Below are 72,089 nucleotides of genomic sequence, written 5' to 3'. Positions count from 1 at the left end.
GAGTTGTAAATCAATAAAAGTGTGATGATATTCATTATTAGAGCATTGTCCCAAGTGAGGAAAGGATGATGAAGACTATGATTCCCCCACAAGTCGGGATGAGACTTCGGACTTTATAAAAATAAAAGAGGCCAAAGAAGCCCAAAAAAAGAGGCCAAAGAAGCCCACCAAAATAAAAAAAAATAAAAAAGAAGAAGAAAGAAAAAATGAGAGAAAAGAGAGAAGGGACAATGCTACTATCTTTTTTCCACACTTGTGCTTCAAAGTAGCACCATGATCTTCATGATAGAGAGTCTCCTATGTTGTCACTTTCATATACTAGTGGGAATATTTCATTATAGACTTGGCTTGTATATTCCAATGACGAGCTTCCTCAAAATGCCCTACGTCTTAATGAGTAAGCAAGTTGGATGCACACCCACTTAGTTTCTTTTGTTGAGCTTTCATATATTTATAGCTCTAGTGCATCGGTTGCATGGCAATCCCTACTCACTCACAATGATATCTATTAATGGGCATCTCCATAGCCCATTGATACGCCTAGTTGATGTGAGACTATCTTCTCCCTTTTTGTCTTCACAACCACCACCCTATTCCACATATAGTGCTATGTCCATGGCTTGCGCTCATGTATTGCGTAAGAGTTGAAAAAGTATGAACCAATTGCTTGGCTGAAACCGGGGTTGTGCATGATGGTAGTATTTTGTGTGATGAAAATGAAGCATGGCCTAACTATATGATTTTATAGGGATGAACTTTCTTTGGCTATGCTATTTTGATAAGACATGATTACTTGTTAGTAAGCTTGAAGTGTTACTATTTTTATGTTTTATGAACTTTTATCTTGAATCATTTGGATCTGAACATTCATGCCACAATAAAAAAAATTACATTGAGAATTATGCTAGGTAGCATTCCAGATCAAAAAATTTGTTTTTACTCCCTCCGTTCCTCAATATAAGGTGTATTATTTTTCCAAAAAGTCAAACTTCTCTAAGTTTGACCAAGTTTATAGACAAAAATATCAATATCTAGAATACCAAATCATTATCACTAGATTCATCATGAACTATATTTTTACATTTTATATATTTAGTATTATAAATCTTTATATATTTTGCTGTAAAGTTGGTCAAACATAGACAACAGTTGACGTTTTGAAAACTAATACACCTTATATTTAGGAACGGAGGGAGTATCATTTACCTACTCGAGGACGAGCATGAATTAAGCTTGGGGATGTTTGATACGTCTCCAACGTATCTATAATTTTTTATTGTTCCATGCTATTATATTACCTGTTTTGGATGTTTACGGGCTTTACTCTACAATTTTATATTATTTTTGGGACTAACCTATTAACCGGAGGCCCAACCCAAATTGTTGTTTTCTTGCCTATTTCAGTGTTTTGAAGAAAAGCAATATCAAACGGAGTCCAAACGGAATGAAACCTTCAGGAGAGTTATTTTTGGAACGGAAGCAATCCAAGAGACTTGGAGTAGACGTCAGGGAAGCAACGAGGAAGCCACGAGGCAGGGAGGCGCGCCCTACCCCCTGGGCGCGTTCCCCACACTCATGGGCCCCTCGTGGCTCCCCTGACCAACTTCTTTCGCCTATATATGTCCATATACCCTAAAAACATCGGGGAGCACAATAGATCGGGAGTTCCGCCGCCGCAAGCCTCTGTAGCCACCAAAACCCTCTCGGGAGCCCGTTCCGGCACCCTGCTGGAGGGGGAATCCATCACCGGTGGCCATCTTCATCATTCCGGCACTCTCCATGACGTGGAGGGAGTAGTTGATAACCCACAAGTGTAGGGGATCGCAACAGCTTTCGAGGGTGAAGTACAACCCAAATTTATTGATTCGACACAAGGGGAGCCAAAGAATATTCTTGAGTATTAGCAGTTGAGTTGTCAATTCAACCACACCTGGATAACTTAGTATCTGCGGCAAAGTGTTTAGTGGCAAAAGTGGTATGATAGTAATGGTAACAGTAGCAACAGTAAAGATAAATGTTTTGGGGTTTTGTAGTAGTTATAACAGTAGCAACGGAAAAGTAAATAAGCAAAGAACAATATGTGAAAAGCTCGTAGGCAATGGATCAGTGATGGATAATTATGCTGGATGCGATTCCTCATCCAATAGTATAACATAGGGTGATATAGAACTAGCTCCAATTCATAAATGTAATGTAGGCATGTATTCCGTAAATAGTCATACGTGCTTATGGAGAAGAACTTGCATGACATATTTTGTCCTACCCTCCCGTGGCAGCAGGGTCCTAGTGGAAACTAAGGGATATTAATGCCTCCTTTTAATAGAGAACCGGAACAAAGCATTAGCACATAGTGAATACATGAACTCCTCAAACTACGGTCATCACCGAGAAGTATCCTGATTATTGTCACTTCGGGGTTGTCGGATCATAACACATAATAGGTGACTATAGACTTGCAAGATAGGATCAAGAACACACATATATTCATGAAAACATAATAGGTTCAGATATGAAATCATGGCACTCGGGCCCTAGTGACAAGAATTAAGCATAGCAAAGTCATAGCAACATCAATCTCAGAACATAGTGGATACTAGGGATCAAACCCTAACAAAACTAACTTGATTACATGGTAAATCTCATCCAACCCATCACCGTCCAGTAAGCCTACGGTGTAATTACTCATGCACGGCGGTGAGCATCATGAAATTGGTGATGGAGGATGGTTGATGATGACGACGGCGACGAATCCCCCTCTCCGGAGCCCCGAACGGACTCCAGATCAGCCCTCCCGAGAGAGATTAGGGCTTGGCGGCGGTTCCGTGTCATGAAACGCGATGAAACTTTCTCCTCGATTTTTTTCTCCCCGAGACGGTATATATAGAGTTGGAGTTGAGGTCGGGGGAGGTCCAGGGGGCCCACGAGATAGGAGGGCGCACCCTGGGGGGGCCTGTCTCGTGGACAGCCCGTGGCCCCCTGGCCTTGATTCTTTCGCCAAAAATTCTAATTAATTCTGAAAAGTGCCTTGGTGGATTTCCAGGACATTTCGAGAACTTTTCTTTTCTACACATAAAACAACATCATGGCAGTTCTGCTGAAAACAGCATCAGTCCGGGTTAGTTTCATTCAAATCATGCAAGTTAGAGTCCAAAACAGGGCAAAAGTGTTTGGAAAAGTAGATACGTTGGAGACGTATCAACTCCCCCAAGCTTAAACCTTTGCTTGTCCTCAAGCAATTCAGTTGATAAACTGAAAGTGATAAAGAAAAACTTTTTCAAACTCTGTTTGCTCTTGTTGTTGTAAACATGAAAAGCCAGCATTCACGTTTCAGCAAATATTACGAACTAACCATACTCACAATAACACGTAGGTCTCACAATTACTCATTCAATAGCATAATCAGCTAGCGAGTCATAATAATAAAACTCGGATGACAACACTTTCTCAAAATAATCATAACATGATATAACAAAATGGTATCTCGCTAGCCCTTTCTGAGACCGCAAAACATAAATGCAGAGCACCTTTAAAGATCAAGGACTGACTAAACATTGTAATTCATGGTAAAAGAGATCCAGTCAAGTCATACCCAATATAAATCAATAATAATGAATACAAATGACAGTGTGCTCTCCAGCGGGTGCTTTTAATAAGAAGGATGATAACGCAACATAAAAAGTAAATAGATAGCCCCTTCGCAGAGGGAAGCAGGGATTTGTAGAGGTGCCAGAGCTCGATTTTAAAATAGAGATTGAATAAAATTTTGAGCGGCATACTTTCGCTGTCAACGCAACAACTATGAGATGGTTGTATCTTTCATACTACGTGCATTATAGGCAGTTCCCAAACAGAATGGTAAAGGTTTATACTCCCCCAACCACCAACAAGCATCAATCGATGGCTTGCTGGAAACAACGAGTGCCTCCAACATATAACAACCCTGGGGGAGTTTTGTTTAATTATTTTGATTTGCTTTGATCTTTTTGGATCATGGGACTGGGCATCCCGGTTACCGACCCTTTCTCATGAATGAGGAGTGGAGTCCACTCCTCGTGAGAATAACCCACCTAGCATGAAAGATATAGGCAGCCCTAGTTGTAACATGAGCTGCTCGAGCATACAAAACATAATTTCATTTGAAGGTTTGGAGTTTGGCACATACAAATTTACTTGGAACGGCAGGTAGATACCGCAAATAGGAAGGTATAGTCGACTCATATGGAACAACTTTGGGGTTTAATGAGTTTGGATGCACAAGCAGTATTCCCGCTTAGTACAGGTGAAGGCTAGTAAAAGACTGGGAAGCGACCAACTGAGAGAGCGACAACAGTCGTAAGCATGCATTAAAATTAATTCACACCGAGTACAAGCATGAGTAGGATATAATACACCATGAACATAAATATCATGAAGGCTATGTTGATTTGATTCAACTGCATGCGTGAACATGTGCCAAGTCGAGTCACTTAATACATTCAAAGGAGGATACCATCCCATCATACCGCATCATAATCATTCTAATAGCATGTTGGCACGCAAGGTAAACCATTATAACTCATAGCTAATCAAGCATGGCACAAGCAACTATAATCTTTAAATGTCATTGCAAATATATTTACTTCATAATAGCTGACTCAAGAACGATGAATCATCATATTTACAAAAACAAGAGAGGTCAAGTTCATACCAGCTTTTCTCATCCCAATAAGTCCATCATATATCGTCATTGTTGCATTTCACTTGCATGACCGAATGATGTGTATAATAATAAGAGTGCATGTGCATTGGACTAAGCTGGAATCTGCAAGCATTCAACTCGAGAGAGAAGACAAGTAATATGGGCTCTAAATTAAATAGACAATCATGCATATAAGAGCCACTAAGCATTTTCAATATGGTCTTCTCGACCCCCAAAGGAAAGAAAAGAAAAGAAAACTATTTACACGGGAAAGCTCCCAACAAGTAAGAAGAAGAACTAGAAATCTTTTTGGGTTTTCATTTTAATCCTACTACAAGCAAGGAAATTAAACTAACTAATTTTTTTGGTTTTTCTCAAGGTTTATCAAACACACAAGAAGAAAACTAGAAAAAGAAATTTAAACTAGCATGGATAATACAATGAAAGAGTATGAGCACCGACGACTAGTGTGTGAACATGAATGTAAAGTCGGTGAGAAATATGTACTCCCCCAAGCTTAGGCTTTTGGCCTAAGTTGGTTTAATAGAAAGGACCGCCGCTACTCTCTCCGGTGTAAGGAGAGGTATAATCAGGATAATATTGGCTGGTCATCTCCGGATCCCACTGGACAGATGATGCGTGATAAGGGTCCAGTCCAGGTTCCGGTTCAGGTTCAGGTTCTGGAGTAAAAGCCTGAGCTCGATGATTGTTCACCGCCTCCGGTGTAACGAGAAATTTTTCTGCAAGCAAATCAAACAACAGAGGCACGGGAAAAATAATAATCTCAAAGTGTTTCTTATTGAATCTAAGTTTATACAAGAGCATCCTATCTTCGTTGTCAACAATAAACTTATGTGCTACCATGCTCTTATAATCTAGAATGTGAGGAGGCAATATTGTCTCCTTTTCCGCATGGTGCCTAATGGGTATCTGAAAATGTCTAGCAAGACGTGCAACATAGATACCTCCAAATATGGGGCCTTTTGTATGATTCAGGGCTAGTCGTTTAGCAACGACGGCACCCATATTAAAACTATTGTCTCCAAGCAAAGCATGTTGAAGCATGATAATATCTGGAACACTCAAGTTTCCACTATTCCCACGACCAATCAAACATCTACTAGCGAATATGGCAAAGTAGCGTAAAACAAGAAAGTGTATGCTAGAGACTTTCGCTTCGGAACCCTTCTTTGGCTCCTCTACAGCGATAATATCAACAAAGCCAGCCACATCTTCACGATGGGATTCCTCTAATTCTCCCTCATAAGGTATCCTACATACCGCGCAAAAATGACGTAAAGACATTTCTTTGAACTCGTCATATAAATGAAATGATACTGCATGCGGTGACTTCTTAGGATAATAATAAAAGTTTTGTACGAAAGTATTGGTAAGTAAGAGATACTGATTGATTCGGTCGTTCATGAAACCGGTGAGGCATGCAGTCCCGATTAAAGCATAAAAGTCTTCATGAATTCCGGCTTCCTTCAAGAAATCCTCACATGGCCATTCACATGACCGTACTTCCGCCAAGCGAGGAAGATTATACTTGGGTTCTTCCTTCTCTTTGTCTTGTTTTTCCTTAGAGCTTTGGCTAGAAGAGCCTTTAAAGAACCTACTTAACATTTTCTGAAAAATTCTGAAATTTTAGTAACTTCAAAAATAAAAGTAGATAAAACTAAACAGGATTGATAGCAACTACTCCTACAAGTGCCTAGAGCCTATATCATGCATTGGAATTGCTTGGGACCTCAAAAATTTAACATGCAAGCTCAAGAACATGGTCACCTATGCGGCAAGAATTTGCAATGAATAAAGCACTAGGACAAAAACTAATTGGACCAACGGAGGAGTCACATACCAAGCAACAATCTCCCAAAGCAGTTTTGCGAATGGAGCTTTGAGCTAAGAGATCAAAAATCGCAGCAAAACGAGCTAGAACTTGGGCTTGAGCTGGATGGGGATTTTTTTGGGTAGAAGATGAAGTGTGTGGGTGCTGGCATAAGTGGAGGGGAGCCACCAGGGGCCCACGAGACAGGGGGCACGCCCTCCTCTCTCGTGGCCTGGTGCTTGGCCCTCCTGTAGTGTTTTCGGTGCCTAAAATCCTCAAATATTCCAGAAAAAATCATACTAAATTTGCAGGGCATTTGGAGCACTTTTATTTTCGGACTATTTTTTTAATGCACAGATAAATCAGAAAACAGACAGACAAAACTATTTTTGCTTTATTTATTCTAAATAACAAAAAGTAAAAAGAGGGTACAGAAGGTTGTGCCTTCTATTTTCATCCATCTCGTGATCATCAAAATGAATCCACTAACAAGGTTGATCAAGTCTTGTTAACAAACTCATTTCGAATAACACGGAACCGGAGAAATTTCGAATGACACTAAGTTACCTCAACGGGGATATGAAAATCCCCAACAATAAGAATATCATACTTTTTCTTGACAATAGGGAGAGGAAATTCAAAACCTCCAAAAATGATAGTTGGAACTTTTTCAATAGAATTGATACTATGAACTTGAGATTGTTTCCTCGGAAAGTGTACCGTATGCTCATTACCATTAACATGAAAAGTGACATTGCCTTTGTTGCAATCAATAACAGCCCCTGCAGTATTAAGAAAAGGTCTACCAAGGATAATAGACATACTATCGTCCTCGGGAATATCAAGAATAACAATGTCCGTTAAGATAGTGACATTTGCAACCACAACAGGCACATCCTCACAAATACCGACAGGTATAGCAGTTGATTTATCAGCCCTTTGCAAGGATATTTCAGTAGGTGTCAACTTATTCAATTCAAGTCTACGATATAAAGAGAGAGGCATAACACTAACACCGGGTCCAAGATCACATAAAGCAGTTCTGACATAATTTCTTTTAATGGAGCATGGTATAGTTGGAACACCCGGATCTCCAAGTTTCTTTGGTATTCCACCCTTAAAAGTGTAATTAGCAAGCATGGTGGAAATTTCAGCTTCCTGTATCTTTCTTTTATTTGTGATGATATCCTTCATATACTTAGCATAAGGATTTACTTTAAGCATATTAGTTAAGAGCATACGTAAGAAAATAGGTCTAATCATTTTAGCAAAGTGCTCAAAATCCTCATCATCCTTTGACTTGGATGGTTTAGGAGGAAAGGGCATGGGTTTCTGAACCCATGGTTCTCTTTCTTTACCGTGCTTCCTAGCAACAAAATCTCTCTTATCATAACGTTGATTCTTTGATTGTGGGTTATCAAGATCAACAGCAGGTTCAATCTCTTCATCATTGTTATTACTAGGTTGAGCATCTACATGAACATCATTATTAGCATTATCATTAGGTTCATGTTCATCTCCAGATTGTGTTTCAGCATCAGAGATAGAAGTATCATTGGGATTCTCAAGTGTTTCTACATTAGGTTCACTAGAAGTTTGCAAAGTCATATCATTCTTCTTTGTCTTCTTCTTAGAAGAACTAGGAACATCTAGATTAATATTTTGAGAATCTTGTTCAATTCTTTTAGGGTGGCCTTCAGGATACAAAGGTTCCTGAGTCATTCTACCAGTTCTAGTAGCCACTCTAACAGCAAAGTCATTTTTATTATTCAACTCATTAAGCAAATCATTTTGAGCTTTGAGTACTTGCTCAGCTTGAGTAGCAACCATAGAAGCATATTTGCTAATGCGGTGAAGTTCATATTTAACTCTAGTCAGATTATCACCTACACGTCCTATCTCGAAAGCATTATTCTTTAACTCTCTACCAACATAAGCATTAAAACTTTCTTGTCTAGCCACAAAGTCATCAAATTCATCTAAGCATGGGCTATGAAATTTAGTAGAGGGTACTTCAACTTTATCATATCTATAGAGAGAATTTACCTTTACTACCTGTGTCGGGTTATCAAGACAATGTGGTTCTTCAGGTGGTAAATTAAGACCATGTATTTCTTCAATAGGTGGTAAATTCTTAGCATCTTCACCTTTAAGACCTTTTTCTTTCATTGACTTCTTTGCCTCTTGCATATCTTCACGACTGAGAAATAAAACACCTCTCTTCTTCGGAGTGGGTTTAGGAATAGGCTCAGGAGTTGGCTCAATTGGTTTAGGAGTTACTTCAGGAACTGGCTCGGGAAGAGTCCAATTATTTTCATTAGTCAACATATTATTCAATAATATTTCAGCTTCCTCGACTGTTCTTTCCCTGAAAACAAAACCAGCACAACTATCCAAGTAGTCCTTGGAAGCATCGGTTAGTCCATTATAAAAGATATCAAGTATTTCATTTTTCTTAAGAGGATGATCAGGCAAAGCATTGAGTAACCAGAGAAGCCTCCCCAAAGCTTGTGGGAGACTCTCTTCTTTGATTTGCACAAAATTATATATTTCCCGCAAGGCAGCTTGTTTTTTATGAGCAGGGAAATATTTAGTAGAGAAGTAATAAATCATATCCTGGGGACTACGCACACAACCAGGAGCAAGAGAATTATACCAAGTCTTAGCATCACCCTTTAATGAGAACGGAAATATCTTAAGGATATATAAATAGCGAGACTTCTCATCATGAGTAAACATGGTGGCTATATCATTCAACTTGGTAAGATGTGCCACAATAGTTTCAGATTCAAGGCCATAAAAAGGATCAGATTCAACTAAAGTAATAATATCAGGATCAACAGAGAATTCATAATCCTTATCAGTAACACAGATAGGTGAAGTGGCAAAAGTAGGATCGGGTTTCATTCTAGCATTAAGAGACTGTTGCTTCCATTTAGCTAATAATTTCTTAAGATCAGATCTATCATTGCAAGCAAGAATTTCCACAGCAACTTTTTCATTCATAACATAACCCTTAGGAACAACAGGTAATACATAATCATTGGGGGAACGTTCATCATCACTATCATCAATAATAGGTTCTTCAATATTTTCATTCCCCCTAACTCTAGCAAGTTGTTCATCTAGAAATTCACCTAATGGCAAAGTAGTATCATGCACAGAAGTAGTTTCATCATGCATAGCAGAAGTGGCATCATCAATAACATGCGACATATCAGAATTTATAGCACTAGCAGGTTTAGGTGTCGCAAGCCTACTAATAACGTAAGGAGAATCTAGTGCAGAGCTAGATGGCGGTTCCTTACCTCCCCTCGTAGTTGAGGGCAAAATCTTGGTCTTAGCGTCTTTCAAGTTCTTCATAGTGATCAACAGATATAAATCCCAAGTGACTCAGAGAATAGAGTTATGCTCCCCGGCAACGGCGCCAAAAATTAGTCTTGATAACCCACAAGTGTAGGGGATCGCAACAGCTCTCGAGGGTGAAGTACAACCCAAATTTATTGATTCGACACAAGGGGAGCCAAAGAATATTCTTGAGTATTAGCAGTTAAGTTGTCGATTCAACCACACCTGGATAACTTAGTATCTGTGGCAAAGTGTTTAGTAGCAAAAGTGGTATGATAGTAATGGTAACAGTAGCAACAGTAAAGATAAATGTTTTTGGGTTTTTGTAGTAGTTGTAACAGTAGCAACGGAAAAGTAAATAAGCAAAGAACAATATGTGAAAAGCTCGTAGGCAATGGATTAGTGATGGATAATTATGCCGGATGTGATTCCTCATGCAATAGTTATAACATAGGGTGATATAGAACTAGCTCCAATTCATCAATGTAATGTAGGCATGTATTCCGTAAATAGTCATACGTGCTTATGGAAAAGAACTTGCATGACATCTTTTGTCGTACCCTCCCGTGGCAGCGGGGTCCTAGTGGAAACTAAGGGATATTAAGGCCTCCTTTTAATAGAGAACCGGAGGAAAGCATTAACACATACTGAATACATGAACTCCTCAAACTACGGTCATCACCGAGAAGTATCCCGATTATTGTCACTTCGGGGTTGTCGGATCATAACACATAATAGGTGACTATAGACTTGCAAGATAGGATCAAGAACACACATATATTCATGAAAACATAATAGGTTCAGATCTGAAATCATGGCACTCGGGCCCTAGTGACAAGCATTAAGCATAACAAAGTCATAGCAACATCAATCTCAGAACATAGTGGATACTAGGGATCAAACCCTAACAAAACTAACTTGATTACATGGTAAATCTCATCCAACCCATCACCGTCCAGCAAGCCTACGATGGAATTACTCACGCACGGCGGTGAGCATCATGAAATTGGTGATGGAGGATGGTTGATGATGACGACGGCGACGAATCCCCCTCTCCGGAGTCCCGAACGGACTCCAGATCAGCCCTCCCGAGAGAGATTAGGGCTTGGCGGCGGCTCTGTGTCGTGAAACGCGATGAAACTTTCTCCTCGATTTTTTTCTCCCCGAGACGATATATATGGAGTTGGAGTTGAGGTCGGAGGAGGTCCAGGGGGCCCACGAGATAGGAGGGGGCGCCCCCCTGTCTCGTGGACAGCCCGTGGGCCCCATGGCCTTGATTCTTTCACCAAAAATTCTTATTAATTCTGAAAAGTGCCTCCGTGGATTTCCAGGACATTTCGAGAACTTTTCTTTTCTACACATAAAACAACGTCATGGCAGTTCTGCTGAAAACAGTGTCAGTCCGGGTTAGTTTTATTCAAATCATACAAGTTAGAGTCCAAAACAAGGGCAAAAGTTTTTGGAAAAGTAGATACGTTGGAGACGTATCAGTAGTTCACCCTCGGGGCTGAGGGTATGTACCAGTAGCTATGTGTTTGATCTCTCTCTCTCTCTCTCTCTCTCGTGTTCTTGAGGTGATACGATCTTGATGTATCGCGAGCTTTGCTATTATAGTTGGATCTTATGGTGTTTCTCCCCCTCTACTCTCTTGTAATGGATTGAGTTTTCCCTTTGAAGTTATCTTATCGGATTGAGTCTTTAAGGATTTGAGAACACTTGATGTATGTCTTGTCGTGCTTATCTGTGGTGACAATGGGATATTCACGTGATCTACTTGATGTATGTTTTGGTGATCAACTTGCGGGTTCACCTTGTGAACTTATGCATAGGGGTTGGCACACGTTTTCGTCTTGACTCTCCGGTAGAAACTTTGGGGCACTCTTTGAAGTACTTTGTGTTGGATGAATAGATGAATTTGAGATTGTGTGATGCATATCGTATAATCATACCCACGGATACTTGAGGTGGCATTGGATTATCTAGGTGACATTAGGGTTTTGGTTGATTTGTGTCTTAAGGTGTTATTCTAGTACGAACTCTATGATAGATCGAATGGAAAGAATAGCTTCATGCTATTTTACTACGGACTCTTGAATAGATCGATCAAAAAGGATAACTTTGAGGTGGTTTCGTACCCTACAATAATCTCTTCGTTTGTTCTCCGCTATTAGTGACTTTGGAGTGACTCTTTGTTACATGTTGAGGGATAGTTATATGATCCAAGTATGTTGTTGAGAGAACTTGCACTAGTGAAAGTATGAACCCTAGGCCTTGTTTCCTACCATTGCAATACCGTTTGTGCTCACTTTTATCATTAGTTACCTTGCTGTTTTTATTATTTTAGATTACAAAAACCTATATCTACCATCCATATTGCACTTGTATCACCATCTCTTCGCCGAACTAGTGCACCTATACAATTTACCATTGTATTGGGTGTGTTGGGGACACAAGAGACTCTTTGTTATTTGGTTGCAGGGTTGTTTGAGAGAGACCATATTCATCCTACACCTCCCACGGATTGATAAACCTTAGGTCATCCACTTGAGAGAAATTTGCTACTGTCCTACAAACCTCTGCACTTGGAGGCCCAACAACGTCTACAAGAAGAAGGTTCCTTAGTAGACATCAAGATCCCGTCTCATCCGGAAGCATTGTGATAACCTGAAGAAGAAACCTTGTGCCTGCAGGATTTGCGGAGAAATAGGACATACCCAGGAGGAACACAATGATGGATGCCCTCATCTTGAGGAAAATCACCCAGGCGAAGAATGCCTGACTGGGCTATCATTCAGATTACTATCCAGGCCATGGATGGTGATTACCAAGCTAGGCCAAAAGCCTAAGCTTGGGGGAGTACGTATTTCCATCGGTGTTATATTCATGTTCACACATTTCATTCCAGTTGTTGGTGTCCACACTCTTTCATTATATTATCCATGCTAAATTTGTTTTCTCACTTTCATCTTGTGTGTTTGAAAAACTTTGAGAAAACCCAAAATTATTTCTGCTTCTTTTTGTTTTTTTTTCTAGTTTGAATTAGTTGTAGTATTAAAAGAAAACCCAAAAAGATTTCCCTACTCTCATTTTGCTTGTTGGGAGCACTCCCATGTAAATAGTTTTTCTCGTTCTTGTTTTCTCTTCTTTAATTTGCTTTCTTCAAGAAAAAGTAAAACTCCAAAAATATTTCGGTGTGTTTCCCTGAAATTCTTTTGTTTTTATTGAGTCATACCAAGGAGAAGACCATGATGAAAATGTTGAGTGGCTCTCATATGCATTATTGTTGATCTAACAAAGAGCCAAATTGCTTTGTCTTCTCCTTTTGAATAAAATGTTTGCAGATTCCAGCTTAGTCCACAACACTCTTGCACTATTATCATTTTCATATCGTTCGGTCGTGCAAGTGAAAGGCAATAATGACAATATCCGATGAAGTGACTATGGTAGAGAGAAGCGGGTATGAACTCAAATTGATCTTGTTTTGTAAATATGTTTAACCTAGTATCCATGATTCAGCATATTATGATCAAACATGTTTGCAATGACAATTAGAGATTATAGTTTCTAATGCCATGCTTAAGTAGCTAGGAGTGAATAATGATTATCTTGGGTGTCAACATGCATTAAAGTGATTGTGATGTAGTATGATGACATGGTATCCTCCTCTGAATGTTTCAGGTGGCTTGACTTGGCACATGTTCACGCATATAGTTAAATCAAAACCAACATAGCCTCTATGATATGTATGTTCATGGTGTTCATATCCTACTCATGCTAGTATTCAATGTTGATTATTCATAATGCATGCTCATGGCCGTTTTCACTCTCTAGTTGGTCGCTTCTCAACCTAATTGCTAGCCTTCTCATGTACTAAGCGGGAATACTGCTTGTGCATCAAAATCCTTAAACCAAATTATTCCAGATTAGTCCACCATATCTACCTGCATGCGGTATTACCCTGTCTCCAAGTAAATTTGCATGTGACACCTCTAAAATTTCAAATGAACATCTGTTTTGTGTGCCTGGACCGCTCATGGAGCGACAGGAGGCAGTCAATATCTTCCATGCTAAGCGGGTTATTCTCATGATGAGTGTTTATTCACTCGTCCTTGCACGAGAGGGGCGGTAATAGGGTTGCCAAGTCCCGAAATCAAAAATTGCAAATAATTAAACAAAACTCCCCGAGGACTGTTGTTGGTATGGACAGTACCCATGGATTCGGCTAGCCATGGAGTGTGTTTGTTGGTGGAGGGGGAGTAAACCTTTACTTTTATCGCTTGGGAACTGCTGCTAATGTGTTTAGCATGGAAGATATTGATAACTCTTGGTCGTAACATTGACAGGAAGGGTGCACCTCCCAAAATTAAATTTATCTCTGATTTAAGCTTTGAGCTCTAACACCTCCGCAAATCCATGCTTCCCTCTGCGAAGGGACCATCTATTTACTTTTATGTTGAGTCATCACCTTCTCAAACAAGCGCCAGACCTGAGAACACTATTGTCATCCCCATGCATTGTGTATAGTTAATGTTGAATGCATCATGACTAGATCTTTTCTACCATGAATTACAATGTTTAGTTGCTGCTTGAACTTTGGAGGTGCTCTGCATTTATGTTTTGCGGTCTCAAAAAGGGCTAGCGAGATACCACTGTTGTCATATTATATCATGATTGTTTTGACAAAGTGTTGGCATTTGAGATATTTTATTATTGCTCGCTAGTCAATTATGTCATTAATATGAGTTAATATAATTTCTAAGAGTTATTGTTGACATAGTTAGTCATGATCTTTGTTGAAAACATGGGTGCTACTTCAGCATATATATGTAAACAAGAACAAAAGAGTTCGTAAAAGTTTTTTTTTATCACTTTCAGTTTGTCAACTGAACTGCTTGAGGACATGCAATGGGTTAAGCTTGGGGAGTTGATACGTCTCCATCATATCTACTTTTCCTAATGCTTTTGCTCTTGTTTTGGACTCCAATTTGCATGATTTGAATGAAACTAACCCATACTGACGATGTTTTCAGCAGAACTACCATGGTGTTATTTTTGTGCAGAAATAAAAGTTCTCAAAATTGGACGGAACTTTTTGGAGAATTATTTCAGAATATATAAAAAATACTAGAACCAAGAACCACCGGAGGGGGTGCCCTGGCTGGCCACGATACACCAGGGCGCGCCACCCCCTCCAAACGCGCCTTGGTGGGTTATGGGGCCCTCGGGGGCCCCTGACCCTAATCCCGACTCCATAATTACCTATTTTCGGAAAGAAAAATAGGAGAGGAAGTTTCATCGCGTTTCACGATACGGAGCCGCCGCCACCTCCTGTTCTTCATCTGGAGGCCAGATCTGGAGTCCGTTCGGGGCTCCAGAGAGGGGAATCTTCAGTGTTCACCATCAACAACCCTCCTTCGTCACCAATTTCATGATGCTCCCTACCGGGAGTGAGTGATTCCTTCGTGGGCTCACTGGTTGGTGAGGAGTTGGATGAGATTCATCATGTAGTCGAGTTAGTTTTGTTAGGGCTTGATCCCTGTCATCCACTATGTTGTGAGATTGATGTTGCTATGACTTTGCCATGCTTAATGCTTGTCACTAGGGCCCGAGTGTCATGATTTCAGATCTGAACCGTTTATGTTATCACCATTATATCTATGTTCTTGATCTTATCTTGCTAGTCATATGCACCTGTTATGTGTTATGATCTGTAAACCCCGAGGTGACAGTAATCGGAATACTTTCCAGTGATGACCATAGTTTGAGGAGTTCGTGTATTCACATTAATGCTTTGTTCTGGTTCTCTATTAAAAGGAGGCCTTAATATCCCTTAGTTTCCTTATGGACCCCGCTGCCACGGGAGGGTAGGACAAAAGATGTCATGCAAGTTCTTTTCCATAAGCACATATGACTATTTATGGAATACATGCCTACATTCTATTTATGAACTGGAGCTAGTTCTGTATCGCCCTAGGTTATGACTGTTATATGATGAATATCATCCAATGAATTCATCGATCCAATGCCTATGAGTTTTCCACATATTGTTCTTGCTAAGTTACTATTGCTTTTGCTGCTGTCACAGCCCCTACAAAATTATTACTATCACTGTTACCGTTACTATTACTGTTACCACTACTATCAAACTACCATATTAATGTGCTACTGATTACTTTTTTGCAGATATTTAATCTCTAGGTGTGGTTGAATTGACAACTCAACTGCTAATACTTGCAAATATTCTTTGGCTCCCCTTGTGTCGAATCTATAAATTTGGGTTGAATACTCTACCCTCGAAAACTGTTGCGATCCCCTATACTTGTGGGTTATCAGGAAACCTCACCAGAAATAATTTAGGACTTTGAAACTTGGCTCTCCAAGTCCACCCCCAATCAAACATCCTAGTCATGCCTTGTACCAAAGTAGTTTCATTCAATTGCCCATAGTACGTGTACTACCAATATTGCCATTGGCTTAGCATGTTCCACAACAGAGATCTCCTGAGTGGTTTTGCACCAAGAAACATGCCAATCCTCTTGCCCCATATCCAAAAAAATTAGCAGCTGGTTTTGGTTGTCTCGAGATGGTGCAATCTTTAAATTTGTGTGACCCTCTCTGACACACTACACCAAACATATTGTTTTTACAATATTTGTTGCCATGTCCAATTCCTTTGCATCTCCCAGAAATCTGGCCCTTTCCTCCCACTCCATCACCCTTGGTTCCATTAACTCCAACATTCACTTCTCTTTCTCCACCAGGCACTGGCAACACACTGTTCTTACGGACATTGGTGAACAGGTAATGATATTGTTGTGCCAATTGTTCAAGTGGAAGAACACCAAATTGTCCCATCCCAAGACCTAGTGGCGCCACCTGTGAAAAAAATTGTAAGGGAGCAATAGGCAGAGCCCCCCCCCCCTCGCGACTGATTATTCCCCTGGACTCCTTGTTGTTGTTGCCTACCATCACTGCCCCCTTGTCCTATAAAGCCGATCTTAGACCTCTCCTCCCTATATTGTTGATAGCCGCCTTTTCCACCTTGACCAACAAAATTCCCAGATCCAGAAGCACCTCTCCCATCTTCCACAAAATTTCCACCAAATCTCCCCTGTTGGAACCCTTCTCCTCCAGATCCACTGTTGTTGTTCCTAGCTCCACCCCTAAAGCATCCTCCTTCTTTGTGATCTCCATACTCATAATTTCTATCCTCCTGCCTCCCAAAATTCCTCCCGAGTGAGATGTTGTTTCTGCCACAAGGAAAATTTCCCCTCCCTCCAAATCCACCCCTTACAGGCCTCAGTTGCCATTGTCACTCCCTCCCCGCCATGATCGCCTCCCCTCTATCTGGTTCTTCACCTGAGTCAGCCACCGCAACCCTAACCTCTCCAGGACAGAAGGAATCAAAATAATCCAGATACTCTAGGGCAGGGATGGAGATGAGGTTTAATATACCCCATCCCCCTCACCCTCACATGGTCCAACCACCTCGTGGGCTTCATCTCCCTCACGCGTCAGTAGTTGAAGCCCAACAAGCCCACCTAGATCACAATTTTGAAATTCAATCCCCACCTTCCCTCCAGAGTCAAAATCCATCACATCTTCACAAAATTCTTCCAGAAATACATTCTCAGGAATATCAACTTTCTCACTATATGTTTTATCAACTCACTCCTACCTTTTCATCACAAACTCCTTTCTTATCGATGGTAAAATCATCATCCCCCTCAGTCCCATCAAACAAATTTGGCAATCTGCACAAATCTTTGAATCTAGGTATGAGGGGTTTCATTTTAATTAAAACCATATCCACCTTAGCCATATGATATTTTCCCCAATTTGGGGAATCAACACATGGATACATCTGTTGCATAATCTCTCCCAATTGACCGCTTTCCTAATCACATGGATGTCTAACATTCCCAACATCCTGAGAAATAAACTCTACACATATCTCTCCATTTTTTACTATATTTCTACGTTTCTATGATTAACCCGTTCAATACGACGGTGTTTTCGGATCTCTCTACTCGTTGATCTCCCACCACTAGACAGTGCATCAGATTTCAAGTAACAAGCATGAGAAGAGTTATGAATTATACCATTGCTACGATCATCACCGGAGTCGGTCTCCGATTCCTCGCTGGCTAACAACTAGACGTGGTTATTAGCCAGCTGGGGATCATATCCCCTTTCCGGCGAGGCGAGTGGAGCGACGAGCCACCGGAGCTAGTGTTGGGGCCAGATGGGCTGAGCGGCATGGCAGAGTCGTCGCGTCCTCCCCCGAAGCATCTCCGCGCCCTTGAACCCCCCTCCCCTTGCTTCCTTCGCCTCCGTCGATCACAATTGGGGCGAAAACCAGTCCCGACGCTGGGAGGACCAGGACCGTCTTGTCCGCCCTCATCTACCCTCGTCGTCGGGGCCAACAACGTGGTGGAGAATGAGATGAACGCCGCCCACTTGGCTGCCCTTACTGAATCCATTGAATCTGCCTGGTCCATCGCCAACATCAACATCTCCAGTGAATGGTGCTTGCGTTTCTTCTTGAAAAGTTCCCCTTCTTCTTTCTCCGTCAGCGAATCCAGCACCGTCTGTGCCTCCATCTGCATCTCCTGCTTGGTATTGAACCATGACCCGATCTCGAGCAGGTGTGCACGCTTGCGCGGATGCCATCCTTCAAACTCCCTCATCCTCGCTTCCGCGATCTCCACCATCCCCGACGAGGGTTTCTGCTGTTTGTGGCTCTCTGTGCACTAGATTGGGGAGGAAGGAGAAGATTGAATGCAACCCACCCCCTCCACCAACCCCTGATGGCTTTAAACCACTCTCACCCCGCCTGTCATTCGCGTCGCTGAAGGTGTGTTGTGCCGTAGGGCCAGTGGCCTCTCCAAGTATCGCAACATGAGAAGTGAAGTGCACTATGCCGCACGGAACAACTTCCTCACTGTGGCGGCATGCGCGTTGATCCACCACACATCCGCCTTCGTCGAGAGGGAGAGCACATGGTCCTGCAGCACCACCACACCCCGCCGGTAGACGAGCACCCCCGCCGCCTTGAAGCCCGGCAAGTACCACGCTGACCACCACGAGTCGCCATGCGTGTCGCCATGAGCATCACTTGCCGCGTTGCACGAAACACTATCCATCCAAGTTACATACTGAACATCACCACATCATATATTATGGGACGGAGGGAGTATATATGATCACTTGGTAGTTCAAACATGATGGCAAAGAACACAAAACACGCTAGGTGGAAGGAGATATCGAGACCGCAACAAAGGAGGCGACCAAAGAACAGAAGGAAACAACAGAAATAAGTGAAAAAGAATTATTGTCTTTCTTGCCAGCTGAATGAAGACACGGATCCTTCAGAATGATTAACCTTGCACACAAGAAGAGGGGATCGAGGAGACCAATCCAATCACTCAAAATTAATATATTTGGACATTGCAAAAGAACTCCTACATACTAGTACTAGCTAGCAGGCCGGCTAGCTGCTGTGATCATCCCCGGTAAACTCACGGCCAGCCTGGTGATCTTCGTCGTCGAACTCGACCCACACCGCACTGATAGTCGTCTCCAGCTTGCTCTCAAAGGGCGCGTCGCCTTCGTTCTCCTCCGCTACCACACCGGCGCCGCCAAGCTCCTTCCGACCATCCTCTTCACAGGCCAGCGGCATGATCTCAATTGCCGAGGCCTGCGCCGGCGTAACGACCCTGACGACGGGGTACTCCGTGATCTTGCCGACATTGCTCTTCTTGCACTTGTGGTAGAACTCCTTCAGCTCAGGCGTCTGAACGCACGCCTTCCTCAGCACTTCCTGAGCTGAAACCCTGAGAGACTTGCTGAGACGACCGACGCTTCTTGACCTTAGCAGCACGTCGATGCCTTCATTGAAGGCGTCGTAGACCTTGAAGCTCTCCCGGAGCACAATGCCGAAGGCTGACCGCGCGGCGGCGCTGGCGCTTGTGTTGTTGTCCGGCAAGAGCTGGACAGCGACGTCAAGCAGCCTCTGGCACATGGCGAGCTTGAAGAGGAGCGCCTCGGCGGCGACGACGTCGTAGGAGGAGACTGGGTGCGGCTTGTCGTCGTGATCTTGTGGCGGGGGGCGGATGGGCTCCAGGTTGCCGGACTGGTTGATCACCCACTGCATGCGCTCCTCGAGGTAGGCCGTGTAGCCGTGGAGGAAAGAGCACGCGCCGGTGGCGGTCACCGTGCTGGCCGTGACATAGTTGACGCCGGCGCCGGAGGCAGCGAGGGGAGAACAGGAGCAGCCGCAACGCGGCGCGTCGACGCGGAGGTCGTGGGAGGCCCAGAGGCCTCGGAAGTCCTGCTCAAAGTAGCGGTCGCCCGCGCGGAGGAGGCGGTGGACGAGGAGCAGAGACCGGAGCGCGGTGGCCGGGGTCCGCGCCGCCTCTAGGCGCGCCGTGATGCGGCGGGAGAGGAAGGTGATCGCGCCCGGGGCGTTGGAGACGAGGAAGAGGATCTCGTGGACGTGCCGGTCGTCACCGACGCTCCCGCCCCCTCCACCGTCCGTGCACCGCGCGATGGCCGCCTCGATGTCCGTGAGGAGCGCTCGGTCAGGCACCGCCGCCGTGGAGGCCTTGTTGGAGGCAGCGCCTGCGTGGTCCATGAGTGACCCTAGTGCTGCCCAAATCTTGCCCCTGAACACCTTCATGTCTTATATGCCCTCATGAGAGTAGAGAGAGGAGGAGGAGATGAGAGAGATGGCGTATGAGAGTTATAGCACACTCCCTCTTGTGCATGCACTCACTTGCAGGTGGGCCAAGGGAGATATATGTAGAGAGAGAAAGGGAGCTATAGATGGCCATGGTCAGACCCTGATGAGTGTCATCTTCACAAGAATTTCTCGAGTGAAGCGTCTGCATCAGCAAATCCACTATTGGCCTTATGACTTGGGGAAAAGGAGTTGCAGGATGAAAGCTAACCCTCCACTACTACCACTAATATCATGAGAGAGAGGGGAGAGGGAGAGAAAGAGAGAGAGCAAGAAATTATATTCGGAGGTCAACTCTTGGGTGGAAGAATCAAATGCCTTTGGAATGAGGTGCCCTCCAGCATCAAAGGCTTCCTCCATTGGCAATGGACAGTAGGTTTGACTCAAACAAACAAGTTCTTTGGTATGAGGATGGATTCCTACACATCAACATCAAAACAAGGAGCTTTTGGGAGGAATGTAGTGTTTTGGGACTAACTAAAGGGGAGGCACGGTTAACCCACACTTAAGTACATTCCCAGGAGAAGCAGGGTCATAATCTATATTCCCCTCCTCACAAACATATCTCTCACCCTCAGCCACCTAGTGATGGGATAATGCTAGACTTTGCTTTATACTCGGATATACACGCCTCGCCAGAAATTAGTGGGGGCTTTACAACGCCTCATAGTCATGGTTTTAGTTTAATGGTGGTGTTGATGTTGTTGTTCCGATGCACTTTGTGGCACAAAGTGTGTCACCCGATGAGTCGACGAATCAGAGCGCGAAAAGTGTTAGGTTCGATAATTTCCACGAAAGATGTTTTCAATAGAGAGAATTGCTTTTCCAATATAGAGAAATTGAAGGTGTGGAACATTCCTAGCCATTTGAAACAACTCAACCCCACATATATTCTCCGTGTCATATTGGTGGCGGCGGTAGTCGCTGGAATCAGCTACAAAAACTGCTTCACAACTTGCACTAGGTTATACAGTTGGAAGGGAAAAACAAGATAGCATATGATTAAGGTATTGTGCAAAATTTTACTGTATGCACAACTTACACTCTCTCTAGCTAAATGTCGGAAAACAGAAGACCAGCTCAAGGGAGCGTGCCTTGCGAAGAAACTAATTTCTGTATCCATGTCGACATTTTGACACCACTTGCTTCAGTCCACCATGCTTGAATTCTTATTCTCAGAAGGACCGATCGATCACATGGGTCGATAGCAACATCATATGGGGAATTATATCTACATATCCCATGAACAAGCATGCCAATTCTACAGGACCTTGAGCTGATCATTTGTCCATGTCATGGTATGCAACATTTCCCTCAAACAACATTCCATCAGAAAGGGAGGATTGGAGAAAGTGTAAAGGAAGTTCTACTTGACGAGACTAAAGGCAAAGGTAGTGTTTCTTTAATAGTACTTGCCTTTTAGTGAAACAAACAATGGACTTGGAATTTTTATGTTGTTCCTCTTTCCTATCCTCTGCCTTAGCATGAAAATTCCACAGAAAAGGGTAGACTTTATAGTCATTAATATATACCAAGGGGCCTAAGCACATCCTTCATGTGGTGCATGCAACACTAACTGGCATCAGTGGGAGTTACAATACTGGAATTTGATGCTGCTTTGCTACAGCATCAGATTCAAATCCATTAACTAGGAATTTGATGTATTGATTAATTAATTGGCACTACATTACAAAAAACATGTATCCCAATTATTGATTATATCACCTACTAAAATAGAGCTACACCTAAAATGCGTAGTAAGTACACAAAAATACCCATACAGCTTTATAAAAGGCTGAGTAATCCCGGCGCCGTCCATCTCCGAGCGCACTGAGATCCAGGCTGCGGCCCGGAACCTCGAGACAGGTGCGACCGACATCCCTTCCAGTTCTTCCAGCTGCTCTTTTTCTGCGCTCGAAGTCGTCCCGCTCGGCCGCCTTGCCAAGGTGGCCCTAGACTCGTCCGTAGTTTCCAGGGGGAGGTTGGCCCCCCCTTGGAGCAGATTGCGGCTATCCAGGCCCGCGAGATCCTTGACGGGAAACTCGCTGAGACACTGGCCCGCCTCCTCCGCACCCCGGCACCCCAGCCCTCTGGGACGTCGGTCGAGGAGATCCGTGGCCGCACTCCGTCCCGCACTGCCGCTCTTCGCGCCCACAGTGCTTCCACCGTCCTGGGGTCAAGCAGCCCCTCAATGGCAGTTTAGATGCACGCCCTTTTTTGGAACATTCGCGGCTTCGGCCATGACGGCCGCTGCCGCCAACTTGTGGAGTACATCCGGGCCGAGCACATCGACATCATCGCCATCCAAGAAACCATGCGCACGGATTTCTGTCTCCCCGAGCTTGACAGCCTTAGCTCCCACCTGTTCGCCTGGCATTGGCTCCCTTCTAGTGGGACCAATGGCCACTCGAGTGGCATCCTCTTAGGTGTTAAGGATGCCACCTTTGAGGTGGGAGGTATGGATCGGGGTGAGTTCTTCGTTACTATGGAGATCTTCGAGCATGCGCTCAACTTCAAATGGGAGGTCATCATCGTCTACGGACCGGCGGATCACAGCCGCTCCCCGACCTTCCTCGCCGAGCTACAGCAGAAGATCTCCGCTTCCCCCCTTACCTGTTGTGGTGGGTGGTGACTTTAACCTTATCCGCTCCCCGGATGAGAAGAGCAATGACCGGGTTAATCGCCCCCGGATGCAGATGTTTAACGGCTGCATCGCGGAGCTTGGCCTCCGTGAGCTCGAGCGCCGGGGCCCGGTTCACCTGGACTAACCGCTAGGCGAACCCGACGCAGTCTGTCCTGGACCGCGTCTTAGTTTCCTCGGAATGGGAGCTCAGATGCCCCCTGGCCTCGGTTCGGGCTATTACCAGGATCGGCTCTGATCATGTCCCTTTCCTCCTCTCCTCTGTTGATGAACGCCCCCCCCCCCCATCCCCCCCCCCCCCGATTTTGGTTCGAGCTCTTCTGGCTCAACCAAGCCGGGTTTCGCGGGGCTGTTGCAGCTAAGTGGACCGCCGCGCGCGACTCCCCGCACCGCGCCATGTCCGCGGTCGACTCCTGGCAGTTTTGCGCCAAGCTAGCCCGCCAGTTTATGAAGGGCTGGGGCGCGAACCTCGGCCGTGATATCCGTGACCGCAAGAAGGCTCTCTTGAGTGCCATCCAGGCCCTGGACGCCCGTGCTGACTCGTCTGGGATCTCCCCAGATGAGTGGATGTTGAGATATCATCTTGAGGACCAGCTCTCGGTCATTTACGCCGACGAGGAGGTCTACTGGCGGTTGCGCGGCACCCAACGGTGGGTGCTCCAGGGCAACGCCAACACGGCCTACTTCCAGGCGGTTGCCAACGGCCGGCGTCGTTGTAACTCCATTCACTCCCTGTGGGCGGATGATACTCAGCTTGTTCGACCCTCGGACATCCGCGCCCAAGTAGATGGCTTCTATAAAGCCCTTTTCTCCCCCACCCCTTGGGGTGGGGCTGCGCTGGCCCCCGATACCTGGTCGGGTGCCCGGCTAGTTTCTGCCGAGGCCAATGCCGCTTTAGTGGCGCCTTTCTCGGAGGAGGAGGTCCTTGCGGCGGTCAAAGGAATGAACCCCTCCTCGGCTCCGGGCCCGGATGCATTGCCAGTATTGTTCTTTAAAACATTCTGGCAAACCATCAAACCGGAGGTCATGGCCCTCTTTGACGAGTTCTTCTCTGGGACCATGGACCTTGGGCGCCTGAACTATGGGATCATTACCCTCATCCCAAAGGTTCCTGGGGCCTCGGACATCCGCCAGTTCCGCCCGATCACCGTGATTAACGTGATCTTCAGGATCCTGGCCAAAGGGTATGCCAATAGGGTGACCCTTCTCGCGGACTCTGTCACCCACCCCAACCAATCCGCTTTCATCCAAGGTCGTTTTATTTTGGATGGGGTGTTGGTCTTTCACGAAGTCCTCCACGAAGTTCGATCCAAGCACCACCACGCAGTGTTCCTTAAGCTCGACTTTCATAAGGCCTACGACACGGTCCACTGGCCCTTCCTTCGGGAAGTATTGCTTCGGAAAGGCTTCGACGACCGCTGGGTGATACGGGTTATGCAACTCGTCACCTGCGGCCGGACGGCGGTTAACATTAACGGCGAGATCGGGCCTTACTTCCCCACCTTATGTGGGGTTCGCCAGGGTGACCCATTCTCCCCGTTCCTCTTTAACATGGTTGTCCATGCCCTTGCAGTCATCCTGGATAAGGCCAAAGCCTGCAGCCATATCCGGGGCGTTGTCCCCCACCTTGTAGACGGAGGAGGGGTCTCCCTCCTCCAATACACGGACGACACCATTGTCATGGTGGAGGGCTCTGCGTCCGACATCGCCAACCTGAAGTTCCTCCTCCTGTGTTTCCAACAGATGTCGGGTCTCACCATCAACTTCGATAAGAGTGAAGTGATGGTCCTCGGCTACCCCCCGGACGAAGCTTTGTCCATTGCGGACCGGCTTAACTGCCGCCTGGGCACCTTCCCCACAACCTACTTGGGGGTGCCCATTAGTGACTCCAGACTCACCGTCGCGGATCTTCGCCCGACGGTGACTAGGATGCAACATAGGGTTGAACCCTGGAGGGGCCGCTGGCTGTCGAAAGCTGCCAGGGTGATCCTAATCAACTCCTCGCTTGCTAGCCTTCTCTGGTTTCTCATGAGCTTCTACAGCCTGCATGAGACCCTCCACCAGGAGGTGGCCAAATATCAGTCGAGGTTCTTCTGGGCTGGCGAGGGCAACAAGCAGAAGTACCATATGATGAGTTGGCCCGACATCTGCAAACCTGAAGACGAGGGGGGCCTTGGGATCATGTCTTTCCGACGCATGAACATTGCCCTCCTGACCCGATGGCTGTGGCGTATCGCCAACGGGAGGGAGGCCTCTGGCTCACCATCATCCGTAATAAGTACCTCCGTGGCCAACCTCTTGCCTTTTGCCAACGTACGGGTGGTTCCCAGTTCTGGCAGTCCATGATCCAGCTTCTGCCCGTACTACGCATCGGCACATCCATCTCAGTTGGCACCGGAGCCTCGACCTTGTTTTGGTTCGACTGCTGGCTAGGGGACGCCCCCCTGGCGGCGCGTTTCCCATAACTTTTTGCCATTGCGGCTGACCCTCGGGTCTCTGTTGAGACGATCCTTATTGACTTAGGGCGTCTCGCCTTCTGACGCCCCTTTGGCCCCCTTGAGGTGGCCGCCTGGGACTCCCTCCTCCAAGACATCGCACTTATGCCGATGGACGTGGCGGAGGACCGGGATGTTCTGTCCTGGCGCCTTGAGCCCTCTGGATGTTTCTCCACGAAGTCCCTGTACGGCGCCATTGCTCCCTCGGCGGCCCCGGAACCATTTAGCCTGATCTGGGACATCTGTCTCCCGCTGAAGATCAGGATCTTCCTGTGGCAATGGATTCGTGGACGCCTCCCCTCTGGGGTTGAGGTCCTCAAGCGTAATGGCCCGGGTGATGGGATGTACCCCATCTGTGGCATGTACCCCATCTGTGGCATGTACCCCATCTGTGGCATGATTGAGGATGCTAACCACATCTTTTTCTCGTGCCACTCTGCCCAGTTCCTTTGGGCCTGCTTCCGCGAAACGGTTGGCGGCCAGTGGTGTAATACCAACTTCCCTGACCTGCTTGTCGAGCTTAACGTCTGCCCTGCTCGCTACCGCCATATTAGATGGATGTGTGTTGGGGTTCTCGCCTGGACGCTTTGGAACATTCGAAATAAGCTTGTTATTCAGAAGGTGCCCCTCCGACGTGCGACTGACGCAATCTTCAAATTGTGTGGTTACCTGTAGCTTTGGCGGCCACTTAGCCGCCCACAGTACCGGGACGTCATCACCGCCCTCCTCTCCGATCTCCGCTCGATGGCGCTCCGCGTGGCTCCCCTGCTGCCGCCTCCTCCACCTGAGCCTGACTAGACCACTTGGCGGCTACGGGGATTGTGGCGTGTGTGTTTTGGTTTAGGGCTTGTTGTGTTGTGCCCTCAGCATTGACCCTTTCTTGTACTTTTGTCCCTGTAGACCTCCGTATGCGTGTGCATGTTTGTGTGTTGGACCTTGTTGGATGCTTGTTGTGCAGTTGGCTTTATAATATAAAGCGGGGCGAAAGCCTTTTTCGATAAAGGCTGAGTAATTGTGTATTTTGGTAAAATTCAAGTTCCTGCTTAATTCATACTCCCTCCGTTCAAAAATTCTTGTCTTACATTTGTCTAGATATAGATGTATCAAGTCACATTTTAGTATTAGGTACATCCGTATCTCTAGACAAATTTAAAACTAAAATTTTGGGACGGAGGGGGTATTAAGTAAACCATGCCTGGCTAGGAGAGTATATCGCTACTAGTTTCCTCTATAAAATTACTATCACTTAAACTAAAGAACATGGATACGTCCTCAAAATTAAGTACCTCCACGACAAAATAGATGACGTACTAGAAAATGTGTTGTCGAACATTTCTAGCTCCAACTATGTAAAAAAGATTATTCCGATTGCTCTTAGAAAATACTAGTACCATTAGAATTTTCAAGGAAAATATGTTGTAGTTTTATGATACCAGTTCTACGATTACATACCTAAAAAAACATAACGTTGCAGCTTAAAGACTATTCATGTCTAAAATGGCATGTATTTAGGCTTGCATTGCTGACACGACAGTACGGAATACCAATTAAAGATGCCACGTGGAAAAGTTGCATTTCCTCCTTCAAAGAATTTGAATATTTATGTGTATGGCGCCGACTAAAGGTGACATGTTCAACAGTTACGTACAACGGAGATGCGCATGTTGAGATGAATGTTTGGCCACACAAGAAAGGATTGGGCCCAGAATGATGATATATATGGTAGAGTCAGGGTAGTACTGATTGAAGTTTAAGATGGTTTGAGCATATACATCGCAAGCCTTCTGAAACTCCATTGCATAGTGGACAGTTAAAGTGTGCTCATAATATCAAAAGACAGGTTGAGGTAGACCAAACTTAACATGGAGGAGTCCGTAAAAAGAGATCTGGAGGACCGAAATATCACCATGAGTTGGCTTCAAGATCTTATGGATTTCGGCTCTAGTCTATCCTACCTTGTTCGGGACTAAAAACTTTGTTATTTTTTATGATGGTGGTGGTTTTATATAACACAAAGAATTGAAGATAGCCTGACTAAGATAGGAGCGAATGGATGTTTCCAAGAGTGGCACATAAAAAATGCCACAAGTCCTACTTACTGCAGCTGACACAAGAAATGTGTGAATTATTTACCATCAGAGCGGACAAAGTTGCAGTCTAGATGTACTGTAAAAGCTAACCTGCTTGCCAGCTAGGCGCTATCTGCTGTAGTAGTAGAAGCTGGCGTGGCAGCTGACCTGTGTGCCACTTGAATCATCGTCATGTCTATCCAAACATCCAACACGCTAATCAGCCAAAAAAAAAGATCTCACACAACAGCAAGCCCATTGTTGTCGCCAGGATTTGGAGCGCTTGGAAAGCGCTGAAACAGACCACAAAAGAAAAAAGAAATGCGATAAACTTGGACAAGTCAAAAAGGAAAGGTTGGCAAGAGTGGGAGATAAAGTTGATAGGTTGCAACTAGTAGGACAGGGACATCACCAGCAGAAAACCAGGCCGGGAAAAGAGGAAAAGAGAAAGCAGCACAAAAAGGAGACCTTGATTGATGCAGATCTGCGTGTAAACTAGCGGGGCAGCAGCAATGGCATCGGATGCAGTCCACTCTCCTGCCTTGCCAACCTGGGCTTGCGTGTTCCATCTCACAAAAGCCGAGCACTGCACAAGTCAAACCCACCAGATTACACGGAGATTAGGCTGCCTCAAAAGCGTTGGCGAGTTGCTGAGTGGAATGGAGAGTGGGCACTTTCTATACCTGAAACATAAGTCCATGATCAGTGACATGTATTCGCAGGCAAACTTTTTTGAGCTTTTGCCACAACCAAAGAGAGGATAGCAAACCATCAGAAGGGAAATACACCCTACAATTGTGGCAAGCACCACCGTCTTAAACATTGCACCCGCAACCCTAATTTCTCAAGTTGACAAACACCCGACTATTTACCAAGTTCTAAAACAGTGGAACAATCGGTAGATGCTAGATAACATGTCCAAATATAACTAGGCTGTAAAAGCTAAGATAACAGGCGGTTCTTCAACAAATTACAACAAGGGTACATGATGACGTGATACATCACTGAACCTAGGACACAGAGAGTCCAGAACAGGGCCCTGACAAGGCTCCAAGACATACAAGCTGTTACAATTAGTTGCTACGACTACAAGTAAATCTAGAACATCACCGACATACACCAAATAACAACACAGCAAGACCCCTAAAGCTGGTACTAATCTCAAAGCAACAACTGAATGCACATCCATTGGGCATTCCGTCCCACATGCGTCTTTACAGTAAGTCAAATCCTTGGATCTTCAGACATGAGCCGTGGAGGAATCTGATATCATGCTCTGGCCCTCTTGCTACTGCTGCTGCAATTTGGGCATTTGTAGTGCTTGATGTGCTCAGCTTTGGCAGGGGTGATCTTCACACACTTACCGTGGAACCATGTCTCACAAGCATCACAGCAGATCCAGAATTCATCCTGTCCATAGTTATCATTACACGCACCACATAATGCCTTTTCATGTTCTTCTCCCTCTTCTTCCTCGCCTCCACTGTCGTCCTCATCCTTCGGAGGTGGTGGCATCTTTGGACCCCTTGAGTTGGGTTCTGGCTGGCGAGATGGCTGGGGAAGTGTGTTTGCGCCAAAAGACAACAAGTTATGAGCTTAGTTTTAGGTCAGCATTGTTGCAAAAACGAAAATGGTTCATTACCTTAGTGCCAGATTTACTTATCTTGCTGCTGCTTTTGGGGTGTTTTTCTTTGACCTGCTTCTTCGCAGTTCCCGTGACAACCTCATATATGGTGGGGAGGTTGTTTATCATGCTAAAAAGCCGCTTCCTGCAACAAAAACACAAAATGTAACCTCATATATATGGGCAGCAGGAATGGGTTGATCGTGATGTTAATAATGTATCAAAAACTTAAATCAAAATATGCATAGAAAACAAGAGATACTCCGTGGACAGTAGCAAGGCTTAAAAAGGCTCCAGGTGCTAGGTTAGCGTTTACCCAGCACCAGCTCTTAGGAGGCTTAGGGGTAGGCAGCTACCTGGCAACTGTACTGCCTAGGTCAGAGGAGAGGATGGGGCTGCAGCGCCATGGGAGCTCGAAGGTGAGATGGGGGAGGCGGGAAGCTCCAGTGCTATCTCCTAGCAGCTGACGAGCAGAGGAGATTGGGCTGCTTCTGCGCAGTTTTCCCTGGGGAGGATGAAGATAGAGGCATATACTCCCTTCTGGTTTAAAGGGCTCAACTCAAAAAAATCCTCAACCAAAGTAGATAGTGAGTGGTGGAACAAATTACATAGGCTGCAAAAATGTCCAATTAGCACTTTTTCCCCGGAAAAAAGGTGCTTTAATCTGGCATTAACTCCAGCGCATGCATGCATGGCCACTAAATGAGCAGAAACGGCTACATGCACTAGTTAGTTTTCTTCTAATCGCCTCAGAATCTAAAAAGGTGATGAAGAGGAACGAAAACGGGACTAACGAAATGGAAAAACTAAAAAAATGAGATAGGCCCAATAAACCAGAAAGGAGGGAGTATGGAAGAACAGCGATTGGGGAGACGAGCAACAGGCAGATCTATCTTGAGTGTTAATTTGTGCATTGGAATCTGCAGATTAACGGTGGTGCAATATGGTGAGTGATGTGGCCAATTTGAACAGTTCTACTGTATGTAGGTGGATGGGACAGTAGGAGGATGGTAGTTAATGAGGCAAATAATTTATCTAGACAAAACCACTCAAAGTAACGGAAGACACATGTTGACACATTCAACCAATAAAAAAATGAACTTTCCTGGCAGTGGGGACTGGGGAGCATCATATATCATGCAGTATCATAGATTAGTATCTTAGATGATTTTATTTATTGTCATGCATGACTCATAGTAGCATAAAATTTATTACTCCCTCCGTCCAAAAATACTTGTCATCAAAATGGATAGAAAGAAATGTATCTAGAACTAAAATACGTCTAGATACATCCCCTTTTATCCATTTTGATGACAAGTATTTCCGGACGGAGGGGGTATAATACAGTATCATAATAATATCATACCAACCCTCTCTTTCTTCATTTAATTTGATGCCACCTCATCAAAATTGCCATTTGGCATGCATGATACTAGCTATGATACTCCCACTACAGGTAGCCTCATACAAATGGGCGGGTAATAAAGAGTAGCATTTGATTACTGTCAATGAAAGCCTAGCTCAATGTTTGGTAAAAAGCACACCAATATATTGCTACAATTATTGTTAGTGATCTTAGAATAATAATGACAATGTGATATTGGTACAATTATTTTCCTTAGCCACATAGAAAGAGTAATTATGCTTGATAAAAGTACATTGTATTAATAATATTAAGATTTATGTGCCAAGTAGCAATTAAAGTGAAAAGGTACGAGGGAATATATGTGTCTCAGTCAACTAGATAATTAACTAATTCTCACTTTTACAAATTCATTCATACAAATCTAAGAAAGTTGTTCAGTGTGTTGAGGGAATAGGAATACATTTTGAGACAGAGGGAGTATTGTCTTAGTCCAATGGAATTACCTAATTATTTGATAATTTCACAAATATTTCATGTGAATGTAAAAAGAACATTCCAATGTAATAGTTGTTCATTAAGTACCAAAAGTACTATTGGCTGAGTCGACCAAAACTTAACAAATCATCAATCAATTTTACAAATATATTCGTTTATCGAGAAACAATCACCGTGTTATAATGATTTGTTCATCTAGTGTAGAAGTATTTAAATATGAAATCTTGTACATATCTCCACATCGGATTGACGGTGCTAAGTGTCGACCAAGAACTAAGAAATTCTCAGATGACTAAGAAATAGCATAACTAAAGATACAAAAAAAGAATGAACAGAAGCTCCAAACAAATGAAGATAAAAATATAGTACATTATTTATCAAACAATTGACACTAACCGCTTAATTTATCACTAAATGAAAAATAGAAATGTTAACCATGAGATTAATATGAAAATGAGATATGTTATTTCATGTGCCAAAGTAGATTACCTAGGTTTTTTAGGCTCAAGTTGATTATTTAGGGGCTTCTTTAGGGTAAGATAAACTATGAGCTATGACATACTTGTCCCTAACTGTTTTGGTTTTAATGACAACTCAAAAGAGGGGGGGGGGGGGGGGGGGGGGGGGGGGGGCACAGTGGAGATTTGGTGGGAATCAACTCACGTACACTAACCTATATGCACACACAATCCATCCCATGGAAGAGAGAACCCACTTTGAAAACCTGGCTATGTTTTGTTTCTAGCACCCCAGGAACCAACTTCGGGCACAACAGAAAAAATGCAATTAGGTTGTAATGTTTCTGTTTTGCCTTCCCCCAGCAACCCCGACCCTCCGGCCAGCCCCCCGGACTTAGCAGAAAAGTTTTCAACTTCGGTTGCAACCTCGGTGGGAGGCTCAAGGAGAATAGGGGAGCCTATCATGGCGCCCGAGAAGCTTTGGTTTTCGCACCCCTCTAGCGGAGATTAGCACTCTCCCAAGAGTGCGAGCTTGGGGATACATCCTCTTCTCTAACTTGTGGTTCTTCCTTAACTTGTTCTGTTAACTTGCTTGTTGCATCATATAGAATGTTCTCACCGTAGAGTGCATATGTAGAGAACTTAATGTATCCTCACTATCCCTAATTTGTCAAGAAAACCTTACAAAATGTAGTTCCCTATATCGGGTGGCCATCTTTGTCACGTCAGAAACTCAGAACATCTGCAACCCATGGAAAATCTCAATTGGGATGCATGGAAAAGGAACTCTACAGCGCTCCAGAATACTACTCCATATATGAAATTATAATATGAATGCCCCTACATAATAGCATGATGGACCAAAAAGAAAGAGACATAACTTAAAGAAAAGGACAGGAGCAGCAGATTTCCCCGATGTAAAGAAGATCCTAGAAGTCTCTGATTAGTCAATTCTCTTAATTTTTTCCACTGACACTATTCTAGTTTATTAGATTCTTGTTTGAAAGAATCCAAAAAGTTCAATAGGACGAGCACATAAAAAAGAGTATAGAGCTGCAAGGTGGTTTGTGCCAAGGATTCCAAGCTGCCTGGTGCTCAAGGCCTAAATAGACTTTTCACATATATGGCCATTAGTTACAGCTCGCATGGAAACACTTCCTAGCCCATGTGGAAACCCTAAAATATGTTCACAGGCCGGAGGAAGAATCTAAGCCATCCATTGCTTATTACTTGCTGCTAGATCCCTTGCTTCGACAACACCAACAGTGTACCACATGAGTCTTTGCCTCCACCGACTTCTGCTTCGACACAATCCCGATGCCTCCTCTCTCCCTGCAGAACATCTGCCTCTCTCTCCTGCAGCACCACCATTCCTCCATCACCGAGGACTTCACTGGATGCCTTGATCACAGCTTATGGCTGAAGCAAGGTAAAAGGCAACCACCCAGTGCTAAGGTGCGCTTAGGCAAGCACATAATGCCACCTTTTTGGACCTTGGACAATAGTCAAACAAAAAGACTAATCGTGAAGGACAAATTCCTCCTTACCTACTACAAAATTTCATAAGTCATAAATGGAACAAAGCAGAAAGATATGGTGTATGATCAAGTCTAACAAAATAGAATGGAGGTGATCTATGGATGAAATAAAGCTAGATTTAACACTAAGTCCGTCAAGAATCAAATATAATATGGGACTACCTAGCACACAAAACCCCGAATTTTTTTTTGACTAGATAGCATCCAATAACACAAGAATATTCCAAGATAAAAGATCATAAAACAAGAGGCAAAAGATTTAGTGAACGACTAAATACACTTATATGATGAGTCATTTAGTTACAAAAATCAACAAGATGAGTCACAAGTATTGACGGAAAGAAAATTTTAACAAAATGTTCCATGGTGATCGTTATTAGAGCATCTCTTAGTTAACAACTGACCCAAGAGCGACTTACACCGAGTCACAAATCACAAAGAGTCATAGCATGGAGTGGCAATCATATGTACTATAAAATTAAGATGCCAACTACAGAAGATTGGCCTCCCTCGCAATGAACCTTTTTAGCCTATTTAGGCTTACAAAACCAATATCAAATTACACCAACTTAACTATCAGCTGGACATGCCCAACTGACAGAAAATGATGTGTCAAAAGCCATTGATAAAACATGGATGGGGAGTACAGCAGTAAATTAGCAAGAATTTTTTACAATATATCTTAGTGTAAAAGCACCAATAGGCTAAAGGCAAAGCACGGTATGGTTCATGTACCCCAATCAAGTACTCCCTCCATGAAGTAATATAAGAGCACTTAGATTACTACTTTAGTGATCTAAACGCTCTTATATTGCTTTACAGAGGGAGTAATTAATAGATCCACAATGAAGAAAACAAAAGTTCCTCTACATTGCAGCTATTTAACGCTTTTCATTCTGCTGTATTTTTTTAACTTTTACCTAAAAAACAAGAAAAAGATCCATATCCAGGTAGAAAAAGTAAGTTCAACTTAATTTCGGTTCGTTTTGTTTATGATGTTGTAATTGTTAACCCACAGGTCGAAACCGTAGATTAAGTTTATTTACTATTTATCTGAAATACCGTATAATGTTCCTTGTGCACATTTCATCTTGACCATGTGGGCACACAATTTAATATTGATAGTTATTCACCAAGAAACTAAAATATCTAACCCTGTATTTCTCAACATTCCTGCACAACTCCATTTTCATACAGCAGTAGTATACTCTGCCCAGTCCAATATATGTTATCCTCTAACTACAGTCTCCAAAATACACAGTTTTGGTCAATATGTTTTATTGAATGAATATATGTTACAATACTGTGGGCACACAAGTTTGTTACGGCAAAGTTTGGCTACAAAACCAGATATAAAAATTTACCAACTAAAGCAGAACAACTGGTGTAAACAAAGCGAAGAAGAACAGCTTCACGGAGGCATGGCCCATGTATGCTTTTGAGCATAGCGCATATGGATAAAGCCGAGTTTTTATAATATCTGAACTAAGCAAACACCATACTTCACCAAGAATGCATTTTCCAACAAAAAAAACTATATTATCGATGAAGTCAAGCTATGCTTGCAACATGGACATTGATTCTTGTGCTGTCTTTTTATTCTTCATGTGTCATCCAAGCCCTACCGTTCAAATCAGATCTGAGCCATCGCAAAATACGTCATGCTTTCATGGGCAACCAGCTCCATTGTCTGGGCTATGCCCTCTCACACCCGATTGACCATCACCTGGTTCCCCAGCATGCCTACCGCTGCTTCGCCCCTGTCGACATTGTCTAGCATCCCTTCGCTGTCCCTCGTGTTGTGGCCGACAATACTTGATACCAGCTATACCACGGCCCTGGCAATAGTCATGCTTACCCTCCCAACATCCACTCCAGATGTGTACTCTTCCTCTCCAACAGTGGCGAGATCGTTGAGTCCATGTACTTGTACTCCGACTCAGAAAAGATCTAGGATGGGGAGAGTGGCAAGCCTGGGAATTAGTGCTGATTTGTAAATGGTCGTGATTTCGCCTAACCACTAATGAGATTGACTAGCCGAACTAGAGCTTTTGTGAGCTTCATTCGAGCAAAGGTCAAGCTCACTGAGTCACTGTGAAGCTCAAAGCTGCTTTCTAGCCAAGCGTGGGTAAGTCTTCTCTAGCTTGTTTTCTCATTGACAGACCTAGCATGCAAATGACTAAAGTTTATGCCTTTTTTATATATGCTTGATGCACACCGTGGGAAAAACAGTTACATTGACAACATATGAACTGAGGCCTCACTATCCGGTGGTCACATTATCAGAATATGACTAAAAATAGAGCACAGCAACATTTGCTAAAAGATGAAGGGTAGAGCAACACTATACAACCATAAGCAAATCATAAGTAAAAAAAGCTGCATGCCTAAAAAATGCAATACCTGGATTCTTTGTCAAACCCGAATCTTGCTCCAAAGTAGAAGGCTACTGCTAGCAACCAGGCATCACTGTGCACCGCAACAAGTGACAACCAATCTTTCTCATCCATCCCATCCCGAGCAAAATTAATTCCCAGTGCCGGCTCTGGAAGTTCTGGGGGAACCTCCTCTGCAGGCAAGTTCACTTCCCATGTTTCATTGGGAAGACCATACAGGCATAGATTCTCTTTCTCTGAAATCAAAATGGCAACCTCTTAAGCCCCCTGGTCCCATTCAGGACTATATTCTATCCAATAAAAACAAGCCAGGACAAAGAAAGCCTCAGCAGGACTGCAACTGCGTGCCCAAGAAATAAAAACGAGAGTAGAAGAATAAGGAAAAGATCCGTCCAATCAGACTCTATAATGCGCCTTCGCAATCCTAATACAACAGATACAAATTTTAAGACTAATCCAGGATAAATACTACAGCTGCCAACTTGCAGTTGGATACACTAAAATATGGCAAATTAGTGAGTATATCATCTGACATCACGAGGACATGTGGTGGTGAACGTAAAGACGCGAAAAAGAATGCCAAACGAAGATGGCGTACCAAAACTTGGAAGCCTCGAAAGTTCTCCACAGGATAGCCTGATCTAGTACTGTTAAACTTATGCACTATGTCAGTGGAAAATGACTAATTAAATAAAAGCCCGAAAATACCCTTCATAAGATGGATACCATGGTCATTTGGTTACACCGCACCACACATCATTTTTCTGTGTGAAGGGCGACGAGAGCACTAGTCAACAAATCAGGAAAAAAACAAGCGCCCCACCTCATCCCTTTCTCTCTCTTACCCGCACCCACTGACACCCACCCACACGCACACGCACACGCACCATTTTTCTAGTACAACTGATCTGTTAGTAGATCGAAAGCAAGAACTACCAAACTAAAACAGACGGAAACAATCCAGTGACTTTTCCTGTAAAAATCACAAAGCTTCCTAAAGGTTTGATGAAAAATCACCAACCCACTGGTATATGAATTCCAGCGAAATTCCCCTACAGAAATCGGGGCAGAGAGACTCCCAAATTAGAGCAAATAACAAATTAACAACAAGTCGAGCACAAATTTCCTCTTGAGAGAAGAGGCAAAGAGAAACCCACGCCAGAAACACAAACTCCACTCGAGCAGATAAAAATCCGCATCACTTCCATGTGAAACCTCAGCGAATTCGAGGCCCGAGAACGGCAAATCAGAGACGGTCGCGAGCTCACCTGGGTCGCACTGCTGGTAGAACTTCTCCACATCTGCAAATCAACCAACCAAAAAACCAGAAACCAATCAGAACCTCCAAATCCTCACACAGAGCCCCGGCAACACTCGAAAAAAAGTCTCGGCCGGGGAGAAGAAAGTGAGCGCGCACCGGTGGTGAGCGCCTTAATCATGCCGGCCCGCCGCGCGCGGAAATCCCTGAACACGTCCTCCGGCGTGCGATGCGTGCCTCCCCCGTCCATTTGGAGGCGCAAGCGTCGCCTGAGCTCCGGGGCTAGGGTTAGGGTTTTGGTGGCGGAGGCGACTGGCCGAGGCGAGTAGTAAGGCTTTAGAACAGCGGAGGGGATTGACGACCAGCCGAGGAAATGGATTTTGAGGAGATAGTGGAGCGGAATGCCCAGTTCGGGGGACCGGAGCGCGGGCTTTGGAACACATCGAGGTTCCAACTGCAAATTTATCGCACTTGCCTGTTTTGCTGGTGGAATTGCATTCGCACCCAGGAAAGGTTTGCGATTTTCAGCTGCGCCTCCGAAGAAAACGGTCACGCGCGGCAAAGCTCTGACCGCTGTAAAGCCGGGTTAAACGCATCCCCGATGAGCCGCTGGCGTGTGGGTCCTGGCAGCGGCTGTCTCTGGTTCCGTGCGACTTTCCACACCTCAAAATAAGCGAAAATTAGCAAGGATACGCGCCCGCGTATCCGTCTACGTCCGTTCCGTTCATCTATGGTTTGCAGAGAGGGGCATTCAAGAGCCAACCTCTGATTGGATGGTTAGAGGGATTATGGTATTCCCAGCCCATCAGGGGTCAAATTCTGGTCTGCGCATTTTATTCCTGGATTTATTTCAGGATTTCCGGTGATGCGCATTCAGTGGAAGGAGACGTTCGTCTAGTACAATGCCCCCAAGCCTCTACTGTCGGGGATCGAGCTTGGAGCGCCACACGGTCCTCCCATGTATCTTCAAGGGCTGACGCGTCCGACCAGTGAACGCATACTTGCTCGATCATGGCGCCATTTTTCTTACGCCACCGCTGCTGGAGGACTGCGACAGGGACCACTGGAGCGTCAGTATGATGCGGGAGTTCAGTTTGAGACAGCGTACCAGGCCGCAGGCAGTGGCGTAGTTGGGACACATGGAAGATCGGGCGCACTTGAGCATGGGACGGCAATTCCAGTTTGTAGGTCGCATCGTTGATCTTGACAATGATCTTGTAAGGACGATAGTACTTGAACGCCAGTTTGTGGCTGGCGCGTCGGGCAACAGAAGTCTAAATATATGGTTGTAGTTTGAGGTAGATCGAGTCGCCCACGGAGAAGACTCGTGGAGATGGCCGCTTGTCTGCTTGAGCTTTCATGTGCTGTTGTGCCATGTTCAAGTGTTGTTGTAGCAGGTCCTGAATGACAGCGCGCTCATCTAGCCAAGAGTGCAGCGCTGGCACTGTGCACTCACTGGTGGGAGTGATTCCCCAATGTGTTGGTTCATGCCCAAACATGGCTTTGAATGGCGACATGCCTATGCTGGAATGATGTGAAGTGTTGTACCAGAACTGTGCCAATGCAGGAATCCAGTGGCTCCATCTGGTTGGGCAAGCATGCACAAAACAGTGGAGATAAGTTTCAACACATTGGTTGACTCGCTCCGTTTGCCCGTCGGTTTGCGGATGATTAGCCGTGCTCAGCCTCAGTTGTGTGCCTGCTTACTTGAAAAGCTCCTGCCATAAATGACTTGTGAAGACGGGGTCGCGGTCTGACACAATTAAGGCTAGAAATCCATGAATTATGTACATTGTTCATGTAGAGAAGCGCCACTTTGGCAGCAGTATAAGGATGCGCGAGTTGGAGGAAATGGGCGAATTTGGTGCGCTTGTCGACAATAACCCAAAGGCAGTTGAATTTACCGGATTGGGGTAGCCCGTTGATGAAGTCCATGGTGATCATCTCCCATGGTTGTTGGGGAATTGGAAGTGGTTGGAGCAGGCCCGGGGACGCTGATCTGTCCGGTTTTGCTTGTTGGCAAACTGGGCAGCAGCACACAAACTGCAAAAAATGTGTCTTCATTTTTGGCCAGGCGAAGAGTCGACGGATGCGCCGAAAGGTTGCTAGGAACCCAAGTGCCCGCCCATAGGACTGTCGTGAAATGCTGATATGATCTTCTGTTGAAGTGCCATTGAGCCCCCAAGCTAAATACGCCCTCGGAACCTGAGAATCCCATTCTGCAAAGTGAACCTGCCTTTCAGGTCTTCCTTGACAGCCAGCTGTTCCAACAGTTTCTGTGCCTGCGGGTTACAGTTGTAACTAGCTGCAACATCCTCAAGCCAAGATGGTTGGCAGGAAGTGACAATAGAAAGTATCTCAGGAGAGCCTGCGCGTGATAGGGCGTCAGCTGCTGTGTCTCTAGTCCCCTTTTTGTACTATATGGTGTAGCACAGGCCCAACAGCTTAGTGAAAGCGCGTTGTTGCCAGGGGGTGGAAAGGCGTTGTTCCTCCAAGTGTATCAGACTCTTCTGATCGGTATGGATGACAAATTCGCTGTGCCGGAGGTAGGGTCACCATTGGTCCACAGCTACGACAATGGCGAGGTACTCCTTCTCATAAGTGGAAAGGCCTTGGTACCGCGGGCTCAAATTTTTGCTCATGAAAGCGATGGGATGTCCTTCCTGCTGCAAGACAGCGTCGATCCCTTTGTCACACACATCTGTCTCGATCGTGAAGGTCTTGGTGAAGTCCGGCAATGCCAAAACAGGGGTCGTGATCAGTTGTTGCTTGAGCAGGTCGAACGCTTGGGCAGTGTTGTCGGTCCAAACAAACGGAGTCCCTTTCTTGAGCAGATTGAGCAGGGACCTGGCAATGACGCCGAATCCATGAACGGAGCAGCGATAATATCCCACGAGTCTGAGGAATTTCCGGACCTGTTTGGCATCTTGAGGGGTCGACCAGTCTTGCACAACACGAATTTTACTGGGTTTCGTGGCCACACCTTCTGCACTGATAACATGGCCTAAGTACGAGAGTTGCTACTGGCCAAATTCACACTTCGACCGCTTGACTTTCCACTGGTCTTTACGCAAGAGCTCGAGGACTTGTCTGGTATGAGAAACATGATCTTCCCAGGTGCGACTAAACACCAGGATATCATTGAATAATAAGAGCACGCAATGCCTGAGGAGGGGATGCATGGTGTCGGTCACAGCACTGATAAATGTAGCTGGTCCTCCTGCCAACCCAACAGGCAGCACCTTGAATTCATAATGGCCCAAATGTGTCTGGAATGCAGTCTTGAACTCCTCTCCTTCAGCCAGCCAGATTTGATGGTACCCTGCTCGAAGATCAAGTTTGGAAAACCATTTGGGCCCGTGTAACTCATCAAGTAGCTCCTCAATCACAGGCATCGGAAACGTACTGACACGGGTCATGGCATTTAGGTGGCGATAATCGATGCATAGTCTCCATGTCACATCCTTCTTCTTGACCAAGATTGCCGGTGACGAAAAACTGTTGTGACTGTGCTGGATGACTCCTGACTTGAGTAGTTCAGCCATTTGATGCTCGATCTCCGTATTGTGCTCAGGCTTGTGACGATACGCACGAATGTTGACAGGCTGCGCGCCTGGCATCAGTGGTACGGAATGATCATAAGCACGACGAGGCGGCAGGCCGATGGGTTCTTGAAACACGCCGTCGAATTCAACAAGAAGTTGTTGCAGTTCTTATGACTCTCTTTGGGCAGCCGCTGATTCTTCTGTAATGGGACAGAGCACGATAATATGTAGCAGAGAGCCCTGGCGGTGCAAGGTTTGGAGCTGGACTCGGTTGATCACATGGCAGGTAGTGGAGTTGGCCTCATGTCCGAACAAATGAGCTCGTCCCATCGCTGTCGGGAACTGGATGTACTTGGCGCGCCAGTCGACAGTCATGGGGCTGTGCTGTTCGAGCCAGTCCATGCCGAGGATGGCGTCGTACGTGCCCAGTGGAAGGATCTTCATGTTGGTGACGAAGTCATGGCCCTGGGATGACCACTGGTAGGATGGGATAGCAGCTATGCAGGTGAGCTCTCCCCCGTCCGTGACACGGACACAGCATGGTTGCTGGAGTGGCATGGCTCCCGTCAATTGGTGGGCGAGCTTCTGGTCAATGAAAGACGTGGAGCTGCCGATGTCAACGAGGAGCAACACCTCGTGCCCTTGCATCATGGCGAGGAGCTGGAAGGCCTTGGGAGAGATGCTGTCGTCCAACGCCGAGCAAGAGATGGCCATGGCGGTGTCGCATGTTGATGTAGTGGTCGTGCTATCCTTTTGATCCCTGTCCACGCCGAAGAGCTCGAGCATCTCCTCCACCACGTGAAGTTGGACCGTGGTGAGGCAGACGTGGTCTTGCCCCCAACTCTCTCTGCATTTGAAGCAGAGGCCGCGGGCTCGACGGTAGTCACGGAGTGCCTTCACCTTGGATGTGTCCGCGTGCGCTGCCTCAGTGTCGCGACGATCCGAGCCACTGCTCGGGGGAACTGGGCGCGGTGGAGGTGGAGGTAGGGGCAGCGCCATGCCCGATTTGGAGTGCATCTCAGGCGGTCGCAGTAGAGAGCCGATTGCCCCGTCCGCCACTTCCTCTTGTAATAGTGCAAGCGCGCATGCTGTATCCAAGTCCGGTGGTCGCTACACCAAGACCACCGCGCGGATATCCTTCCACGGCCCCTCGACAAAACGAGTAAGATAGTAAAATGGGTGAATTGTGTCAGAGTATGAACTGAGATGATTAATGATGGATTCAAATTGCTCAATGTAATCTGCGGCCGTGGATGTTTGACGCATGGTGTAAAACTAGCAGATTAATGTTTGATGGCGATCACGCCCAAAACGCATACACAAAAGGGTGGTAAACGACTCCCAATCAAAATATGTTAGTCACTTCTGAATGGATTGTAACCAAATGGATGCAGAGACAGAAAAATCCAGCGTGGCCATAGGTACCCAAAAAGACGGCAGGATAGCAAACATAGTAAAGTATTGTTCATAGAGGGTTTTCCACAATTTTGGGTTATCCCCTGCGAACTACGGAAATTGGATGGATGGGTGTGCTTGGCCTAAGCAGGTGAGCAGCTGACTGGCATGCGCGAACGGGGAAAGAGCAGGGGCGACGGAGGGGAATCGGACTGACCGGTGACCGGGAGCGGTGTCGGTGTCAGAAAGGACACCGCAGGCGGCCCCCGTGTGATGTTGAAGACGCCGTGGCCATCGGGCCCTTGCGAGTTCGCTGTCGCGCCAAACGCGGCCCCGATATGGGCACCGGTCGTCGCTGGCAGTTGGTGGCTCGGCACCGGAGCCTGATGTGACGGGCCCTCCGAGCGCGGTGGTGGTGGAGTCGGTTGCGCGAGCTGTAGGGCCACCACCGAGTCGGTTAGATTGGCGACTCGCCGCTCGAGATCGGGGTGCCATGCCGCAAGGTCGTCGAGCTTGGCGTTGGAATCCTGGATCGCGGCGGTGTGCTCCTTGAGGGTGGTTTCCAGGCGCTCCAAGAACGACTGCACGGACGGATCCATCGCCATGAGCCGGGATCACGCTTGGTGAAGGATCTTGTTTCCACAAATTGGGCCAGATCTATGCGGAGGAAGTGGGTGGGAGTGGTCTCTGATACCAGATGTTAGGGACAAGCTATAGGGGAGTCAATCTATCTTTCTCACAGTGGCAATTTAGTCTGGTACAAGCTGGATTACAAGAATGGATCGAATGGAAGAACTAGGGTGCGTTTCGTCGCTGCCGGGTTTCTTGATCCACTGGATGACTGGCCTCCGGGGGAGGGACGAGCCTTAAGTAGCCAGCCAGTTGGGTGGATCTCAACGAGCCCACTGCGGCCCAATGACTGTTGGGTTGGGCCGCTTGGTCCTGGTGGGTCGAGAGGCAGTGATGGAGTCGTTGTCGTCTGGGTCCTTCTTGTTAGTGACGGTTGTTGGGTTCGTAGCAGTAGAGGCGCTGACATCGGGTGTGCGTGTGTGCGTTCATAGGGATGAGTGTATGCGCGTGTATATGAGCGCTTGTGTCTGTATTGATGTTCAAAAAAAGAGGGGCATTGAACCCTTAGAGCATCTCCAGCCGTTGGCCCCTCAGGAGGCATAAAAATCGCCGCCTAGGGGCGAGCCAGCGGTAAACTCGGCTTTGGGGGTGGTTGGGCACCCAGCCGTCACCCCTAGGTGCCGATTTCGGCCCATTATTCGGCCCAAATTTGTCTAAAAACGGCCTGATATCTGCGTGAATCGGCCCATATTCAGCGCGGTTCGGCGTGTTTCGGTGTGAATTTTCCCATAGAAATAGAAATCAATTAGTTCATCACATAGTTCGGCATGGTTCGGCGTGTTTCGGCGTGTTTTTGCCTCCATAGTTCATCACAGAAAATCAATATAAATCAAATAGTTCAACAAATAGTTCAATACAAATTATATAGTTCAACAAATAAAAACTCAAGTTTCATCACACGTCATTCCCGGCATTTCCCTTGAGCCTCCATAGGTGCTCCACCAGATCGTGTTGCAGTTCTTGATGCACCTATGGGTCTTGGATCTCCTGACGCATATTGAGGTAGTCAGTCCAGGTTGCCGGTAGCTGGTGATCAACTTGGGCAAGAGGACCCTGCCTGTAATATGGTTTTGTGTCAAACACTGCCTCTTCCTGCTCGCTCTCAATGATCATGTTGTGCAAGATGACACAGCAAGTCATGATCTCCCACATTTGATCTTTCGACCAGGTCTGAGCAAGGTACCGGACAACAGCAAATCGAGATTGGAGCATACGAAATGCCCGTTCGACATCCTTCCTGCAAGCCTCCTAAACCTTCGCAAAGAAGGCGTTCTTGCCTCCTAGCACAGGGTTTGAGATAGTCTTCACAAATGTTGACCATCTCAGATAGATGCCATCAGCTAGACAGTACCCCTTGTTGTAGTGCCGCCCATTGACCTCGAAGTTCACCGGAGGAGAATGACCTTCAACAAACTTGGCAAAGACAGGGGAGCACTGCATGACGTCGATGTCATTGTGAGTTCTTGGCATCCCAAAGAAAGAGTGCCAAATCCAGAGGTCATGTGTGGCCACTTCCTCAAGTACCACACTGCAACCGCCTTTGGCGCATTTGTACAACCCCTGCCAAGCAAATGGACAATTCTTCCATTTCCAATGCATGAAGTCGATGCTTCCAAGCATCTCAGGAAAACCTCTTCCTGCATTCTATGCTAGGATCCGAGCATTGTCTTCCGCATTGGGTGTTCGCAAGTATTGCGGTCCAAACACTGCCACCTATAGTGGACTTGTAGAAACACTCAATGGTGGTGGACTCGGCCATGCGCCTATAGTCGTCGAGTGAATCATCGGGAGCTCCGTATGCAAGCATCCTCATAGCTGTCGTGCACTTCTAGATTGAGGTGAATCCAAGTGTGCCAGTGCAATCCATCTTGCACTTGAAGTAGCTGCCGAACTCCCGGATGGAATTCACAATCCTGAGGAAAAGCTTTTGGCTCATCCGATAACGGCGCCGAAATGCTTTCTCGCCGTGCAATGCAGCGTCGGCGAAGTAGTCTGAGTAGAGCATGCAGTAGCCTTCCAGACGATGTTGGTTCTTTGCTTTCACCCGCCCAGGCACCGAGCCACCTCGTCGCGGCTTCTCAGTGCTCGCGAGCAGGCCGGCGAGGGCGACGAGCACCATGAGATGCTCCTACTCCTGGACGTCGGCTTTGGCTTCCTCCTCCAGCAACGCTTCGAGCGCCTCCTCATCTTCTGAGTCCATCGCCGGGCCGGGCAAATCACCGATCACCTTGCGGGCGAGGTGTGGGTGCAAACCAACCGGTGTACAGGTGCACGGCCGGAATGCCGGAAAAGTTGCCCGGACGGCGGTGGAGAGGCTGCCTCGGCGAAACCTCTCCTTTTTCCGGCGGGGAATGGTCTATCTAGCTGTGGTGGGTTGTGGACGGTGCCGGGATCGGCAGGGTGGCGGCCGAGCGCGCAGGGTCGGAGGTGAATCTGGACAGGGTGGCTTGACTTTTCGCCTGGTAGTGTGGCCCCAGGTGCGTTTTTCCCTTGCGCCGGAGCCCCCGAGCGCCCCCAGTGCGTCGGGTTCGGCCTGCGATCGCCGGGCGCAAAAACGGGCCGAGCCGACGGAATTTGGCGTCTTGGGGGCACGGCTGGGGTGTTTTTTCGGCGCCAACATGGAAAAAACGCCTGGGAGGGCTTGCTGGGGGGCGCGGCTGGAGATGCTCTTAGGCGCTCAGGGTGACTAGGGTTTGGCGGAACTTGGCAGCGCCCGTGGACTAGATCGACGGGGCGCACGTGAGATCACCGGGCTGGGATGGACGCACCGTCAGGCAGCGACGGCAGTGGAGGCGGGGGAGGGGGCACTCTCGCCCCAGTCCGCCAGGGCTCGTCTCGAGGAACAATTGGGGAAACGGGACATCTCAGAGGAGGAGGCGACACCGTTGGTTCTTGATGATCGAGTTGAGGGCGTTGCAAAGAAGTGGATGATTGCGGGGAAGGTACTGCATCGCAACATACTGCATATCAAGACGATCCCCAACACTCCACGTCCTGCATGGGGAAACCCTAAGGGATTGGCTTTCCGCATTGGGGGGAAATATGTTTGTAGCGGAGTTTACAAAGCGAGATCGGGATCGCGTGTGGGAAGGAAGTCCATGGCACATCAGCAAGCACACAGTCATCTTGCCTGAGTTTGATGATTGCATGAGGCCGTCGAAGCTTAGGTTTGATAAACTTCAGGTCTGGGCTAGGGTTGTGAACCTCTCGTTTAATCTTCGGGATGAGGCGTGGAGTAAAGCGATCACTAAGCAAACGTACAAGAACGCAACTGATATTCACTTTGATCATGGTGGAGGCTACCTGCGCACTCGAATTACTCTGGATGTAGCGAAGCCATTGAGACGTTCAATCTTGATTGAATCTGCAAGGAGGGGCAGACTGCTCCTTATGACATATAATATGAAAACATCCCCCACTTCTGCTTCTCATGTGGATGATTGGGACACTCTAACTTGCTCTGTCCAACACCTGGCACTAGAGATGAACATGGTGATCTGCCTTTTGGCAAGGGACTTAGACCGGGGGAAGAGAAGAGGACAGCTGCTTCATCCGAGAGTTCGTCAGCAACCAACCAGCAAACACATAACAGTAAGCAGGATACAAAGAAATCTAGCACGACTGCTGGTGGGGGAAACGAGGTGAATTCACCAAAAAGAGGAATGCGACGCCCAAGCGTAAGGGGGGGCCATCGGCGCAAGTCTACTAGAGGGTGGAGATGCCCCTGTTGACAAACTATGCAGCAAATGATGGACATGGGATTGATCCTATCAGTACTGGCGCATCTGTTGAAGGGGATGGTGCAGAGGAGGAAGGCACCGAAAGGGAACCAAAAAAGAAGAAGCCGAGGCCTTGGATTATTCTGGTTATTTCGCAGTGACCAGTGTAGGTCTTAGCGGAGGCCTTGGATTATTCTGGTCAAAGGACGTGTCCGTTGAGCTTAAGAACTTCAGTACCAGCCACATAGATTGTGTGGTGCGGAGAGTTGATCATCCATCAGATATGTGGCGCTTCATAGGTTTCTATGGCGCGCCAAGAGTGGAGGACTGCCACCATAGTTGGCATTTCCTTCGTACCCTATATTCACTTGCACATGATGCATGGGTTTGCATGGGTGACTTCAATGAGACTTTGTACGCAAATGAACATTTCAGTTGTTTGGCTCGCCCTGAGTGGCAGGTGAGAGAGTTTCGGGAAGTAACAGATGAATGTGCACTCCAAGACCTGGGTTGGATGGGTGTGCTATTCACGTGGGACAACCGGCAGCATGGGGGGGCATGAAGGCCCAGATTGACCGTGTTTTCGTGAATGAGCAGTCCACGAAGTTGTTTGGTTTCACAAGTGTTCGTCACATTAGTGTTGTTGAATCTGGCCATTGTTTCATCAGGTTGGAGTTCCAGAAGCATATGTGTGACCAAGCTGGTCAGTCAAAACTGTTCAGGTACGAGAACATGTGGCAGACACATGTGGACTATGAACATATAGTGACTGAGTGTTGGCACCAACATCAGCACTCACCTGGTCTACAAGGAGTTATTGAGTCGCTAGCAGCTTTGCAACAGCGGCTTAATCCTTGGGGAAAGAAAGAATTTGGCTATTTAAGAAGAATGGTCCGAAAACTCCAACAAAAATTGGGCAAGCTACGACGTCAGTCTATAGGGCGAGGTCCAAATGAGGAGGAAAAAAGTACTATCCTCAAATTAAGAGAAGCTCTTCGCCAGGAGGAGATTTGGGTTCGACAACGATCGCGAGTCCTTTGGCTTCATGATGGCAATTGAAATACAAAATATTTCCAGGCGTAGGCTAAACAGCGACAGTGCGCCAACAAAATTGTTGGTCTACGCAAGTTGGATGGGTCGGTTTGTGTTGATGGAAATGAAGACAAAGTTGAAATACAGAACTTCTATCAGCAACTATACACCTCGCGAGGGTCCACGAATGCGACTGAGGTGTATCGCATGTGCCTGTACAGATCACCCCGGAGATGAACTTGGTTCTTGATGGGATCTTTACTCCAGAAGATGTGCATAAGGCTCTTTTTCAGATGGTGCCATCAAAGGCACCTGGTGTCGATGGCTTCACGACGGTTTTTTTTTCAGAAGCACTGGGAATTATTACGTCATGATATAACAAGTGTTGTTCTTGGATTCCTTAATGGAAGGGATCTGCCTTTGGGTTTGAATGATACGTCTATTACACTTATACCAAAGGTACATAATCCCCAGAATATTACTCAATACCGTCTAATGAAAGTGCTAGTATCCGACTAGAGGGGGGTGTAGGATTGTAAGCATGTCTAGAGAGGGGGTGATTAGACTACTTGACCAAATAAAAGCTTATCCTTTTCCCAATTTTAGTTCTTGGCAGGTTTTAGCTCACTTAGCACAAGTCAAGCAATCTTAACACAATTCAAGCAAGCATGCAAAGAGTATATGAGCAACGGAAAGTAAAGCATGCAACTTGCAAGAATGTAAAGGGAAGGGTTTGGAGAGTGCATACGCAATAGGAGACACATATGTTTTTGTCGTGGTTCCGATAGGTGGTGCTATCGTACATCCACGTTGATGGAGACTTCAACCCACGAAGGGTAATGGCTGCGCGAGTCCACGGAGGGCTCCACCCAAGAAGGGTACACGAAGAAGCAACCTTGTCTATCCCACCATGGTCATCGCCCACGAAGGACTTGCCTCACTAGCGGTAGATCTTCACGAAGTAGGTGATCTCCTTGCCCTTACAAACTCCTTGGTTCAACTCCACAATCTTGTCGGAGGCTCCCAAGTGATACCTAGCCAATCTAGGAGACACCACTCTCCAAGAAGTAACAAATGGTGTGTTGATGATGAACTCCTTGCTCTTGTGCTTCGAATGATAGTCTCCCCAACACTCAACTCTCTCTCACAGGATTTGGATTTGGTGGAAAGAAGGTTTGAGTGGAAAGCAACTTGGGGAAGGCTAGAGATCAAGATTCATATGGTAGGAATGGAATATCTTGGTCTCAACACATGAGTAGGTGGTTCTCTCTCAGAAAATGTAAGTTGGAAGTGTAGGTTTGTTCGGATGGCTCTCTCCACGAATGAAGAGGAGGTGGAGGGGTATATATAGCCTCCACACAAATTCTAACCGTTACACACAACTTACCAATCTCGGTGGGACCGAATTGAGAAACTCGGTCGGACCGATTCAGCAAATCTAGTGACCGTTAGGATTTTTGGTGGGACCGACATGCAACTCGGTAGGACCGATATGGATAGGGTTAGGGCATAACATAATCTTGGTGAGACTGATTGCACAAACTCGGTGAGACTGATTTTGGTAATAAGCTAACTAGAGAGTTAGTCAGGTAAAGTCGGTGGGACCGATTCGCTCATCTCGGTTGGACCGAAACATTACGAAAGGGAAACGGAGAGTTTACATTGCAATCTTGGTGGGACCGATCGTTCATCTCGGTGGGACCAAAACGTTGCGAAGGGAAACATAGAGATTACAATCCCATCTCGATGAGACCGAGATCCCTATCTGTGAGACCGATTTTCCTAGGGTTTGTGGCAGTGACTATGACATCTGAACTCGGTGGCGCCAGATAGAAAGAATCGGTGGGGCCGAGTTTGACTTTTGGTTTAGGTCATATGTGGATGTGAGAAAGTAGTTGAGGGCTTTTGAGCATATCACTAAGCACTTTGAGAAAGAACCTCATTAAGCAACACATCATCCCTCCTTAATAGTATTGGCTTTTCCTATAGACTCAATGTGATCTTGGATCACTAAAATATAAAATGTAGAGTCTTGAGCTTTGAGCTTGAGCCAATCCTTTTGTCCTTAGCATTTTGGGGGGTCCACTTTTCTCATCCATGCCATGCCAATCATTGACCTTTCCTGAAATATTTATCTTGGAATAGTATTAGCTCAATGAGCTATATGTTGTTAGGAATTACCAAAACCACCTAGGGATACTTGCACTTTCAATCTCCCCCTTTTTGGTAATTGATGACAACATATAGATCAAAGCTTCGACAAATGATAATAAGATTAAAAAACATTGTCGTTTTGAGAAGTATGTGAAAAGTAAGAGCTCCCCCTAAATTTGTGCATAGTTTGAGATTTGCTTTGGACTGCAAATGCACAATGAATTAGGATCATGGGTTACTCTTCCATGTCACATACATCTTGGTGGAGCGCTCAAAATGATAATAATTAAATACATGCACTCATCACCAAGCAAAGTGAATGATCATATAGAGATAAAAGGATAATGTCATCCAACAAGCATTAAGGTAGCACTGTATAAGATCAAACACATGATCATCCAACTATCACACGTACGCATAGAATGTATCTCAAACAAGCAAACAAATAAAGTTCAACCACCAAAACAAGAGAGTACAAAAGCAACTCTCTCTCTCAAAGCCTAGGATCTATACATTTTCTCCCCCTTCGGCAACAAGTTATCAAAAAGTTCATAAAAATGCACAGTGCTAAATCGACTCTCAGGCTTGGTCTTGATGTGGTGGTGTAGAAATGACTCCAAGGACGAAGGCATCAGTTGATGAAGATGGAGCTGGTGGAGTAGGTGCTGGAGCTGGTGGCAATGAAGCTGTAGATGGTGCAGAAGAAGTTGCTCTGGTGTCTGTCACTGGCACTGCAGCTGATCTCTGACTTCTGGGCACTCTAGCAAATGTATCAGTGGTAGTGTTGCCCTTCCTCTCCTGCACTTCATCTTGAAGTTGCTGAACAACTGACTGTATCTCAGTGACCTTCACATCTAAGTCATAGAACTTCTGCTCCATGATCCTCTCCAAGCTCTCCTGATTTTGTGTCAGGGTGGCCAACCCCTTCTCAATCCTCTAAGTGGAGGCAATTAAGTAGCCAAGCTGATCTTGCTTGCTCTTCAGGAAGTACTGAGATGCCTCTTCAGCAGCTGGCATCTTTGCAGCCTTTTCAGTCCTTGCCTTCTCCTTCTTTGTTTGTGTTTGCACAGAAGATGGTTCATTTTCATCCATCATTACAATGTTGTCCTCAAAGTCTGGGTAGATAGGCATGTGATCCTTGTCCAGGAGATATGTGCCTATGCCCATCTTGGAGTTGATGAGCTCCTGAATCTGTGGGGCATACCCATGACTTCTCTTCTGGTCAGCAGCAGTTCTCTTGATAGTCTCAACAATTAAGCTCATGACCTTGAACTTCTGAGGCACATCAAATATGTGAAGCAAATTAATTGCATGGCCTCTGATCATCTTGTGATCACCTAACTTTGGCAATAGAGTGTGCCTTAGGATCCAGTTGATTGTTGGCAAACCTGACAGAAGGTAATGTACTGATCCAAACTTGTGTGTCTCAACAGCAGCATCTGGGATCTCTCTGTACATATGTGCCATGGAGTTGTGATCCTTCTTCTTCTTTGCATAGACATCCAAGTCATCTTCATTTTCCCTAGGAGCATTGATCAACTCTGCCCACTCTTCAACTGTTGATTGGTACCTAGTACCTTCAGACATCCAGACAATCCTTCCATCTGGGTAGAAGTGAGCTGTGGAGTAGAACTGCATAATAAGCTCATCATTCCACTTTGTGAGCTTCTGCCCAACAAAGTTATCTACCCCACAAGACTTGAAGCTGTCAAAGACTCCAGGATAGTGTTCTTCATTTTCCCTGATGTACTTCCAGTCCACCCATCTCATATCACAGACTATTGGCTTCTTATCAAGCATCACTGTCTCATAGAAGTCCCGCTGTTCCTTTGTATGGAACCTGTAGTCCACATCAGTCCTTCTCCTGACAGCATAGGGATCTGTCAATCTCCATTGTCTGAGTCTTACATCCTTCCTGAGCTTCATATCCTCAGGTACTGGGTGAGCATCATTGTGATCTGGAATTTTGGGCTTCAACTTCCTCAAGACATGCGACTCATCATCTTCTTCTTCTTCAGCAACTTCAGGCACTGGGGCCTTGTTCTTCTCTCCAGCAGGAATATTCCTTGTATTCCTCTTGGGTGCAGCTTTAGGCTCAGGTGCAGCTGCCTTGGGAGCTTCTTTGGGCTTAGATGGAGCAGCCCCTGATCTGATTGCATCTCCCAGAAGCTTTTGAGCTTTAGGTGCTGGTGCAGCAACCTCTTCCTCTTCTTCTTCTTTCATCATGGAAGGCTTTCCAACAACTCTGGCCATGGTCTTCTTGACCCTTTTCTTCCTTTTCTTCCCTTCTGCAGCAGCCTCTTTGGGTTCAGATTCCAAAGGTACTTGAGTAGAGGCTCTGGCTTTAGACATGGGAATTCTTCTTGCAGGTGCTTTGGTCTTCATACCAGGCTTAGTGGCAGTAGATGTGCCATATTCCTTCTTCAACACCTTCTTTTTGGAGGTGGCCTCATCCTCAATAGCCACATAGTCTTCATCCTCAGAATCTGAGGTACTCTTCTTTCTGGCCCTGGTGGCTGCCTTAGGCAAGTTGCTGGGAGTGCTCCTGCTACCATCATAGCCGCTCGAGGGACTAGTGCCCTCACTCAAGTGAACCTGCTCCTCAGACTTGTTCTGACTGTCACTTTGATTAGACATGTTGCAAACACTGACAGCAGACCCTGTGAATAGATATAGATGAGGTAGAGGGGATGAGCATCACAAAATACAGAGGTTTTGCAAAAGAATGAATTGATAACTTAGTTTTAGTTTTCCACAGAAAGCATTTCGGATCTACCGATTTGTAAACTCGGTGAGACCGAAGCAGCTTTTGGAACCTAAACTAGTGAACTCAGTCAGACCGAGTCACACTTTGGTGGCACCGAGACTGTTAGGGTTTTACAAAGTCCTGAACTTGGTCACACCGATTTGCAATTCTCAGTCAGACCGATAATCACATGTACAATGGCCTTGGCCAAATCGGTGGAACCGATTTCTACAACTCGGTTGGTCCGAGATGGTTTCGGCGGAAACCTAACCCTAAATTTTCAATCCACAACTAAACTACAGAGTGTTTTCACTGGATAAGATTATCTCAATCGTGGCAAGATACATGGCAACACAATGTGCTAGGAATTTGGAGTGTGATTAGCACAAGGATCAAGTCCATACCCTAGGTTCAGCGATGGACTTGCTACGGCGGCACCAGCGGAGACGATTTCCGTTGGCGGCGGTGAAGACCAACGGCGGGAGGTGGCTGGCAACGAGGATGACAATCTGGAGACCCAGGGAGGGAGAGCAGGCTGAGCGCGGGCGAAGTGATTCGGGGAAATTTCCAAATTTTGGCCCGGGGGTATAAATAGCCTGACCCTGTCGGTGTGACCGAGTGGAACGATTCGGTGGCACCGAGATGCATAACTGCAAGCAGTTGCTGCAACTCGATGTGACCGAAAAGTTCAAACCGGTTGCATCGAGATTGAAAACCTTGATCGACTTAGTGATCTTGGTATGTCCGAAAAGGATGAATCGGTCAGACCGAAACGCACAAAGAAGTTTTGGAAGTTTAAGTCCATGACGAATCAGGGACTCCGAGTGCTCCTCACACAGAGTGGTTTGAATCTGACTTGATCAAACTTTGTGATGTAGCATGAATAGAGTTTGAGACAAGAATAACATAGATAGCTAGAGGGGGTTCTTAGGCATTCTTGTCCATCCACTTGGCAAAAAGAAAAGAAGCCAAACAAGCAAAACTACAAGTGGATGTCCTCGAATGAGTAAAATATGCAAACGACATGCTCACACAATAAAATGGCAGATGAAATATGTGACAAAGCATGCACAACCAATTCTAGCATCTATCAAGCAATTGGTGATGACTAGGTCATCTATATATGAGTATATTGACTTAGGAGTCAAATGAGAACATTTGATCATAGGTCATACTCATCGTTTAAGCTCAAGTGGGGTTACCACTTTTACATAATGCATTGATGTGTTCACATCATTAGAGTTGCTTTAGCTCAATTCTTAGAGTAAAGCTCCCCCTTGATGTGAGATCCCCCAGAGAGGGGTGAACTAACCTTGGGTTTTGTCGATGTTGACTTCATGTAGATGTTGAAGATGTGGATGCTCTAGGTTGATGTAGATCTTTTGGAGCAATCCTTTGGAGTGAGTTGCACTTTCAATACCTACACGGGTTAGTCCCACAAGGAACAAACAAGGATATCCATAGACATAGAGTGATGCACACACAAGATGATGTCCATGAAAGCATTAGGTTATTGTCCCTTGTCTTACCAACAAGAGGGTTTGTGATTCCATGAACTAGTGCAAGATGTGGAAGTTGATTGCACTTGTCCTCGCCGAAATGATAAGAGTGAAGTATGTTGGCGGAGTCACCCTCAAGAACTCTCTAGTTCTTCTTCTTCGGGATCCACACCATCTTGATGGGAATCCTTGGAGTTGTAGTCGTACTTGATGAAGTAGAACTTGTCGTAGTCTTGGGAACCCACTTGACCAAGGCTTTAGGAGCTTCTTCAAATGCATCGATATCCTCTTGAAGCTTGTCCTTGCCCTTATGCTTGTGGTCTTGTGGTGGAAGATCATCTTGAGCTTGTGTACCTTTGAAAGAAGTAGGATCATACTTCTCTTGTTGAGGAACAAACTCCATCTTGGGGTATTGATCTTCTTCCCACTCAACTCCATTAATATTTGAACTTTCGTTCAAAACCAACACCTTGGTTCTTCCGGTGCCTTCCTTGCTTGCGTACAATTTCCTCGAATTGCTTACTTCCGGCAAGGCTCTTGTAAACACCTTTCTCTATAATTCCCTTCAATAAGCTATTTTCTTGCTCAAGTGTAACTTGGCTAAGAGAATCATTACGCTGCGTTTGGACGTTTGTATTGGAGGCCTCCGTATTGAATTGGTTTCAATTTCATTTCACTGAGGAAACTGTAATGGACATGAATACAAATTCACTTGTTTGGATGCTTGATGAATTGGCTGAGGGAATCTCATTGAAGTTTCAATACCAAATCATGTTTGGATGGCAAAGTACAAAATTGGATAGTGCTTTGTTCTATATGTATCAAATAAAAACTTGTAAAATGTGTGACTATAGTTGAATGATTATATAGCAATAAAAATTAACAAATATTCTAGAAATTCATGACAACATCATATAATATTCACATGACAACATCATATAATATTCACGCTACACGCTGTAGTGAAATGACAGTTCTCCCAATTCATCCGGACTTCTACACGCAAAATGGGGAAATCCTCGAACGACTCAGCTGCAATAAATAACACATTGGATTCAGACTTTCGGAGTCCTGCCTGGTGATGCTCGGGTTCTAGTCTCGTGCTTCAATGAAATTGACATGCAAATATCAAAGCTTGCAGGAGTAGGGAAAAAGGGCGGCCGTGCGGATACAGCCGGAGATGCGCCGACCAGAGAGATCCGACGGCGGCCGTGCGGATACGGCTGGAGATGCACCGGCCAAAGAGATCCGACGGCGGCCGTGCAGGTCAGGGAAGGAGCGGCTGCAGGAGGATGGATGGATCCGATGGAGAGGAGGGACGTTGCAGGAGTAGGGAAAAGGGGCGGCAGCAGAGGGGGCTTGAAGGGAGCCGCCGCCAGAGAGAGAAGGAGAAGGAGGGTCGGGGAGTCGGGATGGATACCTGCGGCGGCGGCGGCGCCGCCGCTTCCTGAAGCTGGTCTCGCGCGGGGGAAGGACGCAGATCTCGGGCCGTCTGTCTCCAATCATTTTCTTTTGTGGGACTTCCAATTCAACCCAAATCGGAGCTGAGGAGCTCTGTATCGCGGGAGGCCTGCCCGCGTGAGCGCGATTTCGCTTCTGTATTGGGCTCGTTTCAGTCCGGACGTTTCGGTGTGCATCCAAACACCTGAATTGGTAGCTAGCAAATACCAAATCCAATTCAGAAGGTCCATTATAGACATCCAAACACAGCGTTAGTGGAATCAAGAGAACTACTAGAAGCAACAACATTGGATTTAGCATGATGATTGTTGTTACTACTAGAGGAAGAATCTTTCTTGTTCTTGTTACTAGACTTGACTTGAGGCATATAAGTAGATAAGAGTAAATGCTTGGCAATGTAAGAACTTTTCTTGTGAAGATCATCATTGATTGCTTTTAAAAACTCATGTTCTTGCTCAAGATTGAGCTTTTCAAAACGCAATTTCTCATGAGTCCTTAAAAGTTCTCGATGATCTCCTAAGATAGTTTCATGAGCTAACTTAAGAGTGTTTAGTTCTTTAGTTAGAAACTCAATCTTCTCCTTATCATTGTCATTCATTTTATCTTGATTAGCATGATTAATTGATGTTTCATCATATTATTCATCAGTAGAGTTGTCAACAAGTAAATCATCATCACCTAACAAGTCATCTTCATCACTATTAAAGTCAACATACTCGGGGTGTAATACCTTAGGGCCTTTAGCCATGAAGCATCTTCCAAGTCCTTCATTTGGTGAATCAAATATGTCATAGGAGTTGGTTGACACAAGTGCTAGACCGGCAACACCTTCATCTTGAGTATGTTCTGAGTCAGAGTGATAGCTTCTCTCGGAGTGATGTTCGGAGTCAGAGCCAGATACCCATTCACCAACTTGAGCTTGATGTCTTTGTTTTGTGTAGATCTTTGATGATTTGTCCTTCCTTTCCGAATCCTTGCTTCTCCGGGATGTTCTTCGTTCATAACGATCATCTCTACTCATCCTCTCTCTTGGTGGTGATTCTTCTCTTCTACTTCTTCTCTTAAGTGATTCTTCTCTTCTCTTGTAGGGAGTCGTACACTCATTGGAATAGTGTTCGGGTCTTCCACAATTGTAGCAATTACGCTCTCGACTAGAAGATCTTTTGTCATTGTATGACCTTGACTTGGAACTTGTTTCCTTGCTTCTACTCTTGTAGAACTTGTTGAAGTTCTTCACCATTAGGCTCAATTCTTCATTGAAGGCTTGTTTCTCACTTGATGATGTGGGAGCTTCACATGAGGCTTTGTAAGCACCACTTGACTTGTTATGGAGCTCTTCCTTATCCTTGAGTGACATCTCATGAGCAACAATTCTTCCAATGACCTCCGTTGGCTTGAGATTCTTGTAATTGGGCATCATTTGGATCAATCACGGTATCATATTTTCCATCCAAGGATCTTAGGATCTTCTTGATGATGAATTTGTCAGTCATCTCTTCGCTTCCTAAGCCGACAATCTCATTTGTGATGAGAGCAAGCCTAGAGTACATTTCAGTGACACCTTCACCATCCTTCATCTTGAACTTGTCAAGTTGACTTTGAAGCACATCCAATTTGGATTCCTTGACGGAGTCAGTACCTTCGTGCATGTCAATCAAAGTGTCCCAAATTTCCTTTGCATTCTCAAGACGGCTGATTTTGTTGAATTCTTCGGGGCACAATCCGTTGAAGAGGATATCACAAGCTTGAGCATTGTATTGCAGCATCTTCAACTCTTCCGCTAGCTTCTCGGTTCGGTTCTCTCCCATCAAAGAATTCACCTTGCAAGCCAATACACACAATAGCCCATACGACAGGGTTATGTCCAAGAATATGCATTTTCATCTTATGCTTCCAACTAGCAAAATTAGTACCATCAAAGTAAGGACCTCTACGGTGATAATTTCCCTCGCTAGACGCCATACTCTCCTAGGTTGTGAAACCAAGTCTATGACCACCAAAAGCTATGGAAATCAAAGCAAATGGAGACCAAAGCTCTGATACCACTTGTAGGATCGAAAGTATGTCTAGAGAGGGGGTGATTAGACTACTTGACTAAATAAAAGCTTATCCTTTTCCCAATTTTAGTTCTTGGCAGGTTTTAGCTAACTTAGCACAAGTCAAGCAATCTTAACACAATTCAAGCAAGCATGCAAAGAGTATATGAGAAACGGAAAGTAAAGCATGCAACTTGCAAGAATGTAAAGGGAAGGGTTTGGAGAGTGCATACGCAATAGGAGACACAGATGTTTTTGTCGTGGTTCCGATAGGTGGTGCTATCGTACATCCACGTTGACGGAGACTTCAACCCACGAAGGGTAACGGCTGCGTGAGTCCACGGAGGGCTCCACCCAAGAAGGATCCACGAAGAAGCAACCTTGTCTATCCCACCATGGTCGTCGCCCACGAAGGACTTGCCTCACTAGCGGCAGATCTTCACGAAGTAGGCGATCTCCTTGCTCTTACAAACTCCTTGGTTGAACTCCACAATCTTGTCGGAGGCTCCCAAGTGACACCTAGCCAATGTAGGAGACACCACTCTCCAAGAAGTAACAAATGGTGTGTTGATGATGAACTCCTTGCTCTTGTGCTTCAAATGATAGTCCCCCCAACACTCAACTCTCTCTCACAGGATTTGGATTTGGTGGAGAAGGCTTGAGTGGAAAGCAACTTGGGGAAGGCTAGAGATCAAGATTCATATGGTAGGAATGGAATATCTTGGTCTCAACACATGAGTAGGTGGTTCTCTCTCAGAAAATGTAAGTTGGAAGTGTAGGTTTGTTCTGATGGCTCTCTCCATGAATGAAGAGGAGGTGGAGGGGTATATATAGCCTCCACACAAATTCTAACCGTTACACACAACTTACCAATCTCGGTGGGACCGAATTGAGAAACTCGGTCGGACCGATTCAGCAAATCTAGTGACCGTTAGGATTTTTGGTGGGACCGACATGCAACTCGGTAGGACCGATATGGATAGGGTTAGGGCATAACGTAATCTTGGTGAGATCGATTACACAAACTTGGTGAGACCGATTTTGGTAATAAGCTAACCAGAGAGTTGGTCAGGTAAAGTCGGTGGGACCGATTCGCTCATCTCGGTTGGACTGAAACATTACGAAAGGGAAACAGAGAGTTTTCATTGCAATCTCGGTGGGACCGATCGCTCATCTCGGTGGGACCAAAACATTACGAAGGGAAACAGAGAGATTACAATCCCATCTCGGTGAGACCGAGATCCCTATCAGTGAGACCGATTTGCCTAGGGTTTGTGGCAGTGGCTATGACATCTGAACTCGGTGGCGCCGGATAGAAAGAATTGGTGGGGCCAAGTTTGACTTTTGGTTTAGGTCATATGTGGATGTGAGAAAGTAGTTGAGGGCTTTTGAGCATATCACTAAGCACTTTGAGCAAGAACCTCATTAAGCAACACCTCATCCCTCCTTAATAGTATTGGCTTTTCCTATAGACTCAATGTGATCTTGGATCACTAAAATATAAAATGTAGAGTCTTGAGCTTTGAGCTTGAGCCAATCCTTTTGTCCTTAGCATTTTGAGGGGTCCACTTTTCTCATCCATGCCATGCCAATCATTGAGCTTTCCTGAAATATTTATCTTGGAATAGTATTAGCTCAATGAGCTATATGTTGTTAGGAATTACCAAAACCACCTAGGGATAGTTGCACTTTCAGGGGGTGAATAGGTGATTTTTATGAAAGTCTTAAAAACAGGGGTGTTATGAAGACAAACAATAGAAATGAACCTATTGACATGCAGCAGAAGGTAGACTACACTAGATAAGCCATAATCAAGTAAGCAATATAGTGAAAGCGCGAAGACTATCAGCAGCTAGGTAGTATGGATCAGGATGGAAGATAGTATGAAGCCAAGCAGACAACAGTCTTCACACAGTGAAGTCAATCAGATCAGGCAAATGGGCAAAGACTTCACGAAGACAAACTGTAAGTAAGGTGAGAGAGGAAGGATAGACCAGTTACTCGGAGAGGACAAGAGATTTGTTGGACCAGTTCCAGTTGTTGTGACAACTGTATGTCTGGTTAGGGAGGCTGAGATTCAACTCAGAAGACCGTGTCTTCACCTTATTCCCCTTGAGCTAAGAACACTTAGTCCTCGCCTAATCACTCTGGTAAGTCTTCAAGGGAGACTTCCAAACCTTCACAGACTTTGTTCACCGGCAATCCACAATGACTCTTGGATGCTCAGAACATGACGCCTAACCGGCTGGAGGATTCACAGTCCTCAAGTGTAATAAGTCTTCAGATCACGCGGACAGAAAGACTTCAGTGATGCCTAACACTCTTTTGCTCTGGGTGTTTTGGGCTTTTTCCTTGCAAGGATTCTCTCTCAAAGGCTTCAGAGGTGGGTTACTCTCAAATAACACAAGCCGTGCACTAACTCTGAGCAGTCACCAATTTATGGTGTAGGGGGTGGGCTATTTATATCCAGGAGGCAACCCAACCTGATTTGTCCAAAATGACCCTAGGTCACTAAGGAACTGACACGTGTCCAATGGTCAGATTTCAAACACACACGACAGCTTAGCTTGGGCTACAAGCCAAGCTGACTCATCCAACTCTGGATAAGATTTGCCCTCATTGTCTTCGCTCGAAGACATAGGATTTGGTTGAGCATCACATCAGTCACTCTGACTTTGTTCACTTGGACCCCACTTAACAGTACGGTGGTTCCTATGACTCAACAAAGAAGAAAAGGAAACTACAAAACAACTATGTCTTCGCACTCCATAGTCTTCACTCGATGTCTTCTCCTATCATAGTCTTCAATGTGAATATCTTCACAGACCACCATTGTCTTCAATGTCTTCACACATTTTTAGGGGTCATCTCTGGTAGGTAAACCGAATCAATATGGGACTACTACCTGTGTTATCCTGCAATTTTCACAAACACATTAGTCCCTCAACCAAGTTTGTCGTCAACACTCCAAAACCAACTAGGGGTGGCACTAGATGCACTTACAATCTCCCCCGTTTTGGTGATTGATGACAATCTGGTTGAAGTTTTCAATGGGGATAAAAGTATGTGAAAGTTTAGTGTTGTGAGTATTGTCTTCATACATATGACGAGGCTCCCCCTGAAGATGTGCATATAAATGATTTGCTTTTGAATGCAGATGCACATGGCAGGTTTTGCTTTGTGGAGGCCATCATCAAAGTGTGAAGACAATACATTATGCATATGAGTAAATAATAAAGATAATGATATGCATAATGGAAAATGGACGTCTGTAGAATGACTTCATGCGGAATTTATCATCGCATCACAGAATAGCAGAAAAAGTAGCATACGACCATCAAGTTTAAGTGTTACAACTCAGAGAACCAAATGTTTCAAAAGACGAGAGCTGTAAGAACTTGGCAAAATAATACAGCCACCCATAAGGACCCGCTTGAAGACTATCAACTCATATGCTTCTCCCCCTTTTGTCAGTAATGACCAAAAAGGTTTGAAAACATAGAGCATTTACTCGTTTCTAGAAGGAGCAGGGTCGTTGTTGGATTTTGGTGGTGCAGAGGGGACTGGTGCAGAATCGATATGCAGTGCAGTCATGGTTGGTGAAGTGGCTTGTCTTCTTCATCGATGACATTCGCAACAACAGTTGCAGCCAAAGATGAATACTCAGAATCTTCAAGTGGTGGAGTACGGCGCCAGCTTGCATTAGGTGGAGGCCTGGAGTCAAACTTGAAGCTTTCAGCGAAGCCATTTGCTCGAAGATCATCTTCAGAACATAGCAGAGTTAGGCTCTTCCAGGACCGCCGTGCATTCTCATGAGAAACAGAAGAGTTCTTGGTGGCTAGATTGCGAATGCGATTGACATCAACCAATAGACTATGCATCTGATGCTTCAGCCAGTCGTGGTGCTTGTCCTGCTTCTGATGTAAGGTCACAAGCAGCTCTCGGTCATTGAGGACACAAGAACGCTTCCGAGGCCTTTGAGCAATAGTACTGGCAGTGGCTTCGGTATTGGCACGGTGAGGCAGACTCATATTGCCAGCAAGAGGATAAGCATGAACAACAACATTTGGAACATGAACCCCTTCTATGGGCTGTGTGAAGCTTTGATGATCAGCATTGTGAAGATATATTGGCTCTTTGGCAAGCTCGGGGTAGATGGATTCAACAGATAGATCAACCTCAGGCAAGAAGACAAGATGGTTGCGTGCTGAAGGCTGATAGTTAACAGTTGAATGAAGCTTCATTAGGCGCATCACCCATGGAGCGTAAAACTTTAGGCCAAACAGATCAATCCCTGATGCAGCAAGTTGTCTGATGAAGAAATTCTGGGAGTTGAACTTGATGCCATTGACAATATAGAAAACCAAAGTCTTCATGGCACCTTCAAGTTTGGCTTCAGAAGAATGTCCCTTGATTGGCTACAAAGTACGCCTCAGTATATGATAAACTATGTGGGGCAAGTACTCGAGGTCCTAGACAAGGAATTCCTTGGGATATTCTGCATCTTGAGGAAATGGCTTCATCATGCTGAGCATTTGACTCATGTTGGGTTTAGGCCGCTGAAAAATGCTATGTAGTCCTTCTGTGTGGTGCTGACAACCAGGCTCGTACAATTCACCTGGAGTGGGCAGGGAAGTAAGCTCAGTGATGTCCCGAGCTTTAGCTTCATGGTCCACATCACCTATCATCCACTCAAGGATCCATGTCTTCGGATCCCGGTAGTAGCCACGAATGTGAAGAGTAGCATAGAACTGCAGCAGTAGCTCTTCATTCTAGTGCTCTTTGGTTGTGACAAATTCGAGAAGGCCAGCATCACAAAAGCAATCTAGAGCTTTTTCAAGACAGGGGAGCCCAGCCATAGCTTCACAATCAAGGTGCATGTGAGGGAAGATTCTCTCTTGGTTGTAGAGAACACAAGAGTAGTAGTTGCGCTGTTGATAGCTCCAGAAGTGATCTGAAGAGATCCTTGGCTTCGAGTATGGATTCTTGTCACTGTCAAAGAAGGTGTTGTGGGCTCTGAAGCTGTTGACATTGAAGGATCCTGGGGCTATTGTAGCACCAGGAAGTCTTGGCTTAGGCTTCTGTACTTGTGGTCGCTGCTGCACATGATAATCATATTGGGGCCCTGGACCAGTGGGAGGAACCAGGAGGGGCCAGCGAACAGTGACCAACTCCATATCATGGTTGTAAGCCGTCTCCATAGTGTGAGGCCTTAGGGTGGAACAGCGCCATTAGTGGGGACTGGCGCGACAGAAGCTTCAGGGTTCACATTGGCTTCAGGCTCCACAGGATCTTCAACCAAGACAGGGTCATTGGCTTCATTAGTGTTTGTGGCAGCCTGAATGTTCTCAACCTCCATATGGCCAACGACCGGAGGGTCTTGCACAGACACATTCTCCTCGAGAATGACTTGATCTGGGGCAGGGGGTGTAGCAACTCTCTCTTCTCTTCTTTATCTTTCTTCTTCATCGGCTAATGCAGCCAGAATGTCTTCAGCAACTTTGGCTTCAGACTCAAGAACCGTCGTAGAAGGATTCTCTTCAGGGAACACTTGACGTGCCACTGAGCTGGATTATTGTGAATCTTCTTCTGGGATGGTTGACATGGAGACTGATGGCCTGAGGCCTTTGCGAAGCCGTTGGAACACGGGCGACGTCTTTGGTGATGGAGTGGTCTCCATGTAATCGTCGTTATTCACCATTGGATGGTTGACTTGCGCTGGTGGAGTGCGGGGTGTTTCATCACCTACCGGGGTTTCTTCTTGCGGGCATTCAACCCATGAATCATCCTGAGCAATTGGCGTCAATGGACGACCAATGCTGATGTATTCGCTGCTCGCCGGAGCAGGCGATGATACCAACTGATGCTCGATTTGAGGAAGGACTTCATCATCAACAACATTGTCTTCATGACCAATGTCTTCAACTGCGTTGGGGTCAACAGCTGGAACTTGCTCTTCTTCATGAGCCTCTGTGGAAGCAGGCTGGAGGAGTACAACTCGATGTTCTTGGTTTGTGGCAGCAGGGGGAGCAACTAAGATGGGTTCAACAATGAGGGGTCGAGAGGCTGTAGCACGCTCTTTCTTTGAAGACTTAGTTCCCTTAGTCTTCAGCTTCTTCTTAGAAGGAGCATCGTCAGATACATCCTTGAGCTTGCGTTTCTTGGCTTCAGCTTCAGTCGCTCTTTTCTTCTTCAGTTCAGAAGCTGCTGAGGAGACCTAGGCTTCGAGCCTGTCATACTGGCAGGGAAAACAATGTGATGTTCTTCCTGCCTTGGTGCAGTGTGGGTTTCAGCAGACTTCTTCTTCTTGGTAGCCATCCCGGGATCAATGCCAGGGCCCTCAAGAGCTTTCCTCTTTTCAGCTTCATTGTGGGCTTGAACACATTTCTCAGCGAGATACTTCATGCGCTGCCTTGAGCCTTTAGCTTCATTGCATTTCTTGTGAAACTCCTCCTTGAGGTCATGCAACATCTTTATGAAGATTTGAACATCAGCCACGCTGAGCTTGGCCATGTTCTTCTTGAAGTGAGCCTTCTCATAGTCAATCTTATTCTTCAGCTCAACAATCTTCTGAGCCAAGGCCCATTCACCAGCAATGGCTCCATGGAAGGTGACGCTAATGTCCACAGGGAGCTGAAGATCATCAATACTGATGTCCTAGTTGTCGAACCACTCATCGATGAAGTTATTCAGAATATCAACATCAAAGAGGGGCAGATCGTTAAAGATTTCCGCCTCTTGCTTGCTCTTGATAAGCATTTCCAGAGCATCATCACCAAGATCTTCATCACTGGACAGATCAATGGCTTCTTCTTCATTGTGTAGCACAACAAAAGGTGTCAGTGGTTGCCCAGTGGCCTTCTTGGGGAATGGCTTCATGGCCCTCTTGGACACGCGAGATAAGTCTTTAGACTGCACACTGGATTCAGGCGGTGCAATCTTCAGAGGCTTCCTCATTTAAGCTTTTGGTGAAGAAGATGGCTTTGAAGCTTTTGCCTTCTTCTTCTTTTCTTTGGGAGGTGAGGGAGCAGCTTCAGTGTTAGCATCACCATCAGATTGCTCCATTGCTGCTCTCTGAGCAGTAGTGTGAGACAGAATCCCATCAAAATTAGCAAAGGGGACAATTTTGTTTTCATTGGCTTCACGTGTCCCATCAGATCTAGGAGCAGAGGGGCCAGGGTTGAAGTTGAGGCCATAGTCCTTTGCGTTCCGGGTAGCTAAATCTTTGGCAAACTGATAGTTGCGCTTGAATAGATTGTCATCACGACACCATAATAAGGAAGATGGGTCGGCATTTTCAGGCTGCGGTCCTCTGACCATGCAAGGATATTATTCTTGCGCAATGGCTTCAGCCTTGTTCTTTGGCACCAAGCCGCGATACAGATAGTCTCCCCATGGGTACTTGATGGCATTCTTCTCAGCGTATTCAGACGTGAAGAATCTGCATTTGAACCATTCCTCAGCCCAATATCTTCGGATCCACTGAATCCGGTTCTTGTGCTGGTTGTAGTTTTCGTCAGGTCTGACTTGTATTGCTCGTACAAGGCAGGAGGCAGATCAAGTGTTGTGTTACCTCAGTGTTGCCTGCAACCTTCCGAGTAGACCTTTCTGAAGCCATAATATTCAAGTTGATTGGCTTCAGTACAGTGAATGGCTTCCATCTGATTGACTTTAGACAAGAACTGGCTTCAGGTGATTCAATGTGATGATGTAAGTATTCTGCAAATGAATGCAGACTATGAGAACCAAGGGATTCTCCCACGAACGTGTACCTGTGCCAGCACTAGAGATGCGAGGGAAGGGGAAGAGGTCATATGCATTCTTAGAAGATTTTGAAGATAAATCAATTTAGAAGACATTGACCTCATAGTGCGAAGACATTCACTTATTTGGAGAGAGTTGGTTCCAGATTTGTACGAATCCATGAATAAGTACAAGTGAGGATCTAACTAGTTATGAAGCATAAGTGAATATACTTAGCGTGGTATGAGATGCAGAAGAGAACAAATTCAGATTTGGATGTTCAGAAATCACTTTTGGATAAAGTGGACGGATTTGACAGATCTAAAAAGGCAGTAAAAAGTAAGATTTATTTACCCCGGATGAACTGCTAGACGGGTTGGAAGAGAAGCCGAGCAGTTCAATCTCCCACGCCCTAACTTGGCAGCGGAAGACACCTACAGCGGCGGCGGAGAGGACGAGGTCCGCGGCCGGTGTGAGGACGGTGTCGAAGAGGTCGCGACAGCTAAGCGCTTCTTCTCTGGCGTCGACACGAGCTAGCGGAGGCACTAGGGTTTGTGCGAGGGGGCGAGGTTGAAGAAGGGATAATGACCGCACGGGTGTGTATTTATAAGAAGGAGGAGGGTGGCGCAGCGCAATTATGCAGGTGCCCCTGGCGGTTCACATTAGAGATACACGTGGCATGCATGCAACTCATTGAGAGTTGTTCCATGTGCCCACGCACGCCTGGATTGTCGGGTGGTCGTTCTGGTTTTCAGGCAATAAGGATGCAGTATTAAAACAGATTAAATGTTTGTAAGATTGTCCTCTGCTGACAGGGACTCAAAGAAGACAATCGACGTGTTTCAATAGAATGCATTGTTGGAAATATGCCCTAGAGGCAATAATAAAAGGATCATTATTATATTTCCTTGTTCATGATAATTGTCTTGTATTCATGTTATAATTGTATTATCCGGAAATCGTAATACACGTGTGATACTTAGACCACAACATGTCCCTAGTGAGCCTCTAGTTGACTAGCTCGTTGATCAACAGATAGTCATGGTTTCCTGACTATGGACATTGGATGTCATTGATAACGGGATCACATCATTAGGAGAATGATGTGATGGACAAGACCCAATCCTAAGCATAGCACAAAGATCGTGTAGTTCGTTTGCTAGAGCTTTTCCAATGTCAAGTATCTTTCCTTAGACCATGAGATCGTGTAACTCCCGGATACCGTAGGAGTGCTTTGGGTGTACCAAACGTCACAACATAACTGGGTGATTATAAAGGTGCACTACAGGTATCTCCGAAAGTGTCTGTTGGGTTGACACGGATCGATACTGGGATTTGTCACTCCGTATGACGGAGAGGTATCACTGGGCCCACTCGGTAGTGCATCATCATAATGAGCTCAAAGTGACCAAGTGTCTGGTCACGGGATCATGCATTACGGTACGAGTAAAGTGACTTGCCGGTAACGAGATTGAACGAGGTATTGGGATACCGACGATCAAATCTCGGGCAAGTAAAATACCAATTGACAAAGGGAATTGTATACGGGGTTGCTTAAATCCTCGACATCGTGGTTCATCCGATGAGATCATCGAGGAGCATGTGGGAGCCAATAGGGGTATTCAGATCCCGCTGTTGGTTATTGACTGGAGAGCCGTCTCGGTCATGTCTGCATGTCTCCCGAACCCGTAGGGTCTACACACTTAAGGTTCGGTGACGCTAGGGTTGTATGAATATGAGTATGTAGCAAACTGAAAGTTGTTCGGAGTCCCGGATGAGATCCCGGACATCACGAGGAGATCCGGAATGGTCCGGAGGTAAAGAATTATATATAGGAAGTGCTGTTTCGGCCATCGGGAGAGTTTCGGGGGTCACCGGGATTGTACCGGGACCACCGGAAGGGTCCCGGGGGTCCACCGGGTGGGGCCACCTATCCCGGAGGGCCCCGTGGGCTGAAGTGGGGAGGGAACCAGCCCCTAGTGGGCTGGTGCGCCCCCCCCCCTTGCCCCCTAGGGTTGGAAACCCTAGGGTGGGGGGCGCACCACTTGCCTTGGGGGGCACTCCACCCCCCTGGCCGCCACCCCCTTGGGAGATTCAATCTCCAGGGCCGGCGCCCCCCGGGGTCCTATATAAAGGAGGGGGGGGGAGGGAGGGCAGCCGCACCCCTGAAGTCTTGGCGCCTCCCTCTCCCCTGCTACACCTCCTCCTCCTCCCGTAGTTGCTTGGCGAAGCCCTGCCGGAGCCCTGCTGCATCCACCACCACGCCGTCGTGCTGCTGGATCTTCATCAACCTCTCCTTCCCCCTTGCTGGATCAAGAAGGAGGAGACATCATCCGCTCCGTACGTGTGTTGAACGCGGAGGTGCTGTCCGTTCGGCACTTGGTCATCGGTGATTTGGATCACGACGAGTACGACTACCTCAACCCCGTTCTCTTGAATGCTTCCGCTCGCGATCGACAAAGGTATGTAGATGCACTACTATCACTCGTTGCTAGATGAACTCATAGATGGATCTTGGTGAAACCGTAGGAAAAAATTTATTTTCTGCAACGTTCCCCAACAGTGGCATCATGAGTTAGGTCTATGCATAGTTCTGTATTGCACGAGTAGAACACAAATCTGTTGTGGGCGTAGATCTTGTCAACTTGCTTGCCACTACTAGTCTTAATTTGCTTCAGTGGCATTGTGGGATGAAGCGGCCCGGACCGACCTTACACGTACGCTTACGTGAGACAGGTTCCACCGAGTGACATGCACTAGTTGCATAAGGTGGCTAGCGGGTGTCTGTCTCTCCCACTTTAGTTGGAGCGGATTCGATGAAAAGGGTCCTTATGAAGGGTAAATAGAAGTTGACAAAATCACGTTGTGGTTATTTGTAGGTAACAAAACGTTCTTGCTAGAACCCAGTTGCAGCCACATAAAAGATGCAACAACAATTAGAGGACGTCTAACTTGTTTTTGCAGCAATTGCTATGTGATGTGATATGGCCAAAAGTTGTGATGAATGATGAATGATATATTGTGATGTATGAGATCATGTTCATGTAATAGGAATCACGACTTGCATGTTGATGAGTATGACAACCGGCAGGAGCCATAGGAGTTGTCTTAATTATTGTATGACCTGCGTGTCAATGATTTAACGCCATGTAATTACTTTACTTTATTGCTAAACCGTTAGCCATAGTAGTAGAAGTAATAGTTGGCGAGCAACTTCATGGAGACACGATGATGGAGATCATGATGATGGAGATCATGGTGTCATGCCGGTGACGAAGATGATCATGGAGCCCCAAAGATGGAGATCAAAGGAGCTATATGATATTGGCCATATCATGTCACTACTATATAATTGCATGTGATGTTTATTATGTTTTTGCATCTTGTTTACTTAGAACGACGGTAGTAAATAAGATGATCCCTTATAAAAATTTCAAGAAAGTGTTCCCCCCTAACTGTGCGCCGTTGCTAAAGTTCGTCGTTTTGAAGCACCACGTGATGATCAGGTGTGATAGATCCTTACGTTCACATACAACGGGTGTAAGACAGTTTTACACATGAAAAAACACTTAGGGTTAACTTGACGAGCCTAGCATGTACAGACATGGCCTTAGAACACAGAGACCGAAAGGTCGAACATGAGTCGTATGGAAGATACGATCAACATGGAGATGTTCACCGATGATGACTAGTCCGTCTCACGTGATGATCGGACCACAGCCTAGTCGACTCGGATCATGTAACACTTAGATGACTAGAGGGATGTCAAATCTGAGTGGGAGTTCATTAAATAATTTGATTAGATGAACTTAATTATCATGAACTTAGTCTAAAATCTTTGCAAAATATGTCTTGTAGATCAAATGGCCAACACTCATGTCAACATAAACTTCAACGCGTTCCTAGAGAAAACCAAACTGAAAGATGATGGCAGCAACTATTTGGACTGGGTCCGGAACCTGAGGATCATCCTCATAGCTGCCAAGAAAGCATATGTCCTAGAAGGACCGCTAGGTGAAGCACCCATCCTAGAGAACCAAGATGTTATGAACGCTTGGCAGTCACGTGCTGATGATTACTCCCTCGTTCAGTGCGAGATGCTTTACAGCTTAGAACCGGGGCTCCAAAAGCGTTTTGAGCGACACGGAGCATATGAGATGTTCGAGGAGCTGAAAATGGTTTTCCAAGCTCATGCCCGTGTCGAGAGATATGAAGTCTCCGACAAGTTCTGTAGTTGTAAGATGGATGAAAACAGTTCTGTCAGTGAGCACATACTCAAAATGTCTGGGTTGCACAACCGCCTGTCCCAGCTGGACATTAACCTCCCGGACGAGGCGGTCATTGACAAAATCCTTCAGTTGCTCCCACCAAGCTACAAGAGCTTTGTGATGAACTACAATATGCAGGGGATGGTGAAAACTATTCCTGAAGTATTTTCAATGCTGAAGTCAGCAGAGGTAGAAATCAAGAAAGAACATCAAGTATTGATGGTCAATAAAACCACCAAGTTCAAGAAGGGCAAGGGTAAGAAGAACTTCAAGAAGGACGGCAAAGATGTTGCCGCGCCCGGTAAGCCAGTTGCCGGGAAGAAGTCAAAGAATGGACCCAAGCCTGAGACTGAGTGCTTTTATTGCAAAGGGAAGGGTCACTGGAAGCGGAACTGCCCCAAATACTTAGCGGACAAGAAGGCCGGCAACACTAAAGGTATATTTGATATACATGTAATTGATGTGTACCTTACCAGTACTCGTAGTAACTCCTGGGTATTTGATACCGGTGCCGTTACTCACATTTGTAACTCACAGCGGGAGCTGCGGAATAAACGGAGACTGGCGAAGGACGAGGTGACAATGCGCGTCGGGAATGGTTCCAAGGTCGATGTGATCGCCGTCGGCACGCTACCTCTACATTTACCTACGGGATTAGTTTTAAACCTCAATAATTGTTATTTAGTGCCAAGTTTGAGCATGAACATTGTATCTGGATCTCGTTTAATGCGAGATGGCTACTCATTTAAATCCGAGAATAATGGTTGTTCTATTTATATGAGAGATATGTTTTATGGTCATGCCCTGATGGTCAATGGTTTATTCTTAATGAATCTCGAACGTATTGTTACACATATTCATAATGTGAATACCAAAAGATGTAAAGTTGATAACGATAGTCCCACATACTTGCGGCACTGCCGCCTTGGTCACATTGGTGTCAAGCGCATGAAGAAGCTCCATGCTGATGGACTTTTAGAGTCTCTCGATTATGAATCATTTGACACATGCGAACCATGCCTCATGGGCAAAATGACCAAGACTCCGTTCTCCGGAACAATGGAGCGAGCAACCAACTTATTGGAAATCATACATACTGATGTGTGTGGTCCAATGAGCATTGAGGCTCGCAGAGGATATCGTTATGTTCTCACTCTCACTGATGACTTAAATAGATATGGGTATGTCTACTTGATGAAACACAAGTCTGAAACCTTTGAAAAGTTCAAGGAATTTCAGAATGAAGTAGAGAATCAACATGACCGAAAGATAAAATTCTTACGATCAGATCGTGGAGGAGAATATTTAAGTCACGAATTTGGTACACACTTCAGAAAATGTGGAATCGTTTCACAACTCACGCCGCCTAGAACACCTCAGTGTAACAGTGTGTTCGAACGTCGTAATCGCACTCTATTGGATATGGTGCGATCTATGATGTCTCTTACCGATTTACCGCTATCATTTTGGGGATACGCTCTAGAGACAGCTACATTCACTTTAAATAGGGCACCGTCTAAATACGTTGAGATGACACCGTATGAATTATGGTTTGGGAAGAAACCTAAGCTGTCATTTCTAAAAGTTTGGGGATGTGATGCTTATGTCAAGAAACTTCAACCTGAAAAGCTCGAACCCAAGTCGGAAAAATGCATCTTCATAGGATACCCTAAGGAAACCATTGGGTATACCTTCTACCTTAGATCCGAAGGCAAGATCTTTGTTGCCAAGAACGGATCCTTTCTGGAAAAAGAGTTTCTCTCGAAAGGAGTAAGTGGGAGGAAAGGAGAACTCGATGAAGTACTACCTCTCGAACCGGAAAGTAGTGCAGCTCGGGAAAATGTTCCTGTGGTGCCTACACCGACTGGAGAGGAAATTAATGATGATGATCAAGGTACTTCGGATCAAGTTACTACTGAACTTCGTAGGTCCACAAGGACACGTTCCACACCAGAGTGGTATGGCAACCCTGTCCTGGAAATCATGTTGTTAGACAACGGTGAACCTTCGAACTATGAAGAAGCGATGGCGGGCCCAGATTCCAACAAATGGCTTGAAGCCATGCAATCCGAGATAGAATCCATGTATGAAAACAAAGTATGGACTTTGACAGACTTGCCCGATGATCGGCGAGCGATAGAAAACAAAGGGATGTTTAAGAAGAAGACGGACGCGGATGGTAATGTTACCATCTATAAGGCTCGACTTGTCGCTAAGGGTTATTGGCAAGTTCAAGGGGTTGACTATGATGAGACTTTCTCTCCCGTAGCGAAGCTGAAGTCCGTCCGAATCATGTTAGCAATTGCCGCATACTATGATTATGAGATATGGCAGATGGACGTCAAAACGGCATTCCTTAACGGCTATCTTAAGGAAGAACTGTATATGATGCAGCCGGAAGGTTTTGTCGATCCTAAAAATGCTAACAAGGTATGCAAGCTCCAGCGATCCATTTATGGGCTGGTGCAAGCATCTCGGAGTTGGAACATTCGCTTTGACACTACTAGGGAAAAGGCTTGCAGCAGCGCGGGTTTTAGATGTATCAGTAGCGCGGGGACAGGCGCTACTAATAAGGCGCTACAGCTAACATATAGCAGTAGCGCGTGCTCACCGGCGCTACTACTACACAAGTGTAGCAGCAACGCTATTTGCGGAAGCTTGCTACTGCTAGTAGCTCTAGCGCTTTTTACCTTGACGCGCTACTGCTACGGCGGCGCGGCTGCTAACTTTTGTACACTCGCTACTGATAATTTAAGTAGTTTTTTTTGTTATTTTTTTGGCATATTTGTTTTGTATTTGAACAAGCTTTATAGAAGAATCTTTAGCACATAGAAATGTCATCATGATACACATACAAATGTCTGCGAGACCACAATTGTAATCATAGCATGTACATACAAATAGTCTCATCATAATCATCATC

The 72,089-nt window shown here is 45.7% G+C and overlaps 2 protein-coding genes across 2 annotated transcripts; both read right to left on the bottom strand.

Annotated features, from left to right (window-relative positions):
• Positions 1–19,174: 19,174 nt before the first annotated feature.
• LOC123094533 (putative clathrin assembly protein At1g33340) lies at positions 19,175–20,774 on the bottom strand. Its single transcript, XM_044516517.1, has one exon. The coding sequence runs from the start codon at positions 20,536–20,538 to the stop codon at positions 19,351–19,353; it is 1,188 nt and encodes a 395-aa protein (XP_044372452.1). The 5' UTR covers positions 20,539–20,774; the 3' UTR covers positions 19,175–19,350.
• Positions 20,775–28,713: 7,939 nt separating this feature from the next.
• On the bottom strand, positions 28,714–37,390 carry LOC123091217 (PHD finger protein ALFIN-LIKE 8). Its single transcript, XM_044512648.1, has 5 exons — positions 37,098–37,390; positions 36,949–36,981; positions 35,688–35,916; positions 29,446–29,572; positions 28,714–29,357 (listed from the first exon to the last, which is right to left on the bottom strand). Exons 1-5 carry the CDS (start codon positions 37,186–37,188, stop codon positions 29,073–29,075), a joined length of 765 nt encoding a protein of 254 aa, XP_044368583.1. The 5' UTR covers positions 37,189–37,390; the 3' UTR covers positions 28,714–29,072.
• Positions 37,391–72,089: the final 34,699 nt, after the last annotated feature.

Source organism: Triticum aestivum, chromosome 4B, assembly GCF_018294505.1.
Source record: "Triticum aestivum cultivar Chinese Spring chromosome 4B, IWGSC CS RefSeq v2.1, whole genome shotgun sequence".
NCBI lineage: Eukaryota > Viridiplantae > Streptophyta > Magnoliopsida > Poales > Poaceae > Triticum > Triticum aestivum.
This window is presented reverse-complemented; position numbering and strand designations above follow the sequence as displayed.

Bases quoted from the DNA above. Each gene is read 5' to 3' on its own strand.
- LOC123094533 (XM_044516517.1), bottom strand. From the start codon at position 20,538: ATGAAGGTGTTCAGGGGCAAGATTTGGGCAGCACTAGGGTCACTCATG.
- LOC123091217 (XM_044512648.1), bottom strand. From the start codon at position 37,188: ATGGACGGGGGAGGCACGCATCGCACGCCGGAGGACGTGTTCAGGGAT. The intron at 36,982-37,097 runs GTGCGCGCTCAC...GTTGATTTGCAG, and splicing joins GATTAAGGCGCTCACCACCG to ATGTGGAGAAGTTCTACCAG. The intron at 35,917-36,948 runs GTGAGCTCGCGA...TTTTGATTTCAG, and splicing joins CTACCAGCAGTGCGACCCAG to AGAAAGAGAATCTATGCCTG.